Below are 72089 nucleotides of genomic sequence, written 5' to 3'. Positions count from 1 at the left end.
TAGTAGTCAAGGACGCTGATAACCGATATTTGGAGCCGATATTCATTTTCACTAAAAAGGAAACTATTAGCATCAAAAAAATTTGGGGAAAAAATATCAAAATCCAGCTCTTAATTTTGGGGGAATTTTAAAGCATATGTTTATTGAGCAACTTTTAGAGTTTAAAAAATATTGGAGTTTAAAAAATAAACAATTCTTAGTCAATCTTTCTTTTGAAAATCAAACAAAAAGTTACGGGATCTCCCAGGGGCAGTAGCATGTTTTCAACAGTTAAATAAAAACTTAAACAGTTGTTTTCAACAGTAAATAACATTTTCAAAATTTTCAAAATATCTTAAGTATAACATTTTGAATTATCTTAATTTTAATTTCAAACAAAAACAGAAAGTGCAGTGAATGCCCAGGGTCAGCAGCATCTCTGAAAATAAAAAAATAAAAAAACATTTAAATTAGGTCCCTGAAGTGAACACTTAAAAAAAAAAAAGCTCTATTATCGGCCATATGATTCTTCAAAATGGCCGATGCCGATATTCGTCAAAATGCTGAATATCAGCGCGGATAGTCAGCCCGGCCGATAAATTGTTTACAATAGAGGCAATTATCAAATACACATTCACTGTGTCACTTTTGCAGTTTTCTAAGAAATCACCTCACCCAAGGAAAAACAACCAATCGGAGAGGAACCAAACCGATGAGGTGTCAGTGTCAATATTTCTAATGCACATTCTCGTGGGCACAACCCCACGGCCTTGTATTACCTCTTACGTTAAACTTGAGGAAGTTTGCCAAAACCATGGCGGAATAGCCTCCTCCACTTAGTCAAAAAGTTAATAAGGAGGATGTTGGACAGCTGAGAGGATTCAAAACCAACGCAAAATTAGTAACAGCTCAACAGGTAAGTTAATTACTTCATTTAGATTTTTGTTTGGTTTTACATTCAAGTCAAGTCAACTTTATTTATATAGCCCTTAATCATAAGAGTCTCAAAATGCATCACACACCCACAACGACATCCCCTGATTTTAAACCCCACAGGAGGGCAGGAAGAATGGGCCGCAAATGTGGGAATCCCCCTTTCAAGATGACCAGGCTACAATTTAAACTTGCTGAATGCAAAGTGTATGGTGTTCAAATTACAGATGCAAAGATGACAACCTCTAACTTTATTAGACATTTGAAAAAGCACCCGGATAGGTGAGTCAGGGTGCTAGCAGTAGCAAGAACAGGCTAGATCACCACAGCTCAAGTTTTTTCAGGAGACTTGTCATGGACTTGGAACCTATAGACTTGGACTTGACTTAGACTTGTGGGTCAGAGACTTGAGACTTGACTTGTACCTGGCCATAGAGACTTGTGCGCATCGCTGGTCTCATCACTAGTGAGCTATCCTTAGAACAGGCTCGAAAAGTTTTGTATTGGAAATAAGGTCAACATGCTGGTGAGTCCTCACATTCATTCAACCTACTGGTTTGTTGTTAAATTAATAGAGCAAAGCTGTTCCGGGGAGGGGGGTGGGGGTCTCTCTGTCTCTCGTCTATTTCTCTTTGAGCAACATGTATGTGTCCTATGGGGAAAAGTGAAACTACTTTCCCTGTTTGTTTAGTTGCAGACCCAGATTTGACTTTTTTTTATATTCAATTCACATTAAGAGCTAATCTCTTGTTTACATGCTGCAACAAATCTTTTTCATGTTTTATTTGCATGTAAATCCAGCATTTGCATTTGAAAATCTTTCGTTTGTATTCCAATTTCCATTTTTAAAATATGTATTTAGAAATAGTCCTTTGACCAGAATCTTAAGCAATCCTTATTTGAATTCAAAGGAAAGGAGGCTGTTTGAGCAATATGAGCAGGAAAAGTGTGGCGTGCCCTTTCCGCTTGCGTAAATGTGTGTCAGGTATGATGTCATTCACTGATGTGCATCAGGTTGCTATGGCTACACCAATGCTTTGGTAGTGACGTTCTCCGCAGAGACAATTGTTCTTTCGATATGAAGGCTGTGAAATCCATTTCATAAATACAACATTAAAAACACACACACTAGCGCACGCAAACTACATCTATTAAATGTGTTAATGTGTTTGTAATAATAAAACAAAGCAACCTCTCACAAAAGAAGAAAGTTTCTTCACACTCATTTGCATCCTGTGTATAGATTGCCTCATATGAACATATAGGCAAACATCATAATCATGTATTCCCTTCAAGTTTTTCCTTGCTTGTCAGCTACTATATGCAGTCGTCTTGATGACCACGCAGTTATAAAGACGAATGTTATAAAACCGGCAGCTAATATGTCCTCCTCCCATCTGTCTCTATTTCTCTGTGTTCCATGACGCAAAGCCTGAGTGGGAGTGGATAAACCTTCTGCTCCCTGAGAGGACTGAGTGGGCTGCTGCCATCCGCTGTGCACGCACCAGAGTTGGAGGCAGAGATGGAGGACAATAGAGAAAAGAGGAGGAGAAGGAGGAGGGGTTGCATGCATCTATGGGGACACATCTGAACAAGAGTGAAGTGGAATGGGATGGAATGAGGAAAGTGAGTGATAGCGATTACAGTACGCAGAATATGGGGAAGAGATATGCATGAGCGAGGAGACAGACAAAACAGTAAGGGCTGGTGAGAAAAGTGTCTAATAATGGCAGCGTGATGAAAAAACGGGATACAGGCAGGCGACGCCTTTGCAAATCACTTGCAGCCTTTAGAAAGCCATGTTCCCAAGTAACCTCATATCATGCTTCTAAGGTTGCTATATGCTCGTATTAGATTACATTGGTCGTTCAGAATACCGATAACTGATAGGTCACTAAATTAACTCTGCAAAAACCCTACTTTGCCGTTTCTGTGACTTGTAGAATCATCAGTACCTGCATTGCTTAAGTCTGGTATTTTAGCATAAAAATATTTTAATATCAAATAAAATTTCATGCCATTACTAAATGCTGCATTTGGCAAACTGACACCTCAACTACTAAACTAACATTTAAACCAACTAACTAACTAAAACTATAATAACAATTTTTTGTTGTTGAATTATACCGAAATAAGTTACATTTGGGATAGAGCTATTTAGATGTGCCTAATGAAGTGTCTCGTGAGCGTGATATACAGTATTAAGTTTTCGAGCATGCAAAACTGCCACATTCTAAGCACAGTAATTATAAGAATTAATGAACTGGCTTTTATTATATTTGTGTGCCCACAAACATTGCATTAACATCAACAGTGCTGGTCTCCTCCTACTACACATATGGGAAAACGAGCGCTCACTCCCACCTATACTGTGCCTTGCTATTAACCCGAGCAAGTAAGCTCATAACAACAGAAACTGTGTGGTGTGTTATATTGCATATATGATGTGGCTAATTTGGACAAGGTTCATAAAGTTTTGTGACCACAGCCAGCATTTGCTTATCACTTTTTCTAATGATGCAAAAACATAAAAAGTGTTATGTTTATTGGAGAGAATTCATAAAAATCTGAAATAAAAACAAATGTGTTTATGTAAAGTGATGGAACAGGAAGCCTAATAATGTGACCAATGTCTATTTTGTGCTGTGTGGGTATGCGCACACTGATAATCAGACCAGTTTTAAGCTCAATTTTTGCTTCGATTTTCCCTTTAACATGGAAGCAGGAAGTAGTTCTAGTTCTGGTATGATGCAAAAGTAAAGTATTGACCTTTTGCACGTGATGTCACAGCCTTCATTGGAACGCCGCCTACGGGACGCTGGACGGCAAAAGAGCCACTTGCCTGTATTGTAACCATTGAATCTCGTACAGCGTAAAGTCCTTTATCTAATCTTATAAAATGGTCATATCTTGCTGTGCGGTCGGTTGTAGAGACAGACAAAGGAGTAAACCAAATGTTGCTTTTTATCGCATACCTACTAATGAAGACAAAAGACGTCGATGGATAGCAGAAATCAACAGAAAGCACTGGCAGCCCACAAAGTATTTACGGATTTGCAGCGATCATTTTGGTGCAAATGGTCAATAGGAAGCGATTTAACCATAAAATTATTTTTTAAACATTTTAATCGTATGAATCGCTTTTGACAAATGTGTGATTGACATACACATGATCCAAATATCTGAATTGTTGACTGGACTAAAAATAAAAATAAAAAGACTCCGCAACAGGACAAGTGGGACAAAGCAATGGGGCATTGATTTCTCAACGGCATTTTCATATTATTTTTCTGCCTCTACAGCAAAAATGCTACCCTTTATGGCACACTGAGTTTTACCCAAAACATGTACATTTTCTTGCTGAGAAAAATACTTTTAATTTTCTCTTATCCGGGTGCAACTCATAGATTCGTCTGCATCATGTCAGAGCCATCAACATTCAATCAAGTGGAAGTAAAGCCCATGCTGTGAGTCACAATTCACGATCTTGAGATAATATACTCTGAATGGTCAGTGAAGTTAGATCTTTGCTAGACTCTCATTACTCCATACAGTGATCTGATTCTTAGTGTAAAACACATCGTGATAACAGCGAATAAATAACAGAAGTCGTCAGTTAAAGTAGCAAGCTAAGATGCCTGCCCCCTGGCGAGAGCCGCGAGGGTCCTATTGACAGTCACGTGGTCATCTCCACAACACTATACACTCTTAATAGCATGAACGCACCATTTTTCTTTTTTTGTCATATGTGGTGTTTCTCTTACTTAAAAACTGGTGCGTGTTTACAATTCTTTAACTTTAGAAACTAATTTCTCTTATCGTTGCATTGGTGGCTATTTTGCAATTTGGCTAAATCCAGCTCTGAGGTAACAAGTAACACCTTCTGTTTCCATGCTTCCGGTCGCTAGGCGACGTCAGCAATTATGCCATTGCCAAGAGAGGAAAGCGAAAGAAAGAGGAAGTAGCACCCTGTGGCCCACCTGCCTCCATTCATCTTGGCGGTGCTGGTGCTTGTAAGGCTTTGTCGCTCACCCATATTGAGTCAGTGACGAGGTCTGCCACAGCATGCTGTGCTTTCTATTGCTTTCGTTTTTATTAGTAGGATTTCACTGTGCTGGATTCCGGGCAATAGATTGGGAAGGACTTCGACGTGGACACAATGATTGTCTCTTCCACAAGACACTGCTGCCATCTGTTGTTCTGTCCAGCCTCTGCTATCAGTTTAAGGCAAGGGAAATTGGGTGTTTATATGAAACAAAAAGACCACATGTCCTTACAATGTGGTCTTTTTGTTTCATATAAACAACAAAATGTATGATGTATATTAAGTCACCTATATCACATTAAAGTAGAGGTGGAAAAAAAAACCTCACTCTACTACGGAAGCGTATTGCATTCACTTAAAAAAAAAAGTCCTGTTTTTCTGACTAATTTTTTGGGGGGGAGCGTTGTTTTGAGCGAATATTTTTTTCCCTGTTTTTTAAATAATTTCCCCCCTGTTTTTTTTTCCTGTTTGTTTTTTTTTTACAAATATTTTTTTCCCTGTTTTTCTGAATAATTTTTTCTCCTGTTTTTCTGAATAATTTTTTCAAGCCTGTTTTTCTGAATATTATTTTGACAGAAAAAAAATCTGTCAAACTGAAAAAAATATTCAGAAAAACAGAAAGAAAAAAATAATACTCAAAAAAACAAAGCAACCCAAAAAAATTTGTCAGAAAAACAGGAGGCTTTTTCCCCCCCCCAAGTAAATGCAATACGCTTCCGTACTCTATCAAAAATGGTGTAAATAAAAAACTGGCCAGAGACTGTAATGTACTTAAATACAAAAGGAAAATGTCAAAAATATTTTCAATCTCAGCGTTAACTGAGCAGAAACCTTAAAATAAAATGGTTAGGAGCTAGTAGTGTTGGATCGGCTTTATTGCTGTCAAAACAACTGTTCCCATAATTTTCTAATTTTGTGAACTACTAAATTATGAAATAAAAAAGTTTTGCAAGGCATATAATAATGCATCCTGGCAACCATAGAGTAGCCAATCTCAAAAGTACATCAGTAGCAGTGTTTTTTCTTCTTCTTCAAAATAACCATTGATAGTTCATTAAAAGTGCATAAGGAGTTATTAAAATGTGTGTCCTTCAAAAACATGAACATATTCAACACCGTTAATGCTTGCACTTTTGGTGGCTTGGGCAAGCGGCTGTTGTGACGGATGCCAAATTTGCCATGCAGGGGAGACGCAGTAGTTTTCTTTGGCTCCTTTTACAGCGACAATCCTACATTGTGTCACGCAGGTGAGTGAGTTTGCCTCTTCATTTGGGGATTTTGTATGATACGCAGGACAAATGTAGTATAACATTAAACTTGTTGAGTGGATTGATTTTTGTAAATAAATAAAAAATAGAATGAGTTCTTACACTTAATGTTGGTTTGCTGTTTAGATGTTTTTGTCATCGTTAAATGGGAATTGTTGGAATGCACTTTTCAATAGAAAAAAAATCGCAATATGTGGTTATTTTGTTGTTTGCTTCAAATCCTTTGTTGTTGAAGAGTGGACCTTTTAGTCATCAATTTGAGCATTACAAATATTAAGATACTGTGATGTATATTGGTTCAGTTAAAAACAATCGGACATTTTGTCTCTATTTAAAATGGCGATTTTGTGGTTAGGAAGTGTGCAGTCCTATGTAGCCCCCTCGGTACCACTTTTCTTAATAATTTGTTCCATGAAGGAGATTGTATCGCTAAGAAATGTGCACCTTGAAGCATACTTCTGACCAAATCAAAAGCCTTCAAATTGCACTGGAAATCTACTGCTCTCTCTCGGGTCATCACAGTCAATTAAAGCTAACCACACTGATGTGCACTAATGATGTAGTCAGGCAGTAATTGCACTTTAATTTCACTTTTGAAACTGACTGTAGGGACATAAATCAAGGTTGAGTACCTAGCGAGAGACATCAATGGACCTCCATTGAACGCTTTGCCACTCTTTTCTGCAAGTAGAGACATGACTCAAATTAAAAATATATATCTGCTTGCTGTAGTCCACATGCTGTAACTGTCATATGATTATAAAGCTTGCACAACTGTGTTTAACATTTCAACCTCTGAAGAGATATTTCTAACAAGGCCCCGCTGTTGGTAAATCAAGAGTATTTTTTTTTAAGTGTGCCAGAATCTTGGAAACTCATATATCAAATCTTCTAAAAGCATGTACGAAAGTACTGTATATGGTTTCATCAGAGCAATGTTGACATTTTTAAAGATAGATCAAAAAATTAATGTGTGGTACAAAGCCACGCAAAATACACACTAAAAAGTATAACAACATACACCACAGCTCTCGGAAGCATTGTGATAGCAACGTCATGCTTCAGGGCTGTTTTTATTTATTCATTCACTGCCATTAATTGATGGGGAAAAAAAGATTACTAAAAATTAGGGGTGATAGGCGATTAAAATTTTTCATCGCATGACTTCACTAGTTAACTCACGATTAATCACAAATGTTATGTCTGTTCTAAATGTACAATAAAAAAATTCTAGGTTTTTATGCTCTTGTTAACAAAAGTGGAACAAATGTTGAACTAAGTGAAATCAAATGATTTTTTGACGTTTATAGCCGTCAATGGTAGTGAATGAATAAAAAAAAAAGATTATTGAAAATTTGGGGCGTCGGTCGATTACATTTTTTAATCATAATTAATCACATGACTTCACTAGTTAACTCACGATTAATCACAAATTTTATATCTGTTCGAAATGTACAGTTAAAAAAATCTAGGTTTTTATATATACTCTTGTTAACAAGTGTGGGAAAAAAAGTTAAACTAATAGAAATAGTTCAAATGAATTTTTGACGTTTATAGTCGCCAATGGCAGTAAATGAGTTAAGGTAGAATAAGTTCTGTCAGTTTTGCTCCAAAACTTTTTATTGTTCTCCAAAGCTCAGGGGCCGCATGGAGGAAAATATATTACCAAATAGGCCGGATCTGTAAAATAATGGTATATAACTTAAATACGATTGCCGTCAATTGTATGCAGATTTTTGCTATTTGTGGGCCAGCCCTAAATTACGGAGCTCAACTGTAATCATATTGTAAAAAAAAAAAAAAAAAAAAACACAAATGCAAATGCAAATGGTATGCGGCAACACTTTTTGCCTGTATGAGTTCCGAACTTGTTAAATCTACCTATATATTGTTCCCAGAATGCATTGTGTGGCGCAGTTAATGAAGTTATAAGGATGCTAATCCTTGTCATATGTTACCAGTAATTGAATTTTTGTCGTATTTAACACGTTTATGTTAGTCTATGATTAAAAAAAAAATAAAAAATTACTACACAAACTGTAGCTTTAGGTTGTGTGTAAAATAATGACATCCAGGACGATTCCGTGTACAAGTTGCATTGCTCATCTGAGGACTACTTGTGAATAGGGATGCACGATAATATCAGTGGCCGATAATTATCGGCAATTATTGACCAATTTGACGTCATACAGATAAATCAGATAATAATAAATAAATAAAATAAATCCGCCGATAATAATAGACATGCCATGTTGGTCCATCTGTTGTGGTTGTGGCTCAAGTTGTGACCAACTCCTCAACCCCTCCCCTCGCCTATTTTAGCCATATTTGCCATATTTGTGACATCATAATGTGCGTGACCTCGTGTTCACAGAAGATGCATCATGGCGACATGGCAGTCGCCAGTGTGGGCTTTCTTTACTGTGTCTCCCCAAAATGTTACATTCGCAGTTTTTTTGTTCCATTTTTGATACGTTACTGTTTTGTTTTGGCAAACTCAAAATGAGTTACTGGTTGTCTTTGAAGCAGAGATCTCAATAAAATTCAGCTTCATGGTGCTTTACACAATCTTTCAATATATTTCTACATGCTAGACTTATAGTAGTACTCTAAAGTATATTTGTATTCAAGTTAATTTTGCAAACAATTACTTAGAGTTATCGACATCGGCACGTTCTAAATTATTGGTTTATCAGTATCGGTTGAAAATAGTATTATCGTGCATCCCTACTGGTGAAATTACAAATCTCTATGTTTTGATTGTGGCCAGCTCATTAATTGGTCAACATTTAAAAAATATACATACTTTACAAAATCGTCTCATGGGCCGGATTAAACCCCTTTGCGGGCCTGATCCGACCCGCGAGCCTTGTGTTTGACACCCCTGGTCTAGAGGCCTTAAAAGAAACCCTGGCTGTAATGACAAGTTTGTGCCATATGCTTTATTTGGTTATTACTAACATAACCATGAGATTCATTTTTCAAAAATCTTTTCCAGTTTAATACATTTTGCAGAAACTCTATTTGTACATACGTCGCCATTGTTGTTTGCGTGGCATAGAATGGAGCTCCTCTCTCGAGCAAAACGGTTCAGTTGGGAATGTTCTTTTTGTAAAGTTGTACTGGAAAGTGTAACACTTTTTTTTATTGCCCTATTAGTGCTGCTTTTTGGAAGGATATTGAAAATTATTTTATGTGTGAATCAAAACACAAGATTATATTGAATGGTAAAAACATTATTACCCCTTTTGAATCTAAGAACAAAATGGCAATTTTTTCTTTAGTTGATTTGTATGTTTAGTTGGGGAAATTTTATATCCAGAAATGTAAATTTCCAAACTTGAGACCTTTATTCAAATTATTTTTGATTGAAATTGACAATTATTTTAAGTCTCTTAAATTTGTAACAAACAAAAAATGTCATTTGATCATTAATATCCATGCATAATTACTTTTTTTAAAAAAAACTAAAAAAAAAATATTGGCGCTACTTGAATGTTATTGTGTTTATTTTTATTTTTATTTTTATTTTTATTTTTATTTTTATTTTTATTTTTATTTTTATTTTATTTTTATTTTTATTTTTATTTTTATTTTTATTTTTATTTTTATTTTTATTTTTATTTTTATTTTTATTTTTATTTATTTATTTATTTATTTATTTATTTATTTATTTTTTTATTTTGTGAGTCATGTAAATCGGATTGACTGGTATTTGTAGGCTTTTATGTTCAATAAATGTTACTAAAAAAACACAAAAAGTTTAGGAAGTGTGGAGAGAGAGAGAGAGAGAGAGAGAGAGAGAGAGAGAGAGAAAAAAACAAAAAAAAACGTGTGGGTGGGATCGTGCCCGTCCCCCACACTGTGCCCCAGTCTTTGAATGCGTCTGGAGGTGAATGATGACAAAAACACGGTTTGGGGGAGCATTATGGCTTTTAAATGTACAATGTAAATTTTATTTTATTTTATTTTATTTTATTTTATTTTATTTTATTTTATTTTATTTTATTTTTGTGTTAGTTTTACAGTAAACTCCAACTGGGAGTAACAAATAAACAGCTTGAAGCAACTACATTTTGCATCTTGTGTAGAGATTAGAGAAAGGAGTGAACGAGTGTGACACCAGGCCCTAAAGGAGGAATACTTTCAGAAGTGTATTTGGATTTATAGAAAGGGTCAAACTAAAAGCAATGTTTTTCTCTATAGCCTGCCCTACAGGGATAAATGGGACTTCAGTAATGACACCAATTTTCCTCATGTATGAATAAAATAGACAATTAGAGCCCAGTCTGTGTCTTATTTTGGGGGAGGGGCTCAACAAAATTGTCAAATAAAAACAGTGTAGTGAGTACAAGAACAGCTGTAGACTTTTGTGTACTTTTATGAGACCGAACTCAAACACAGGAAGTAGGTGGAAGCATGTTCTATTAAAAAAAAAAAGTGTCGTAGGTTCTCATACAGATTGGGGTGACTCCAAATGCCTATATTCGAAAAAAATTATTTGACTACGAATGTGCTTCAGAAATGTGAGTGAGAACCTACAATAAAATATCATTATATAAGTGTTAGTATTATCGTGTACGTAAGCTTGTGCTTTGTATCCATTTTTCAATCAGCGAACAGGAAATAGAAGCCCGGAAGGCTAAAAGTAGTCTCTCCACCAAAGAGAGGCACCACACACTTTCCGCTAGTGGGTCAGTGGGTGAGGGAAGAGTGGAGGGGAGTGGAGCCATGAGGAGAAGCTGTGGCCTAACGCCACCATCCAGGGGAGAGTGTGGGCGAGAATGAGGAAGACGAGGACCTACAAGGCCAAGTGGGTCTAGGCGTGTGGTATACGTATAGCTAAAAATTGACATGATGACGCTCAACACTTGGGCCTATTGATTTGTCAGCTGCTATTTCAGCAATGTTAAGCAACAGATGAAGGAGAGGGAAACTTGACATCATCTGCTCATATCACTTGCCCCCACATTTTCTCGGATTGCGCAATCACCTGGGTGGACTCAAATATGGTTTCCTGTGTACAGTGGGCCATATTTGGTAGCAAGTTTGCATCTACTGCCTGATGAATGCATTCGCTGTGTTGACTTAATGTGTTTTTGGTCATAGCACCCAACATATCCTTGTCAAATGTGTAATTTAACACAGGAAAGGCTTATTATTGTTGTTATATGCAACATATTGTTGATTTTGTTTTAGTTTCATGGTTTCCTTGTGTCCCTTTTGTCAATGTTGGTCTCTTTAAGTTTTACTGTGTCCATTTGTGCTTGTCATCCAATCAGGTCACGTGTGTCTTGCCCAGGTGTCTCTCGTTGTCTTGTGTTTGTATCTAATTCCCTGCTTTTGTTTAGCACTTACTGGTTCATTGTCTGTGTCATATCCCTTCCCTGCTTTCCTGTTTGGGTCCACATCCACACAAAACTTGACACATAAACAGTAAAGATAAAGATTGTACTTCCTCAAAATTGTCTGGAAAAAAATGAGAGCTATGAATTATTTTCAAATTTCGATTGATATCCCCAGCACAACTTTTATTTAGCCCCCCTCGAGTCCTATTTCCAGCAAGATGAAACCAAAAATCCACATTTAACACTAAATTATTTTTTTATTATATTGTTTTTTGTCTAGAAACTTGCACTCTCATCTCTATCAAATAAAGACCTTTAAAAAAATAGGCTTATGATACATCGAAAGCTCTCTTTTATTTTCTTATCTCCACTTTGAGGAGTAATTTATGTAGCAAACAAATGTATGTCAATTATTTTTTATTATTATTATTTTTTTAAAAGTTTTTTTCTATTGAAGGAACCAATATTTTGTCAGTAAAAGTTTAACTTATTCCTTATAATGTCACACAAGAATGAATAAACACCCCTCACACTCAAGCTCTCTACAACAAACAAAAACAAGTATAACCCGTTATCAAATAGGTGTCAAACTCCGGTCCTCGAGGGCCGTAGTCCTGTAGATTTTGGAAGTTTCCCTCTTCCAACACAAGCTGACTCTAATCAGCAGGATCAGGGTATTGACTTTAAATGCAAATTTAAATAGAGACTAGTATACTGTACTTTTAACAAAATGCAGTGGCTTTGTTTGGAGGTTTTATTTTATTTTAATTTATTTTTACGTAAAACATTTTTTAGGGGGGTTGGTTGTATTACAAATATAGTATAACACAGCCTGACAAGGCTGTCCAAAAAATTACTGACGATCTGTGAAACGGGGATATTTGCTGTTAATCCAATTATTCGTTGCTTCCAAGGGAATACCGTTGCTGCCCTCATGTGGCCACAAACGTCAACGTCCAGACTCAATAAAGGCAATCCTGACATTTACTTGAAAAGTTATGGGACCTTTTTTTTAGAATCACTTTGCATTGGAATACAAATAAAACAACAACAAAAAAAAACGTTTGACAGTCTTGTTCCTTGTTGACTTGTTGGCTATATACAGTAGTAAATGGGATTTGCATTTAGTGAGACCTGGAGACAGGCCATGCAGATCCCTTGGAAAGTTTACCAGGTCAGTGACCGAAGGTGTTAAGTTGGAAAGCCTCTCACTCACAAGCCAAAATGATCTAAAGACACTGTAAGCTGCACTCTCTACGCTGCAAAACGGAGAATTAATTTTAAGGACAACAAAACCATTCATGCATGAAACAAAAATCCTGCTTCACCAGTACATGCATAATTAAATATTCACAAGTTTCTTGCAGGAAATCAATGCAGGGTGTAGTTTTAAATTGTATTCGTCAGAATCCATTGATAGATGATCAATTGCAACCTAGGTATGGAATACCATATTATATGCTCACATAAGTCAGCATTTTAGGGTAGACAGTGGTTACGAATATTGATAACACTGAAACAAGACGCCCTATTGATACGAATTATACCAGACACACTTTCCTTCTCATCCTTTCTTCTATGCCAGAGTGTGATTTCAAAAGGTTTTGTTGTTGTTTTGAATAGAAACTATCTAACCATCCATTTTCAAAACCACTTATTCTGTTTGAGCCTCTGCGTTTGCGTTTTCTTGGAAAAATGTGGTTATTGTGCAACTTAATGCATATGTTCGTTTTACTTTTAATGTTTAGTTTTTAATTAATATCCAGACTTTTCACTTTGCCATGACAACATCTATTTCCTGAAGACATACAGTATGATAATATTGTCTGAGCTTGGGGTGGACATCATGTAGCAGTGACAGCACTGGTGGGCCACCCTCCTGTTCAGCTGAGTCACCTTAGGAAGTTCTTAGGAAGAATATTATTGGCGTAAGTTCTTAGTAAGACCGTACTTGGCAGGTGATAAGGAAAAAAGTTAATACAATATCATGCAAGTTGTAAATGTAGGTGAGATAGTGTTTAGGCCAGCAGAAAAGGTTTCACTGGCCCTGACTACACACTACTGCCGCCTAAAGCCTCCAGTGCTTGGAATATGCGCCACAACGAGATGACGCTAGGCACCAGCTAGCTCACGTGCTAACAGATTTCAAGGCCTGTGGACCAGTAGGCTCAGAGTTGTGTCGATGAGTGGGTCCACATAACAGACATACTTCGTAACACAAGTAAAACACGTTTAAGTGGCACGCGTTATTCATCCTGTGGTTCGCACTACATGTCAGACATTTAGGCACATGCTTCCTGCTAGGAAACAATGCTATCTCCACAAGTGAGTCCTCTCAGTCTTAGCACACATTTTAAGCAATTTCAAACTTGCATTATGTGTTTAGAAACAAATCTCTGAATTCACTTTACAGGGTGACTATAGCATGTTATTTTATGAGGGGATGTTCCCACTTGAAATTGTCGACTGTTGACTTACAGCCCCCAAAAATTGAGATGCAAGAGCTGCATGGTGGCAGTTAACTCAGTTAGTTCACTTCAAAACAAGAAGCAGTTGGACAGATAGTAAAAAAAAAATTCTTCAAAAAAGAGACCTCACGCTGTTTTATGCCACCCCCCAGTTGAAATTCGCTGTAAAACTGTTTAGTTTTATGATGACAAAGAGTTACTTATTGTGTATTTAAAACAACTAAACAACTTTTGCCTTCCACTAGTCTAATGCTAAGACATACAACAAGACGCCACAAGCTAACATATATCATTGTTAGTTGCGGTGTTATAACACTTTAAGTGATATGGGAACCCAAACAGTGCACCAACAGACAATATAACAATACACACAGGTATATACTGTATTCTGATATTCTTTTTCTCTAAGATTTATTGATTAATAGTTCAACAGTTTACTGAGTCACAGTAGTTGAGAAACTATTTGTTTTTGTTTGCATGAATGTATTATACTGTCCCCTGGTGGCAGTCATGCACATCAAAAGAAGACAATGAATAATCATGATGCAGTTTTTTTTATATTGAATTATGCCTATAGTATGTTTTCAAAAAGTACATAATCATGAACAATATTATGCACTATTGATGTATTGACATTAGTAAAAACTTTTTTTTTTTATAATGGGGGGGGGGGGGGGTCTGCAACTTATTCATGATATTTCCATAATTTCAACGAGGAAAGATGATTTTAGATACAAGTGTTTTTAGTTATAACTTATAAGCATGGTCACCGGACAAATTTAAGTCGTATCTAAGACATCACTACGTGTTCTTCCATTGTGTTTTCGCTCTCAAATGAACATTAAATGGAAAAGTAAAAAACAAACACAAAAACACCTAGACCTACTATGTTACTGCATTTTAATGTTGATCATTCAGCGTCTTCTTGAATTTGTTTAAGTACTTAATTGGTGTAAAACGTTTTACAACCACTATCCTAAATGAAAGGTGGCCACCATTCACCTGGGTTTTACATTCAGAACTAAATTGGAACTTTCAGCATATTTGGTTATTAACTAGATATTAAATAACCAGTGATTAATTTAAACAGGTTAACGGACGTCAACAGTGGCATGCAAGTACAGTATACTTCAATCACAGAGCAAGCTAAAAATGCGTTAAATTTAGTTAGACACGATTTAAAACACAGTATTTGATTTAATGCGTAATGGATGGATGGATAACTATTTCTCTGAAATGAAAAAGGGAAGTAAACAGACCAGATAACGTGACTTTAACTCGCCTCCTACTTGACGTAGAAATATTACGTCATGCACTAGAAGAGCCAATCAGAAAGCGAAACGCTCTGGCCGGAGCAACACTCTGAAGGCTCGTGCAGCTGGCTCTCATTTGGTTGTGTGTTGCGTGTGTGTGAATGTGTGCGTGCGTGAATGCGAACAAGTTGATATTTTGCTATTTTTCTGAACCCATTCCAAATTAGCAGTGGAGTATAGTCGGGTCGCCGGTGAGCTGTCAGTGCCACCCGGCTAGAAGAAAAACACTCCAAAAATCAACGCCGACTTCAATGAACTCGAAAATAACAAGTTTGCTACCTACGCACATCCGTTGAATAGAAGCCACGACTACGCAGTTGAACCATTTTGGGTTTTTATTTTGTTTTGGTGTTCTCTTTGCTGCAGTCGGTTGTCTGCAGCAGCTGTCGGTGTTTTTTGGGGGGGTGTGGGGGGCTGTCAGTTGTAAAGAGTCGTGCCTTACTGTATATGAGCAAAGTCGTTCCTGTTAGCTAATGAAGTTGTATCCGACATCTAGGAGCCACCAATTAAAACGTATTTGTAAGGGGATAAGCCATAAGCTAGTCAAGTCAACATGCTAAAGACCCTGACCAAGAAGCTAAGGAGACACTCACTCAATGAGATGCACCCTTTCCAACTGAAGGTAAGTTTTCGCAAGTTCAATTCATTGCACAGTCCTGAAAGTAGCTGTGAATGTTAGTCATCCGTTTTCATCATTCTTTGCAATCCTATTTTATGTGGAATTTACTGGTCATGGTCAGTGGGTCTTTGCCAAATGTTTACAAGGTCCACTTTGCAACACAAACATACCAGTAAACGTGCAATGTCATTGACCCATCATACAGTTTTTCCCCTTTTAGAAGCTATCAATTGATGTGCCATGACAATGTTGAGTCTATAGTTATTAGTAACAGGTTTAGTGGACCAGAGAAGGTAGTCAAATCATCCCAAATTGGAATTCTTCCTGCCAAAATATGTATATTATGTGACCAGTAGTGTGCTTGCGGGTCAATGAGAAAGACAAATAAACATTTCAGTAAAATGTTATTGTTATGAGCTATAATTGTTCCAACATCTACAGTCTTCACCCTTCAATTTTCCGCAACAAAACCCGTTGAAGTGCTCCTCAATTGTGGCAGGCTGTATAATGGCTCTTTTTGGTGTGTAGAAGGCTGCCTTGTATCCTGCATGGGTCACTAACTTGCCCTGTTCACTCCACTATTGTGCGTAGACCAACTATACAGTCACATGGCAGCCATTTTGTGCCAAAGGGCTCCTGTTCAAAGGCCTGGCTGAGGATCCAGAGCAAAGTGTGCCATCTCTATTGTCGTGTCATGTTTGTGTTTGTTGCTCCGTTTGGATGTAAGCGTTCTTCCTGGCCAATCGTGTGTCTGCACTCCATCAACTTCTCTGCAGTGTTTCGGCTTTTGTAACCACCTCAGAGTGATTTCACCATAGTTTTGCAAATAGCACATGATGTAATAGACTGGATATTTTATGTTGCACTTATAATTTGGAGGACCTAATGGTATTATTTGCAGAAATTAACCAATTCATGCAGATAATAATGCGTCTTTGGCCTGTGATGTTTAGTTGTTCATTGACTTAAAATTCAAAGTTTCTTTTTGTTAAATATGACATTTTTATTGACAATTGATGATATAATTTGTTGTTACAGCAAGTTTTGGTGTATGCCTTTTGTTAGCAATCAAACATAGGGCCGTGGGTAATCTGTTGAAAGATGTACGGTTTATATAAACAAATAGCCCACCGCAGCTGGGCTGGCTGTTGCAAAACAACAGCATTGATAATATTACAGTTAAATATTTTTTACCTGATTCCCATTTGAAAAAATGCTACGTCGGTGTTTGTCTTCTTAGTGGCTGTTCACTAAATTGAAGCAGCTCAAAATGGTGTCACTTTGGGCCTAAAGCATCCACATTTGAAATGTCTCAAAGTACATTTTTGATAATAGTGCAGTCACCCTTTGCATATAAATACTGCAAACTTTTCAAACTTAATCACAAAAGTTTCATAGGGCTTCATAGTAGCTATTTCAGAATGTTGAAAAAAACATTCACCTCAATTCATTCACGTCAATATTCAATTCAGCATCTCATAAGTCTAAAGTTCACAGAGATAAAGCTCTTGACAATATCTATGGTGTAAACCCCCAGGAAAATCCCCAGGAAAACCAATTTTGGGAAAAAAGGAAGGAACCTTGAGGAGGGACCGCAGATGGCGGGATCCCCCTTGCAGGATGATGACCAGGCTGCACTAGATGCCAGCATTGTGGGCAACAATGATCACATACACCAAATGAAATTATACACGGTATGAACAGCATGCGTTCAGTGCAAGCGAATCCTTTAAATTAGCGGTTCTCAACGGATATCATCCAGGGACCCGCATTTTCCAATTGTTGCAAAGTCGTGACCCACTTTCATCGACGTTAAGAACAACAAAAAACATGTTTTGTTTTAAAATAGCCTCTAGCAACACATGTAGAGTACATTATATTTTGAAATCAAATGAGTTTGATGTGCCGCCACATTGCTGGCTATAACACTAGCTATACGCTTAGCTGTACTGTACAGTGGATCCTGTTTATGAACAATTTGAGTTAGGTACAACATTTTCATGGAAACATTGCCTCAATAAATGTACTGTTTTTGTTATACAACCAGTCTGGGCATGGACTAGCAGATGTATATCTCGTGCTGCGTAACCATCATTGGTAACATGCTCAAGCATCAAAAGTGAAAAGTTGTACTGTTGTATATGTAGGCGGAAGTTCCGCCTCAGCGTTGTGGGTCATCCGATCACAAACGGTTGATGGATCATTTTATTTTCGTCAGTATGTATGTTATTGAAGTTTAGCGTCAAACAGTTAAGGTCATGTCAAAAAAGCCGTCAATGCATGTTGTCACGAGGCGGAAATTCCACCTACGCATAAGAGGTTTAGAAAATGGATGGATAGTATATAAGTCACCCAATCTCAGATGCCAAAAGCAGCAACAACTCCAAAGAAGCACCACTTTCTGTAAATCGAAAGCACTCACTGGTGATCAATCAAAAAATATTACTTGAGCAAAAGAGGTGTGTTGTGAATTTATCTTTTCAATGACATAGTGTTACAGACAAGACAAGACAAGTTTTTCTGGATCGTATTCGGTATAACAAAATCAACCAATGAGTTAGAAAAGAAACAGACGTAAAAAATAAACAAACACTTGAATCAATGTCAATGTTACGATGGAAGAAGAATTTTTCAATGTAGGAGCTATGTATAGTCATCCTCCCTTTTCCCTCTTTAATGACCAAAAAATAGTTATCATGGTTTTTTTCTTTTAAAATGCTGTATTTTCACCTATATCTCTATTCATTTATTTTTAAACACACGCTAAAAAGTAGTAAGCATGGCTTAGTTTTGGATCTGGAATGGATTGATTGCACTACCATTCAATTCAATGGGAAATATTATTTTGATTTATGAATGTTTCAAGTTATAAACATGCTCATAGAAACAATTAAGTCCAGAACTTGAAGTTCCACTGTGTTTGTTTATGGAGTAAACTACTGGCCATACTGTATTGGAAAAATCCAAAGTAAAATACATTTCTTTCTTTCTTTCTTTTTTTCTTTCTTTCTTTTTTTCTTTCCTTCTTTCTTTCTTTCTTTCTTACTAGCTGTCCGTAACCCAACCATTAAGGGTCAGCGATCCACTTTTCATTCCAACCCAGCAGCTAAGAACCACTGCTTAAAACAATATGAAGCACACCTGTGGAAGTGGTCTTAGAGTTAGTTTTGTTAACATAAATAAATCAAATTATCACCAACTTTTAGCGAGGCATGCATATTTAAAAAGTTTTTGCAGGTTAGTAGAAAGGAGAATCAAATTTGTGTAATTTGTCCCATCTTTGTTGTGTCGATTGCACATAATGTTTTGTTGTGTAGATTGCACATAATATTTTGCAGCATTTAGAGATTGAGCGGGACAAAAATAATGCTGCAGATTTCGACTTTTAGTCCGTACTAGGGGTCAAACCCTGAAAATAGTGGATTATCTATAATGCAAGTGGAAGATTTTGTCAAACCTCTCAGTGACTCTTAAACTTTTCAACCCTAGTTCAAAACATTTTTTTCCCCCATTTTGGTTAGGAGTGTATAATTCTCAGCAGAGAAATCCCACATAATATGAATTCATACACAACAAAACAAGTTCCATTTTAAATGCTATCATAAACATACATGATATATGGTTACAAATCAGTACTTTCAGTGTAGTTTATTTTCAGGTTTGTAGGAGGCGAAACATGCATTCCATGTGCAGATTCACATTCGGCCATTCAAATTATAGGTCGATTTGCAGGATAACAACATGCCTGCTGTAAATGTGTACCAGTATGTGAAGTCATACTGTGCTAAATTTTGAGATGCAGAACCAATAACCTAACCAGTGTCTTCCTTATGGTCCCTAATTTAACAGTCATATTGTGAAGGTTTGATTACAGTTGAAGATCAGATATGCATTTTTCCATGAGAGATATTAGAGTTTAAAGTCAACTATAGCAGTCATGGATATCTCGAGGTCGCTTAGGTCGCGTTACTGAACTATTCCCAGGAGCTTAGCCTAATCATGACTAATTGTACTACGCTGTGGGTAAGACTCACAAGAGTGTGTGGGAAAGACAATCACCCATCTTTGACCCTGCGTTAGTGCGCTTTCATGAGAGGGGAGTGTTCATGTCAGTGTGGCAGAGCAAAGCTGATGTGCGTTGGTGTGTGCGTGCGCGCACATGCGTGTGTGCACTGTGACATTGCCATTGATCCAGCTTAGCAAGCTGCTCAGTGATGCAGGGGACTGACAAGGATTTCATTCAGCTCTTCTTGACACACACTTTGTCTGTCCTAGCCTGCATGCACAAAATCAGTTTATTATAAACTATTATTTGCATGTATGGCGCAGTTCTGAAATCCTTTGCCCATAATAGACACTGATCTAATTGGATTAAAAAAAAAAATGCTAAAAATCTCAGTCACTTTTTAAACATATTAACTAGTAAAAAATCTATAAAAAATAAAAACCACACCTTGCTTTCTAACGTGTACTGTTTGTGTTATATTCTCAAAAAAATGCAAATATTTGTACATGTGCACCATGTTTGCTTTACAAAACTTAACCCTTAACCCTCCCAACCCTGACCATTTATAGTCAAGACTGTAAGTATTGCATCTAATCTAATTGTGATCTGTCAAATAAGATTCTCAGTTATGCTAAATTATTGTAGTCCTGAAACAAATTTGAAGACGATTCCCAACTGGCACTGTATCTCTTCCTGGCAATAATTGCTAACTTGAAGGACAACGATGTAAGATGTAAAATAGATCAAATTTATAAGTCAGTGGATGGTTGAGTACATTAAGGACAAACATTGATAAAGCCCCAAGATTTCGCAGTAGGTCAGCTCAGCTGGTAATTAAACTATTATGCATGATGTAATAAAATGTTACACACAAAACGGTTTACCCTGCCAGTAAGGTTCAGAGTCTTCCAGTTGTGAAGTATGTGGCGCTATTGTTGTATCATAAATGTCAAACAATAACCCATTGGTACACGCATTTACATGTAGACTACAACCTGAATACGCAAATGTTTATTTATTCCATCATGTGATGCTGAGTTACGTTTCACAGTGTGTTGTTGAATAGCTCCTAGCTTGTGCAATCATACTGTAGAGTTCACACGGAATTGGACTTAGAGGCTCCATTCTCCCTTTTCCTCTTTTATTAAGCCATTCAGAAAGAAAAGGAGGTTTGTGTGCGCGCATGTGCGAAGGGTGTGTTCTGTATGCTGGTGTGTATGTATGTGTGTAAGCATACGCACACACGCGCGCAGATGGCAGCTGCTAAGCGAGGCCTCAAAGTGGTAATTACTGATTGTGAGGCGCATTACTTAACTGTGAGCGTTGCAGTCTGCAGGGTATCTGCATTGTTGCTGGTGGTGTTGATGTCCTTGTCTGCTGGGACAGGCTTTGGGTTTAGATCCGAGCCTTGTCCAAACTCACAAAAGACGACTATGTGATTCAGCTGAAGATGAACTTGTCTGGATTGGTCCAGTTTAACTACTATACCAGTGGTCCTAAACCTTTTTGGTGGTACTGAACCCCATTAGTTCCCTATGCGCATTCACACAACCTTTCTCTCCCATCACTCAACTCAACTTATTTATTTATAGAGCACTTTAAAACCACCACTGTTTTCTAAAGATGGAACCCAAGGCAGCAGAAGGTACAATGAAAACCGTAGAAGCCCCAGAATTGAACCCTGTGGAACACCATACGTTTTGTTATGTAGCCTACAACTCAAGACATTTCAGTTATGTGGTGTCTCAATCTGAATACTATGGAGGACCAAAAATAAATAAAAGTAAAAATAAAAACGGATATAAAAATATAATTAAATAATTAAACACAAAAAATAAATCTAAATTTAAATAAAAACTCTCTCTCGCTATCTATCTATCTATCTATCTATCTATCTATCTATCTATCTATCTATCTATCTATCTATCTATCTATCTATCTATCTATCTAGCTATCTAGCTATCTATCTATCTAGCTATCTATCTAAGATGGAACCCAAGGCAGCAGAAGGTACAATGAAAACCGTAGAAGCCCCAGAATTGAACCCTGTGGAACACCATACGTTTTGTTATGTAGCCTACAACTCAAGACATTTCAGTTATGTGGTGTCTCAATCTGAATACTATGGAGGACCAAAAATAAATAAAAGTAAAAATAAAAACGGATATAAAAATATAATTAAATAATTAAACACAAAAAATAAATCTAAATTTAAATAAAAACTCTCTCTCTATCTATCTATCTATCTATCTATCTATCTATCTATCTATCTATCTAGCTATCTATCTAGTTATCTATGGAGAGTATGGGGATAGAGATTGGAGAATAGTGAGGGCAGTGAGGTAAGGGTTAATAATAATAAGGTGGTGGCAGGTTACAGACAATACAACACTTTGAGGTGGGGAACTATCTCGTATTTATTTATTTACTAATCGTATTAGTATCGTACTAAATGTTTGCCAAGTGAACGCATCTTTTGGAAAGACTACTCTAGAGTTTCTGCTATCTATCTATCTATCTATCTATCTATCTATCTATCTATCTATCTATCTATCTATCTATCTATCTATCTATCTATCTATCTATCTATCTATCTATCTATCTATCTATCTATCTATCTATCTACAGACAGACAGACAGAATAAATAAAAGTAAACAAAAAAAACCTCAAAAAATTAAATATAAAAATAAATGTAGAAATAAATAAAATATTAACATGTAAATATAATTTAATATCACTCAATAAATAAAAAGGCTCTGCTCTTAAATGTATTTCAGGATTTATTTATTTATTTCATGATACAGATGCTGTCAGCATGAAATCTGACACACAGGACCACCCCCTCATTTTAATGACATTTCATGATGCATTTCATGCTGACAGCATCTGCACCATGTGATAAATAAATATGAGAGCAGCAGGATGTTTTTATTTATTGATTTATATTTAATTATATTTATATATTAATTTTTGTATTTATTTCCACATTTTTATTTTTGAATCTTGTTTTTGTATTTATTTGGACTTTCATTTATTCATGAATATACATATTTTTGTTGTTTTTATTTCCATTCATATTTATTTTTTGTATTACATTTAAAATTATGTTTTTATATCTGTTTTTGTTTTCACTTGTATTCATTGTTTTTTATTTTGGCATTTTAGTCCTCCATAGAATACATTACAGTATATAATGACAAAGAAGAAATCAGAGGAAGTAATGCAAGTAGGAAAAAAGATGCCATGTTACTTCTGTGTGTTAACAACAAAATAAAGTGTGTAAAAAGATACTTTGTACTTAATATGTGGCTTTGTTCATCCTTATGTTAATTGTGTGCAAGGTTTTGAGCTGTTGTCATTGATTGGTCGATGCACTGCATGTGAATTCTGACAAGGCTGCTAACTTAGATACCGTACCCTTTGTGTCCCCCAGTTTTCTTACCATGGTGGTGGTGAGGGTGGTGAGAGTGACGACTCGGAGGGAGAGAACCAGGAGCTTGCACAAATTGATAGAGGTATGCGCCATAGCCAAGCAGACGTTGTTTATTTTTAATGTACTGGGCTATTTTCATTGTTGTTGATTAATTTTTAAGTATTTTTTTTATATGTAATTTTGATTGGAACTTCACCCCCAGAGAGACGGAGAAACTGTGCCCTCACCCCCTTGGCCACAAGCCAGCAGCACAACCAGGGCACCCTCTCGCCAGCTCGTTTACGACGTCTCCGCCTGCTTCTCGACGCCAATTTGGATCGCCACTCTTCCGAGGAAGAGCTGGAGCGAATCAGCTACGGCGACAACAGGAAGTGGATGTCTGCGCTTCCACAGCGCCACGGTGATCACCACAGCAGCGCGTCCAGCGACGAGGAGGTGCGGGACCTATGTGGCTGCGGTTCGCCCGCCGCCACCGCCAGGCCACTGGTGGAGCCCGATGCTTGCTTGGCTGCCTCCTCAAGCCCTGTGCTCTTCAGCTCCAGCCCACCGTGCAGCATCAAGCCACCCCCCATGCGCTTTCAGCTCCAAGTGGTCCAGCCGATCACTCGGCCCATCATCTTGACCCACTTTGACCAGTCGGCACCTTATAGAAAGTATCGGCACGGTTACAGTGGAGAGTTGGGGAGGCCCAGTCTTGATTTAGAGAAAATGCAACAGGTTCGTAGTAATCTTTATTTTTCTTGTGTGTCAATTACTAAAAATCAAATCAGCCTCTGATTCAAAGGTTAAGCTTTTTTTCCCCATTTATATTAATGTGTTACTGGGAGAAAAACATTAATACTCTTGCATTTGGGATAACATCAAAGCTTTGTTTAATATGGTATACAACAGTGACGTGCAGTGAGCTCTAGGTTTGGGTAGGCCGGCAGTCGCAAATTGAGACACACACACCAATTACAAATTTGTATGTCGGTAGGCGAGTGTACACCGTATCCTTGGGTGACCATATTTTCATTTCCAAAAAAAGAGGACACTCAGCCCGACCTCGAGATACTTGATACTCAGATACAAGATGCCATACATTCAAACTATTTTAACATATGCCTCATTTGTATGGGTAGAAAAAACAACATTACTCTCTTTTGAAGTCTTAATTTTTTTGCTCCGGAATCTTTTTATTTTATTTTATTTTTTTACTTCGAGCGGGGTTCGTACCCATCGCCTCTGGTGCGGCAGCTCAACATTTACCACTCAGCTAAAGTTCTGGGCCACCGTCACAGCCAATGCTCAGTCTGCCAGCCACGGTAAACGTTGCAGTGTACTCTGCCTCCAATTTGCCAAACAACGAAAAACGGACAATTTGGAACCCGCCCGAAAAGAATGTAATGAAGTAGATATCTCCCTCTAAAACAGCCTCACTAAATCAAGCTAGCAATAGCAATGCCAAACATCATGTAAAGTGAAACAGCCAGTTAATCGAAGCACATCCACAAAGTCCTTTTGTACCATTCTTCGTGAAAAATACGAATAATTCTCTGTCCCTTACTTTGTTGAAGATCCGGTAACTAAGGTGTTGGTCTCCCATCCTTCAAACGCTGACGTTTTTCCCTCAAAAGAAAGGCGTGAAAATAGTTTTATATTCTCCAGAGTAGCTGTGCACTAAGTGTACGTACGTACGTACGTACGTACGTACGTACAGGAATAATACAGCGACGTAAAAAGGCTGAGTAGCGATCTGCCTATTTGCGTAAAGGACTTTCTACTGGGAAACTAAGTAAGCATGCGCGGACAGACATCGCTACGCGGACAGGGCTGGGAAAAGCACAATAGTGGTGTGCCTTCAGGAGGATAATTTTTGCAGCATTTTTGCCTGCAGGCCAGACAAAGTAATAAAGAGTCATTTTTAATTGAGGTATGAAAATCACCAAATGTTGTCACTTTTAAACCTATAGGTAATGTGGGCTTTCTGAAAGAAATAATTAAAATAAATATAAAAAGCCACACGGTTTCAACTTTCATTTCAGCCTGGGGCAGGCAGTACCTACCTTGCCTATCCTGACTGCACGTCACTGGTATACAATATGCAGTACATAACATTTAAAAAAGAAGCAATGGTATAATTTTTTTAAAGAAAGACGTATATATACCAACTAACCAAGATAGTATTTTCCCTTATTATTGCATGAAATTAAGGGCAATTTTCTATTCTTCTCATTTCCACTTCCTGATTGTGTAACGGCCACAAGAGGGTCTACTGAAAATGACAGAGTTGCTCAGGCTCAGGTAAAGAAAGGCTCAGGCTCACCTGAACCGTGATTGCTCGTTACCTGAGCCCCTGAGCAACTGTGATGTCTTTTTAACCCCTTCGGACCCGCAGATGATTGCAGTGGACATGACATATTTGCGTGCCTAAACCTGTAAAACTCATAATTTGGATGTCAACACTTCTGGTTCATGATTGGATCCTAGCTAACCAATCACAATCACAAGTTGATTTGCATGATGTTAAAGTTAAAAAATTTACATAGAAGCTTGGTAAGCTTACAACACGTTGTCGTCTACTATAACAAATAAAAACACGAGATAACCACCCCCCAAAATTTCCTATGTTGTTCTTATGTGGGAAATAGTCAAAATCAGCAAACAAAAATAAAAAATAAAATAAAAAATGCCGAGCAGAAAAATGCGGGTCTGAAGGGTTAATCCACATGAAGTTGCAAAATGGCCGCTCCCTGACATTGATGAAAAGGGGTGGATTTTGCTGCTTCACTCTTATTCCACAAACGCAATATTAATCAGATAACTGTGTTTAGACTAGTGGGGCATATACAACTGTACATATTATTGTAAAGAAAATTTTGGGTTGACTTTCCCTTCAACTACAGCTACATTATATAAGTCAGTGTGTTTTGTTCATATTGTGGAGTCTTGCAATTGTACATGTACCTGAAAAATGCAAATAGTCAACAAAAAATGTCCCTTTCGTCCATCCAAGTGACCCTCGACATACAGATAGCAACACAAATGTGCACATTCGCACAAGAAAACAAAGTCGTCCTTTTCCGGCCGGCCGCCACCACGGTGGTCTGGCTGGAGAGGGATGAAGGAGAGGCAGGCAGGGACGGCAGATGTCCGTCCTTGTTTCTCACAAAGGCTGGCAAGCGAGAGAGGATTAAATACACAACAAAAAAACAGCATCTACTAATGAGTCATGGGGAAGCTGCTCCACTAATCATGACAATCCAGTCAAAATGTTTGGCCCGCATCATCGAATGGTGGCTACGCGTGTTTGCAAAGAGAGGACGGCAGGTTTTAGGGCTCCATATGTCCATGAGGTTTTTTAGAGGGAAAGAGCAGATGATGAGGCAGTGTGCTGCGAGGCGAGGGGTCGAAAGAGGGGGAAAAATGGGAAGTGTGTGTGTCATGCTGGGTTATGCGTCTATCATCCTGGCTGTCTCTTTGTGTCTCCATGTGTCCATCCTCATGTCTATGAGTTTGTTGTTTGGCTTTGTGTCTGTTTGTGCGAGTGTGTGTGCACACTCAGTCAAGTGGAATGGGAGGTGCTGCAGGGAATACAATAGGGGGCCTACAGAGGTAGCGCACAGACAGAACCCCAGTCGCCCGTTAACCCTTTAGCTGGACAACTTCCAGAAACTCTTAGAACCATCAACATTTACTTATTTTTATTTTTTATTTTTGGTAGAGCAGCCGCTTGATGTACATTTTGTGCTTCTTTGGCAAAAGTTCAAGATCAGTGGAATCAGCACAATTCATGATTTTGTGATTCAATTGTACTTGGTATCATATATTTTATGCAGACTGGCGTTGACTTCATTCTATCAGCTCATTATAGTTTGTTTTTTTAACTTAATACAGTATTTCACTACATCAGGGCTATCAAAGGCATCTGTCCTCTTTCTTTAGCATATCCATAACTTCTGCAATAGTTTAAGAGGATCATTATTTTTCTTAATTGATTTTGAGGATCCTTGAATGTTAATCCCTGTGCAAATATACTGTAGTAACAGTGCTATCTTCCTTCACCTGTTTTCCATAAAACAACTAGTGGTTTTGTTAGATTGTTATAGCAGGAATACAAGTAAATATATATTTTTCAAACAACATATTTATAGTTTTAACATTTTAAGTAAAAAATAATAATATAGATATACAGTATGAAACATTGAGATTGAAATTTTGAGTCCCGCTTCCATTTTTTCCTGAGCTTCCTTCTCCCGTTAGAAGCTACTCCTTGAACTGGAGACGATTTGATGATTGTGTGGTCCCTCCTTCCCTGCTGTTTTTTTTTTTTTAGCATAGCGGAGTTGTGTGGATATGGAGGGGAGTGGGAGACAGGATATTGCATAAGCTTCATTGACTGACTGTTTAGTTTAGTGAGTCAGCTGGATTTGCCTCACTTCCTTGATCCTACGGAATCTGTGTTAATTGACTGCCACTGTCACGTCAGATGTTCCTCCTGTATCAATTTTTTTCACTTCAGGGAATGTCTTTAAAATGACTTTTAGTAAAATTGACAAAGCAATGGTCGTCAAAAGCATGCAGCAACTAGTTTGGGTTTAATGTACACAGCTACGGGAATGAAAAATACACCTCATGCTTTTTTACATTTTTCATCGAGTTTCTTATCCTACACAGAAAATGCTGCTGAAGAAGAACTGCGGAGGAAAAACACGGACCATAAAGATTCGGGTGAGTTTTGCTCTTAATATTCTTGTAACAATAGCCAGGGTAAATGTGAACAATTACCAGCATATGCAATATTTTTGCAAATACTTTGTGCTGAACCATATGGAGCAGTCCAAGTTTGAACAGTCCAGCCTGTCTTAACGCCAGCACCTTGATGTCAATCCAACTGCATAGTGGGACAACATCTGGCAGCAGTGTTTGTTCTCATGCCCTGCTAACAGCATCCATGCTTGTGATATCTGATAGTTTGCTTAGGAAAATAATAATTTGTGTAGCGCCTTTAAAAAAACATTTACAAAATACAGTATTACAAGTTTTTCTTTAAAGGCACAAGCACGAGCATAACAGATATAGAGTATAAATACCAGCTGTCATCTGTCATAGAAAAACCTATTAAGGAACCCACTAACAGACCCAACTTAGACCAGAAAGGCTGGTTGTTGGACGTTATTCATAAATAGACATGTTGAAATACAAATACATTTAAATAAATAAATGAATTAGTTCAAATGGTTTTTGATTGCTTAACAATAAAACATGAACATACAATTTTTAAATACAAAAGACCAGGTACCTTTAACTGTAACACTTATGCACTCCCAGAAGTCTTTGCGGCAGGGAAGTTGTAATCAAGTGGGCGGAGCTCACTTTGATTGGCTCTGACCTCCATTTCAATGAGACAGTGTTAAAAATACACTCTATAACATTTAACACTAAAGTTTTGACACGCCAATTTTTTTGCTGTAAATGTTGTATAACAGTCTTGGATTTCCCAAAACACAAAATTTAGGACTTTGGACTGAAAATAAACATATATATTGCATTATTTGTCAAGTTTTGAGAAAGAAAGACCAACCTGAAAATGTTATAAATCCCCAATAATATAGTAAGGTATTACATTATCAGTAAAAATCTTATTACATTATCAGTCGAGATTTTTATTTATTTATTACATGATTAGCAGAGGTGACAAATCCAGGTCCAGCTAGCACAAGGGGCTAAAGCCAAACTATGGCTTTATTACATTTTTATTTATTTAAGTGCACATTTTATTACATATTCAGACATGACATTTTCAGGGAATTACATTACGTATAGGGTACTACAGGGGGATCACAATAAAAAAAGTGAGAAAATAACACCAATCAAAATGTTTTGGTCTTTGATGCAATGTTCTACACCCACGTTTAAGTTTGGTGAAATGTCTTTGTAAACACAAAGGCTGTTGACGACTCTTCTTCCAAACATCCCCTATTAATCATGCACCTTCTGTAAGCTATATAACTGTGTTGGGTTTTAGATAGTAGTGCATAAGGGAAGCATGCTGGAGAAGCCGAGTTGACTGGTACTTGGCACAGAACGGGCGATTCCAGAAGGATGCACAGTGTGGTGAGAACAGTGACGTCATCGTCACCTTGTGTGGGATAGTGTCAATGGAGGCTCATCACACACTTGTTTATGTAGAGTCGCGCATGCACCAACTGTAACAGCATCTCCAGCATAGAAGAGTCACAATCTGCATCCAAATCAATCTTCAGGCCGAACAGGAGAGTGGTGATGATACATGCAGCTGAGGAGGAAGGAGAGGACGCTTTTGCCGTTCCCCCGTGTGTGATTACAAGGGATGAAGTCATTTTCCATTTATAGTCTGGCCGGCTGCTATCTGTTTTAGCTGCACCATTACACAGAGCTATTGCTCATTATTCTCCTCGCTTTTCACTAGTGTAGTTGGAAGTGTTGTTGTCCCTGTCGGTGACGTCTGTGGGCACACGCTCATAGATTTTTTTGAAGGGAGAACACAGACATTTGGCTGCGTGAGCCATTTGGAGGCGTATGTGAATTCTTTATACCGTTTATGCGCTTCCTCTATAACTTCCCTTTTCAGTTTACTGGCCCGAATCCAAAAGAGATATCGGATCTGGATGGGGGCCCCCCCAGCTTCAAGCATGCATGGGTGGTGTTTCGGGTTTGAGGAGGATGAGGGTGACAGCGTGTATTTTAAAGCACATGTGTGGGGAGGGTGGAGGCCTGTTACATGGAAACCAGAGGAAAACTACAGTGGCTACTGCTGAGGCCTCCTTGTCCCCATGGAGGTGAAGAGGGAAGTGGAAGTAAAGAGGAGATTAGGTGATGAGCGCTTCTCAGGCAAGAGCGCTGGCGTCCGGTTTCAGGCACCATAGAAAAATGTTGTCGGATGAAGTTGGATGTGGGAAAGTATGTATGGCAGTTGCAAGGGAAAATACTAGCATATAGCATCATTTTTCAGTGTTTATCACGTGATGTTTTTTGAGAATTGGTAGCACAGTCAGCTGACTTTAGGCAAGTGGTACTTGGCACAGAGCGTTCAGCCAATTGTAGGGAACGTAATTATACGTTTTTGAGAGCAAGTTAGTTAAGTGCAAGCTAACGCCATAAGACACAAAATGGTGGCCTTTTTAACTCTGCATGACCCTAACCTTGTTGTTTGAGCGTGTCTGACATAGGGCTACTTTAGCAGTTTGTTTTGACATAATTCAGTCTTTCAAACAATAGTAGGATAAAAGTAGGATTTACTTTTTCTGGGCTATGTTTAACTAAAATGCCTAACAGAGTCGAGCTGCAGCCACAAGATGACCTTTTGTGTCTGGATAGATTTCTCATGAGCTCCATCCTCTCCTGCATCTGGAGGTTAACTTTGCCTGCAAGCTGAATTCTCGCCATATTTATGAGTTCATAACCCCCCGAGAACTCCTTTGAGCGATTCACATTATCAATCTGGCTCTTGCCAGGTTCACATCCCCTCATGTTAAATGAAATTGATCACATTGGGAGTCCATCTTGTTTTGAGGTCTTAATCTTTCTCAATCCAATTCTGGCACAACCTCTGCTGCTTCTGGACAAAGTGTTGCTTTACTGCCAAATTCAACAAAGTAATTTCCTGTCGGGAGGAAAATGACGAGGGCTAATTTTAGACTGAGGGTTCGCAGAGCAGGTTCCTGCTCTTGGTGGCTATCAGTCTGAAAGTGGAAATTAATTTGTGTGTGTGAATACAAAAAATAGCCAGTGAGGTCACTACTACTAGTCATTCTCTTTGGAATTATTACCTCCACTGTAAGCATCTAATTGTATTTCCCTGATTTGGCTTGAGATGGCTCTACTCAATATTGCCACAGGTCAGCTGGGTTTCCAAGCATGCAGATTTGGTACGATGTGGGTAAATTAAAGCACTGTGTAGCTTTGGCCAGACTGCAGAATTCAGTGTGGCTCAAAGACAAAGTGATGAACTACTGATTAAACGCCCAGATCAATTCGTGAACGTGAACATAACTGAAAATGTTGTGTGAACATGACACAAGGCAATGCTGCAGTCTGCAGAAACGCCATATTCACTGCAGACAGGAAACTTGGTTAAATCATTGATTTGGTGTCTCAGAACTTTACACAGGGTCATATTCTGGATCAAAAATTTACTCTATGGGACGATTTGACCCAACTTTCAGTGTTGTTTTATACAAAATTACCTTCTTTTTTTTTTACCCAAAGTTGGGTCAAATTGACCCAAGTAAAGGATCTGACCCAACTTTCTGGGTTGTTTTGTACAAAATTACTTTTTTTTTTTGCAAAACGACCTAGAAAGTTGTCAAATTACCTGACCGATCCTCTACTTGGGTCTATTTGACCCAACTTTGAGCCAGATCCTTTAGTTGGGTCAAAACATTGGGTAATTTTGTGTAAAACAACCCAGAAAGTTGGGTCAAATTGGCCCATAAAGTGGATCGGTCCATTTTTGATCCATAATTGGGTACTTTTGACCCAACTGTTTTTAGAGTGTACAGAGAGTTTGCTTGTCTATCCAAACGGTGACTCTGGGATCTTTTTGATGTGCAGCATGAGCTAATGTACAATGGTTGTACATCAAATATGCAAACACATTTCTCTTTCTCTTTCCTCAGACTTTAACCGGCAGTCGTCCTCCGCCCAGGTACACGTACGATCCCTCCATCTTCGCCTTCCGGTCTTTAAGCACAGTGCCCCTATCCGAGGATCCCCCCTGCTCATGAAGAAACGACCCGCCTGCCGGTCGGTGAAGCCGATCCCTCCTTCTCTCAAAAGAATGACTGTTAGGAAACAGACATTTGTTTGCTGGTCCAACTATTGCACACTCAGGTATTCCCACCCTGTAACAATGTCACTTTGAATATTACTCTACAAGTCCCATCAGCTTTTGGAGAATACCATGGCCTAACCGTAACATTTCTAAGGATATTTCAGGTTTTTGTATGTATGGCTGTCGCTTGGCTATTGAAAGAAAGGACCACGGTTTCTTGAGCACAGGCGGTGTGACGTGACAAGTACGACCTGCATTTAGCTTTGGATTGGATCACTTTCAAGGGAAATAATGCATGTAAGACAATCAAATGGTTCCAAGGTTTCTTCCTTCGCTGTGATATGTTGACATCTCAAAAGGTTATTGGTAACTTCCTCTTGTAAACACGGTGAGGTGGGGCAGCCGATATCCTAATATTTAGATGCGAAACGTCACATTTGCCTACCTGGAAACCAACTTCTTTGGATGTGTTATTCTTTGAATATGCAGGTCATTATGAGCTATAACAACATGTATGACTGTAGTTCAATCTAGTTGACCTTTGATGTACATTTTTCAATGAATATGCCATTGTTAGTTTGGGTTAATGTACTTGTATCCTCTTTCCTTGCATGGATTCCACTGTTTTGCAGAAAGAGAGGTACGTGAGACTAAGGAGTAAGGAATAGTTTGCTGCACATTTGGCAAGTGTAATTGGTGCTGTGTATTGCATAGCCAACTTGTAGTGTGCCATTTTATTTTTCAATATTGTACCTCATTACTTTTTAGGTAGAAGAGGACCACTGTATGTTTCTTATTGCCTTGAAATAACATTCCTGTTGTGTTGAATGGAAGCTGAGGTAGGTCTCGGCTCATGACTCGAGCTGATCAATCGATTAAAAACCAATGCCACCACTGTAACTAAGATTTCGCTGAAATGAATGTAACATTGTGACAAGTTTGTCGTCCCACAAAATGAATCAATAAATGTTCTGTGGCCTCTTGTCTAAGGGTGATTGTTTTTGCAATATGGACTTGGGGAAAATAATAAATAGATTGATTGATATTCTGAAAATTCATAGAAGTAAGGCAGACATTGGGAGTATTGTCTGTCACAAAAGAGCCCAGAACAGCCTCCAAAAAAATTAAAGGTTAACTCCAAGGTTAAGGTAATACATCAGTGTTAGATTGCACAATCTGTCGTTTGAGCCAACGTGTACTTTATGGGGGACGACCAAGGAGGACGTCACTGGTGAAAGTAAATAAAGTTTCTGGGCGAATGTCATATGGACTGACGATACAAACCTGGAACTTTTTGGCAAGGCGCATCGGCTCCAATTTACAAACACAAAAATGACATCCCAAGAAAAGAACACTGTCCCTACTGTGAAACAAGGAGGAGGCCGTGTTATGCTCTGGACTGATTACATCCAGCACAGAGTTTCTTGAATCTGTGAAGGATACAATAAAATCTCAAGACTACCAGAGTACTGTGGAACCTCGGAGTTCGAACGTCTCAGAACTCGTACAAATCGCACTTCAACCCAAAAATCTGAGTAAAATAATTTCGGAGTTTGACCTCATTCTCAGAGTTCCAACACCCAAGCAAAGCCGAATGTACCTTGAACGGGTAGCCGAGTGAAGCCGAGCGACGCTGAATTATCACATCACGATAGTCGAGACGAAGTGCTGCTCATTTCCAATTAGAGTGTGAATACTCCTGGAGGTGCTCCGTACATTCGTGAGTGCGTTTTGATTTTTCCACGACAATTTTTGTCGCCAGAGCCCAAACAAAGACAACAGGGCCAGTGGCATCAAGGCAAAATTACAGCGCTACGTACGAACCACAGTAGATTTAGGAAGGAGATTATCACGCCAACTGTAACTAACGTGTTGACCCCTTAGTAGTCTAACAATATGCCCAATGTAAAATACACCAACTCAGCACTGAACTAAAACATGCATTTACATAGCATTTTTCATCCATTGATGCCATCACACCACGACAAAAAAGGTATTTTTATTGCTTAAATACCATACATGTTTTTTTACATAAATAGAAATTAAAATAGGAATTTTCTCTTTTTGGAGCTTGAGAACAGATTAATTGCACTTACATTATTTCCTATGGGAATTTTTTTTTCTGAAGTTGGGTTGAACTTTGAACACTTCACAGGAACGAATTATGTTCAAGGTACCAACTGTATTCTAGAGAGAAATGTGCTGCCCAGTTCAAAAGCAATGTCTGATTTTCATCGGTTAATTTTACTTACATTTGTTCTTGTTTTTTTATGATCATTATCTTTGCTTAACAGAGGGGTAACAAAATTTGGTCAATGTTTGAGTTTGAACAATCTTATACAGTCATAGTAGTTCTTCGATCCATTTTACATTCACAGGTGAGCTGGAGCCTATCCCAACTCAATGGGCAAGCGGCCTGGCACACAGAAGTCTGGAATCCGGTGTCTCGACCATACAGCATAGCCGTCGGAGTAGCATACCTTGCACTTCTGTGCAAGTGCTGCAGGGAACAGGTCACGCGCAGTAAGAACAGGTTGGGTGTTAGGATTAGTTTAGGGCAGAGGTGGGAGTAAAAAGTAGCATAGGTCCACACTAAGAAAAGCAAGTGAGCCAAGCAACAGCTGTCAAACTACTGTTGCTAGCCAGGTACTCGATGCTAATGCTAACAGTTAGCTACTAGCTACACGAACGCCGGAGATTTGTACCATATCGTGCAATGACGGCCTAATTAACTTGCAGTTTCTTCGCGTCCTAAATTCGCTATTTAATATACTTTCGGGGTGGCATTATGATAATAGTGGTAGAAAATATGTAATTTCAATAAAAACCTAGATAATGTAAGCCAAATTGTCAAAGAGAAGTAGTCAAGCTGGCATCCACGACACCATGCAGGCAAACTTCAAAGTATAATCCACCAAGGCTATTGCATTGATGTCAGTGTATTATTTGGTCAGCTTTATTTTGAAGTTTGCTTTAGCGTAGGCGGGGTGTGTTTGCGCCTTTGCGGCTTTCCTGACTTGTTGAATGAGGGCGCAGTCAGCCCAGCTTGCACACACTGCAAGAAACTTACTCGTTAACATACATTTGAATCTTTTTGTTTTGGTGGAAGAAGCAAGTATATTCAAGTCAAAGGGCTCAAGTCCGTAGTGAAGTCACAAGTCTTTGTTGGTCAAGTCGAGTTGCAAGTCTTTTAACATTTTTTCAAGTAGAGTCTAAAGTCAAATTCATGACTCGAGTCCAAGTCACATGACTCGAGTCCACACCTCTGGTTTAGGGTGAGGCTACAGATAGAGTTTAAGATACGGGTATGCTGATCTGACGGAACACCGGATTCAAACCGACAAACTCTGAAATAGGTTTGATGTGCTAACCCCTTGTACACTCTGTACTTAAATAGAAGCACATAATATACTTGTTTGCGACATCGTTTCTACCTACAGTAGTTCACGTTCCTCGTTCTCAAGATCTCAATCCCAGTCGACTTTACCTCTCTCTACTTACATCGAGAAGGTTGAAAAAAGTAACAAGCCTATTGACAAAGGAGTGTAGAGTAAAAAGTTGTGAGAAAAATTAAGTACAAATAGCAGAAAGAATAAACAATTTAAATGTAATTACAGTGACAAATTGTACTTAGTTACTTCCCACCACTCTGTTACTGCCCTATGTCAAGAATATAACTTCAGCAGTCAGCTTTTGTAATTTAGGTCAAGTGGGTTAGCAAGGGACTAAAATGACATCCTTTTCAACCATTGCTAATGTCAAGCAACCACTAGTGTCAAATCATTTAGCGGACTTTTACACAGTTGCCACCACCATGTCCCGTTATAATACTATTTGAAGACAACTTAGCTGTTTTGTATTATATAAATCAGCAGAATTATGCTTCGACCCAACTGACCTTATGTAAGTGCCCCTAATAACCCCTAACGAGGTTGCTTAAGCATGCCAAGTGGCTCTGTGACCACTGCGCCGAGTGAGCGAGTGTGTCGGCCTGTGGTTTAATCGCTGGTTTGTCACAGTTGGTGCGTATGAAAAGAATCTGCGTGGTGGGGGCGCACAAGGCTTGTGCTGCATGTTTGAAGCCAGGATGAGCGCAACAACATCTTGACAGCCAAGACCACAAGATAACAAAATGTCCAGTGTGTCAAATAACCCAGACAGTCATTTTAATAACATATTTTATAACAAAATACAATGTAAAAGTATTGACTTTGTCAGCAGAAAAGAAGCGGAGAATGAGCGGGAATCCTACGTAAACGCACAACAATGGCGCATAAAGGCAATCCTGTTAAAAAGAGAACTTTGAGAAGGTTGGACTGTGAGTGAGTGTGTGTGTGTGTGTGTGTGTGTGTGCGTCAGCTGACACACAACTCTGTTTACTGTAGCTTGAGTCATTATCAGCTTGCGTTTCATCCAGTAAGCCATCCAAGTGTCCAGATGGTCAGAAAAGCTGCTTCACTGCTCTCCCTCCCTGCTACACACTCTCTTTCGCAGGGGGAGGGAAAAAAAAAAAGTAATGCCAGTGATCAAGTAGAGCCAAATAAGGGGAGGGCTGCAGATTGAATGTCAGGTGGTTTGAAGTGAAAGAGGAGCAGCCGGAGACAAGGGGAGAGAGAGAGAGAGAGGAGAAAAAAAAGCTGAATTCAGTTGCTTCATCTTGGCCTGCCATTTTCTATTTTCTGCCTGAAGGGTGAAAAGGACGGAACCTGATTCTTGTGTGTCGAAGAGGTCAAAGGGGTCAAGTGCCTGCATTGGCAACGCTTGTCAGCTGGGACCCGGGTGCTTTTTTGGATCTCATCTTCAGCCGACATCATTATTTGAAGAGCTTTCATTCCCTTGTGGTCTCTCATGAGCGTGATCGTGGAGTGTGACGATGCTGGCGCAGGGGGCCCGTTGACGTGTTGGGTTCGATACGAGTCAGTAGCCGTACTTGTCATTGAGATGCGTGCGGCCATCTCCTGTTTGACCTGAAAGTGATGAATAAGGCATCTATGAATTTGGTGTCACTTAAATGAAAATATGCAGTATCAGTAAGTAAGCCATTTTATTCAGATGGTTTATGTCAGAGGTCCCCAACCCTGGTCCTCAGGGACCGGTATCCAGCCTGTTTTCCATGCCTCCCACAGCCAACACAGGTGATTCATATCATCAGCAATCTCTGGAGAAGGCTGATAATGATCTCCACCTGTGTTGGCTGTGGGAGACATGGAAAACAGGCTGGATACTGGTCCCTGAGGACCAGGGTTGGGGACCTCTGGTTTACGTGAGCAATTACAAGAGCGCATTGCATTATCTTCTTCCTGACTGTTTGTTGGATCTCATCTAGATGCGATCATTCAGACAGATCAACACAGCTTGACTTTAAAAAGAATGCAAGTGTTTTGCAAGTTACCTGTCGGCGGCACCCAAACACAGTAATCGGGGTCGCCTTGTGGATATTGACTCGAAAGCTGCACAGGTGGCTGAGGACACACAACATGAAGCTGTGTTATTATGTGTCACAGTCATATTAACTCAGTCTTTCATACGTGTCGAGTGACTGTGGTGGCAAAATTCTAGACATTTTCAAAGTTGGAAATGTTGCAACATTGCAATTCAATTTTGGAAAATATCTTCTTTATGCACCTTTAAACTGATCTGAATATAATTTACATTTTTCTCAGTGTCATGTCTTCCTTCCATAATTCTTTTTTTTTTTTATCTTTCCCAAAGTTTTACTTTATAAAATAATCCAAACTAAAACATAGGGCTGGGTTTAATTTTTCTTAATAATCGATACAGAATCGCCTTTCCGAGCCCAATATCAATTCATAAAACCATGAATCAATTACTGAAATCTCCCCTCCCCCAAAAAATCTTAAGAAAATAGAATTTTAAAGGACATAATTTTTCATCTTACTGTTTTCTTGACTCTTCACATGAGTTTAAAACTATTTTCTTACATTTATGGAAAACCGGACCTAGTGTACTTAAAGAAAATTCTGAATTGTTTTAGTTTATATTTACAATTATTGAATTACAATAAAAATAAAAATATTTTCATCTCATCCTTGCTGATGTCAATGTTTGTGTAACACTTTTTATTATTAAACTAAATCATTTGACCAATTAATGCCGCCGCAAAATTTACTTTATCATTAAAATGTAATATTTGTGGAGTTTTTGGTCATGGCCTTGACATTTAAGAAGAATTGATGCTCCATAATTAATCGATATCGGAGCGAACTGCAGCGAATCGAATCGGGAAAAATCGAATCTAACTGAACTCTTGTGAATCTAAACCAGTCTTATCAACAGTCTTATCTAGAAATTTACAAAGTTGGAAACGTTCGTTGGAAATTATGCTTTTTTTTTAATACTCCTCTAGATGGTGCTCTTGCTATAAAGATAAAAGGCTAGTGTAATGTGCGTCTTTAAAGCAAAAGTGCCACCTAGAGGAGTCAAAAAATAATCACAAGTAATTCAAGAAGCTTCATTTTGCCATCACTACTTACTAGTCACCCACTTTACAATTTTTTTTTAAATTTATGAGTCTTTTATTTTTTGGTATTGCGGGCCAAAATTTCAGATATGAGCAAGCTTCAAAAAGTAAAGAGGACAAAAAAAATGGATTAAGGTACATGGTATGTATTTTTGTGTGGCTGTCTACTATATGGCAGAACTAAATATTTATTTTATGACTTTTCCATTAAATTATCTTCAGTTAAGAGATGATTCCTATTGAAAGTTGAAATGTTAATGTAAACAAATAATCCACATTGATTTCCTATGGAAATTGACTGGAGTTGAAACTTTCCAGAAATTGACTGTAAATTTGCAACCCTTATGATGACCCTACCCTGCTGGGACCCATGACTTTCTTTTTCTTTCTCGGACCGAGATCCTCGTCACCCTTGTCTCTGGATTCTGTTGAGAGAAAGTGAGTTAAGATCAGAAAGGTGACATTTCTGGGGAGCACGAAACTCCACATGGAAACAGTAAATCTCACCAGAAGATGATGACTCATGGTTTGGCTTGAGGTTCTGATGAGGAAGCGGGTTCCCTGTGCCAGAGCAAGTTTTGCTTTTCCTCTTTACAGGACTTTGCTCTGATATGAGCACAAAAAAAAATGATAAGGACATTTGACAAAAATACTAGAGAAGAATTGAAAAATTTATCTTTGCACCTACAACTAACACTGCCACCTAGTGGCATAAATTATGATTCAGTATTTTCTGAAGGAATTTCTGGCAGTTGACCTTTTGGCTCCAGCGCTGATTTTTCTCCTTTCTGTCCTGAAGTCTCTTGAGATATGAGTTGACTGGCCCCTACGGGATCAACGTCCAACTCGCACACTTTATCATCATGATCCTCCTCTTTTTCAGCCGTCTCCTGCTCTACCTCCCTCTTTTCTTCTTCCTCCTCTTCTTCTTCTTCTTCTCCAGGTGGAAGTTCTTTCATGTTAAACAGCGCAGGAGGCAAGACGGTCTGCTTGGGAGGCAACTTCTACAGAAGAAATGAAGACTGGTTGGGTTTGCTTCCACTTGGAAAGATAAACTTCACCTACCCCGATCGTGCCAGTCTTCAGCTTGAACTTGCTTCCTCCCTTCATGGCTCCGAAAAGCGGCAAGGCTTTCTTCGGTTTCTCGGATGTCGAGCTGCCACTACGGCACCAAAATATGATCAAGTTGTGCTCGAAAACAGAAATATTTTTACTGTAAGTTACAATCAATGTATTTTTTTGGACTACCATTTGGATTCAAAATGTCCACTCCAAACTATGGAGACGTTTTTTTCTTTTTAGTTTAAAATGGCTGACATTGCGGCTAATAGCATAATCCTGGTCCGTTATTGTGCTTGTTGGTGAACTAGTGACACGCCACACATTCGTTGCCATGACAACTGCTGCTTCTATTTCTTCTTCTACTTTCGTTCGGCGGTTGGCAAACACCTTTTGTGCGTTCCCGGCGCCACCTTCGAGCATAAGGCATCTGTTACAACAAGTATTTACAGCACTAAAAGGCGCAAAAACTGAACAGGATACTCTTGGTCACAGTGTGACACCAGATTCGAGTTTAGGTAGGCAAAAAAAAGTTTTCCAGAGTTAGAACTTGCAAGTTTGGAATCCAACCAGAAGTCATTCGCTGCTTGTCAACACAATTAGGGACTGAGTTTTTTTGCTCTACTGTTCTTGGTTTTTGTCAAATATTTCTCCCCAAAGCGTGATTTTTTTTCTTCTTCCGTAAACTACAGTATACTTAATGTGTATACATAATAACATAATATCTATGATTAGAATGTCACTTGGAATGCAGACCTCCACCAAGGCTGAATTCTTAAGTGTAATACAAATTTTGGAAATGCTGGAAATGAAATGATTTATGATATTTATTTAATTTTTGTGACTGTTCCATCGCAATTAAATTTGGGAAAATATCTTCTATATGCACCTTTAAACTGATCTGAATATAATTTACATTTTTCCATAATTCTTTTTTGTATCTTTCCCTAAGTTTTACTATATAAAATAATTCAAACTAAAACATAGGGCTGGGCTTAATTTTTTTTAATAATCGATATAGAATTGCCTTTCCGAGCCCAATATCAATTCATAAAACCATGAATCAATTATTGAAGCCCCCCCCCCCCAACCTCAAAAAAAAGAAAAAACTCTTAAGAAAATAGAATTTTAAAAGGACATAATTTTTCATCTTTCTGTTTTCTTGAAATTTACTGTTCACATGAATTTAATACTAATTTGTTACATTTATGGAAAACCGGACCTATTGCACTTTGTTTTAGTTTACATTTACAATTATTGAATTAGAATTATGAAAATATTTTCATCTCATCCTTGCTGATGTCAATGTTTGTGTAACACTTAAATGATAATAAAGCGTTACTTTCACTATTAAACTAAATCATTTGATCAATTAATGCCTACGCAAAATTTACTTTATTATTAAAATGTAATATTTGTGGAGTTTTTATCATGGCCTTGACATTTAAAAAGAATTGATGCTCCATAATTAATCGATATCGGAGCGAACTACAGCGAATCGAATCGGGAAAAGTTGAATCGAACTGAACTCTTGTGAATCGAAATCGAATCAATTGAGGAAATTAGAATCGATATCCAGCCCAACTGAAACAACAAAACCAGTGGTTGCCTGAGACTTTTGCACAGTAGTGTACAATGTATTTCTATTTACAGCATATCCACATGAAGGATTCAAAGTAACACTGGAAGAAGGCTTTCACCTGGGGATGAGCGAGGGAAGCTGCGAAGGGCGAGTGATTTCCACCAACTTGCGCAGGCGCTGGGCATCTTTTCGCAGATCGGCGATGTGCACGTGGAGCTTCCGGCGCTCCACGGCATCCATGCTGGCGTCCATGCTGGCATCGCTGCGCACGGCCGTCATGAAGGCGTCCAGCGGGTCGTCGGTCGAAGAGCCGGAAGAGTCTAGTCAGCAAATATCAACATGAAGTACTCAAGTACTCACAGTGTTCATTTTGTTATGTTACGGCCTAATTCCAAAACTAATTAAGAAAAACAATTCCTCAAAATTCCGTACTAACACCCCATAGAGACTAGAAGTGGAAAAACATTTTGGGAATATTTTTGCAAATGTATTATAATTATAACAGCCAAAATGAAATCTTAAAGTGAGCCATACGAAGAGTGTGACAAGTGAAGTGCTGTGAATAGTTTCCAGTTGCAAGTGTCCATTTGAAAATGACTCGCCTTTCCCACGATTGCCGAGCTTTTTCTGTGTTTCTGCTACCTCCTTCTCCACCTGTGATAGCTTGGCCAGCTACGGGTGAAAAAACAAAAAAATGTGTTTTACATGTTTGAAAATCAAGCTATATTTCCCAGCTACTTAATTCAAAAAATAAAACCTGATGAAATCTGATTCCTCAACGGCATCGGCAAGATATAATATTTCCGATTTACGCCATTCAAATTTCAACTTGCTTCAAAAATTCTTGCCTCTGGGGGTATTTATTGTCTGATTTCACATTTTCCCCATTCATTTTCAATGGGACTGAAATTGAACTTTTTCCACACCCACTTCCATACATACAACTTCTCATCATCAACACATGTCTGACACTGCTCAGTGGCGCAGTTGGTAAAGTGCATTGTAACCAGGGAGTCGCGGGTTCGAATCCCACCTTCGACTGGGCATTGCAAATATATCCATGGCCATTATGCTAAGTGATACAAATGTATACCAATTGACTACCATATCAAGAAATGAAATGATTAAATGCATGCTAGTTTCAGCATCAGGTGACACTTTTCAAAATAAATACGCCATTAGTCATGATTTCGAACAAAGTAGAGTTTGCTCAATAGCACACGGAGTACCTGGGTTCAAACCCCGCTTAGACCACATTTTAGTACTTTTGTAATTTATCTTTCAATTTACTTCATAACCACATAAATTCAAATCTTAGCATTCAGCTTTTCAGCATTCCCACACAATTTCTGTACAAATTGCACTTTGTCTAGTTGTATTAGCAGTAGTGCACTAACCGAGATATTTGCGATAGGAAAATGAAGCTTCATGAAGCACTTGCAATCATTTTTTTTTTACTCCTCTTGATGGTGATCTTGGTTTAAAGATAAAGGCTAATGTAATGGAAATTGATGACATTTCCACGGTATCTTTAAATCAACAGAGCCATCTAGAGGTGTCAAAAAATATTACAAGTGCTTCATAAAGCTTTCTTTTTCCATCACTACGAGATACTAAGAGAGGAGGTCCCTCTCTACTAGTGCTGTCACTATCGAATATTTCTAGAATTAATTAATCTATCGATCATTTTAATTTAGCATCAAAGTAGCATCCCCCCCATTATTGTTTATTAACCAGTGATTGTTTATTTCGTACTTTGTATTAAAAACAGATGTTTGCAAATGTCTTATTTTGATTCAACACGGAAGATAATCGGTCTTCTTTTATGAAGGACTACAGAAATCAGTAAACAATTACTGTTGATATGCTGAAATCAGAGAATTTGGACAATTTTGAATAAAAAAAAAATGGCTCCAACCGATTACCCAATTATTAAAATGGTTGTCGATTAATGTGATAATCGATTAATCGATTCATTTTGACTCTCTGCTGTATTCTACTGTGGCATGCGTACTGACTTTACCAGTGATTCATACGTCTCCGGCCGCTCCTCAATCTTTCCCGCTTTTTTCATTCTCTCGTTCCTCTTCTTTTCAACGGTGCCTGTCCGGTCCAGGAAGGTGTCATCATCACTGTCATAGTAGTCCTCATCTTCCCAGTTCTTTTTCTTGCGCTTGCGGGACACTGTACACGCGTGGCCAAGCAGAAGAGCACTTGTTAGAACGCCGGGAAAGTCTTGACACGGTGCTTGGTAAAGAATGAGCCCTCCCACCTGCTTCCTGGCGCAAGAGTCCTCTGGCTTCCAGCATCCGACAGGCCTCCAGGCAGCACTGGACCGCCGCTTCTTTCTTCTTCCCCGTGACGGTCGCCTCGGCAACAAGCTGTCGGCCCAAGGCATCGTCCACCGGCAGCCTGGAAGAGCGATCCGCAGGATCATTTTGCAGCTCCGTAACACATTGCAGAAGCACCTTTCTACCAATGTTACAATGTTGCTACCGGTGTTAAAATGCAGCACAATAGGTGATCTGCGCTGTACCACTTTTTTGACACCATTTGATTGGGATGCCAAAAACTAAATATGTTTGGTGATGGACACAGAATCTGTTGTAAGAAATTAATTTGTATTACAATAAGCAACATCTGATTTATTAAAATGATTGCAATTGAGTCTTCATCAGTCATTTAGGTCAACATTGGATCATTTAGAAGTCACCAGATACTGTAACTTCTGGAGTCAATTGGCTGCACTGAGAGAAAAGAGGGTGAATACAATTTTCGTATTTTCGCACATCCTACTTTTTAGTTTTTTTATTTGTTTAAAAAAAACAACAATTTAAACTATCATAAATTTCATTCCACTTCTCAATTGTGTCTCACTTGGTGTTGATTCTTCACAAATAAATCTAATTTTATATCTCGGTGTTTAAAGCCACAAACGTTCAAAGGGGTTGAATACTTTTGTAAGGCACTGTACAGCGTGTGTGCGTGTGGTCTTGTTTTTGTTACATAGTGGGGCCAACATTTCGGGATTTCACACAGTTGTGGGGGCACCCGTCCATGTGGGGCCATTTTGCTGGGCCCCACAAGTTTAGACCTCTTTTTGAGGGTCAAGACTTGGTTTTAGAGTTTAGGTTTGAATCGGGTTATGGTTGAGGTTAGAGTAAGGAATAGGGGTAGGCAATCAATTTTGATGGTTGAGGTTAGGGGAAATGCATTATGTCAATGAGATGGCCCCACAAAGATATTAAAACAAACTTGTGTGTGCGTGCGTGAAATAAAACAACTGACCTTAATGAACCAGAGTCCCATCCCAAATTGCAGCCTTGGCGATTTGAAAATTGCTTTCTTCCACATTACGACGTGAATTTGAATTTGATTAATTGTTCCCACCTGGTATCACCACAAGTGAGATCAGGATTTTGCAATCCTGACAACTGAATTGCATCACTGGGCGGACACTTGACATATGGCTAACGGGTCCTCAAGACACTTACTTGATCCTGCAGAGCCAACTGCCGTGGCTTTTGTCTTCATACTCAAACTCCAGCTCTTCGCCTAATGTAACATATAAATACTGTATTATTAAAAGTAAAAAAAACATTTTCTGCCCTCTTTTGTTGTGGATTCATTGCGCATTACCTTCCCTGTCATAAAACCCCTGTAAGGCCTTCTTAGGGTCCTTTAAATAGGCAGCTTCCTGGTCTTCTTGGAACTCTGTTGAAAAGGGGTTCTCCCCATTTTCGTCTTCTTCTGGAAGCGCCTCCTCAGCTGCATGAGGAGTTTATGGTGTTACATGGTGTAAAAAGAAAGCAGATCATGTTCCATGCACAGCCTTAAAAAGCTCACCCATTCCCCAAGAACAGCCTGAATCTTGACTGGACACTTTGCTCTTGACGCTTTTCTCTTCGTCCTTCTCTCCATCTTCTTCATCAGAACCCTCTTCCGTCATTCTCTTCTCTAGCGTCGCCCTCTGTTTCCTGGCTTGCTCCCTCAGCTCTGTGACTGTTAGTTCAGATTCCTCTTCTTCATCAAATTCTGGACCCTGAGAGAAAAATACTTTATTTGCATAAAATAGGTGTTGAATCAACTTGAGGTTGAGGGCTACACTGTCATCTATTTTGGTGTTTATCAAATCAATTACAGTAATATGATAAGAAGGAAACTGTGGAAAGAATAAAACCAAGCTCCAGAATACCTGAAGGATGAATAGCCTCGTGCTGCCTCCAAATTTAAGTACGTGTCCAACGCGGAGTCTTATGTACGTCTTGGGAGGAATCTTGTTCTTGTTGACGACGGTACCGTGTGTGCTGTTCAAATCCTGGATGTAGAAACCTCGATCCTCGCCGAGAGACTCTCCTTCGCCGGACTGCTGGCGGTATTGAACGACAGCATGATACCTGGAGATGGACGGGTGTTCCAGAGTGACGTCACACACCGGCAAACGTCCAACCACGAAGTAACCTCTTTGCGCAAGTGGCACCTTGTCCACTATGGTGCCGTTTTTCAGAATTTCAAGAGAATAGACGTCTGCCGGAGCAGGGCCACCCCACGTCGGCTCTGTGTATGGGAGAGGGGGGAACTTGCCAGTGGGCGGGACCGCTCTTGGTTTACATTCTGTTTTCACGTTTACTGGAGGAATGTCTCTTTGTTCATCGCCATTTGTGATCTTTTCAGGCGCTTCGTTATAGTCCACTGGAGTAATAGATGGCTCACAATTAGTGCCCTCAACTTGTGCTTCGTTGTTCTCTTTCTCGCATCTCGTCTCTACTGCGGGTTTGGATGGAGCGGCAGCAGCGTTCAGGCTGCGTTTGCTGACGAGGAAAGGCGCAGCGAACGCAGTTGGTTTTTTAAAAAGGTCCGTTGTTTCCTGGTCATCTCCGGGCATTTCTTTATTTTCGCGTCCTGTGTCGTTCTCTGCTACCGAGCTCTCGTCTGTTGACATCGCAGAGTTGGTTTCTTTTGTAGCCGTGTTTATCACGCTCACGCCTAGCTGCTCGGAGGCGGCCATGTTTGTTTGGTGCGACTATCAATTTAGTCCGGGTCCTTCCTTTGTATATAAACCAAACGAAATTAACCAAAAAGAACATTAGCACTACAATAAAATTACAAATAACACATATTTTCAAACAGAAATGATCGATGTTCAACTGAATAAAGCAGATGTTTTGTTGTAGCACGTTTTTCGTTCTGGAATATTTTTTGTTGTCGTTGTTTCACCGGAAAGTGTTACAAGTGGAAGAGAAAGGCTTATTTCCCGTTCAACATTTCAAATAAGCTCATTGGTTGTGTATACTAATATATACGTACAGTAGCAAACGCTTCTTTTATTGAAAAGGTGAGCAACAATTGCTATTCTTTTACTTTATCAGACACATTTCTGTCTATTCAATGTCCATGTACGTAGTGTAGGTGTCGCGCCTCAATGCACTGAAATGCGTTGCTTTTCTAAACACACTGGAGGAGCACAATCACTGGCTATCGTTTTGACAGTTATGATTGAGCGATTGAAAATAATTTGATTTTATCTTGATATAACTTACTCAATATAACAAGTACATTTTTTTTTATTTAGCTGCGCGAGACAGGACAAGGACTTCTTTTGCCGTTTGTACAAACTTAATAATAACAACTATTATTATTTATACAGATTGGTCTACTGAGAGTCTGTCTATGCAATCTTCAGCTTGTTATTAGAAATAAGGGCACATTTTCTTTCCTGTACAGAATGTTTTAGTTCAGTTTTGAGTTTCTGGTTTACTCCCATAAATAATTCCCATGAAAAGTTTCCTACTTTGAAGATGTACAACCCTACTTGTCAGTCAGTATTGTGAATATTTTGCAACTTCTAATAATGTCGAGCTGTCTTTTTGCCTTTCGTCCTTTCTTAGTATCCAAAAAGAGTTTTGTCTGTGATCGCTCGTCATGATGCGCTACTGGGGTGAGATCCCTGGGCCTGCAGGGGCTCCCGCCAGTCGCAGCTCCTTTGATTTGCTCCAGCGGGAATTTCGATCGGTGGAGATGCAGGATCCTCCGCTGCATCAGCCGTCGGCCCAGCGTCCGCGCCCCACCACCATGCTGGATGTCCCGTCCGAGCCGTGCAGTCTTACCATTCACACGGTGCAGCTGTGCCAGCACGCCCGCCGCCTCCGTGGCCTTTTGGCGGCAGCTCAGGGTCAGAGCTCGACATCTTCCGAGGCTGGCGGCAAGCTGGAGGATGTTGATACGAACCTGCCCCCGCGCCCTCCAACCCCACCCGCAATGCCTGATGACTTGCTACCAATTGACAGCAAAGATCCCCGGCAACCCTTCCAACTCCGCCACAGTGACCCTGAAAGTGACTTTTATAAGTAAGTCAAGGTTATAGTGCATTCTAACTTTTGAACCGTGACCGTCCAGCTTACAGATGGGCTACTGTTTCAAAACATTCTGTGCTGTCCCTTCACTTGTCCCATTTTCAGGGGTCGAGGGGAGCCAGTCACAGAGCTGAGTTGGCCCTCCTGCAGACAGCTCCTATATCAGTCAGTGGCCACCATCTTGGCCCACGCAGGCTTTGAAATGGCCCAAGAGAGCGTGCTAGAAACTCTGACCGACCTGGTTCACGAGCACTACCTGCGCCTGACCCGCCTCCTGCGGGTAGCTGTGGATAGGGAGGCCCGGCTGGGGGCCAGTCCCTTTCCTGACGTGATGGAGCAAGTTTTCCATGAAGTAGGCATCGGCAGTGTGCTAGCCCTGCAGCGCTTCTGGCAAGTGCGCATCAAGGATTATCACAGCTACATGTTACAGGTGAGGGAAGGACTGGCCACAGGCTCAAGTAACATAATAGTGCCGTTTGTGAGATCATGTAAGCTTAGAAGCTCCTCTAAATCTTATCAGTCCGTTCAGTGGGGCTATATATGCTCTTTGCTGCAAAATGTTAGGAAAGGGGATTTTTAAAAATCAAAGCTTTTTAACTCATTCACTGCCATTGACGGCAATAGACGTAAAAAAATAATTTGAACTATTTCTATTAGTTTAACATTTCCCCCCCATTTTTGTTAACAAGAGTATTAAAACCTAGATTTTTTTTGTACCTTTAGAACAGATACAACATTTGTGATTAATCGTGAGTTTAGTGAATTCATGCAATTAATTTTAATCGCCTGATGCACCTAATTTTTAATAACCTTTTCTTAAATGTTTTATTTTATTTTAAATTTGTTATAATGTTTATTTTTTTAAGAATTTATAAAAAATTGGGGGCGTCAGGTGATTACAATTTTGAAACGTAATTAATCGCATGACTTCACTAGTTAACTTACGATTAGTCACAAATTTTATATCTGTTCTAATACAAAAAAGAAATTCTAGATTTTCATACTTTTGTTAACAAAAGTGGGAAAAAATGTTAAACTAGAAATAGTTCAAATTAATTTTTGACGTCTATAGCCGTCAATGGCAGTGAATGAGTTAAAGTAGAATCCAATTTAGATACAGTACATGCTGAATATTTGAAAAGCAACCATATTAGAAAATTCCATGGATTTGTGATAGTATAATTTGTTTTACAGTGTTTTAAGCAATCCAAATATATTTTTTAGCACAGTTTACTGTTCTAAATATAACACTTGACAATGATCGTAGTGATGAGCATTTTTATTTATTGTGAATACTGGGGACTTAGTATGGAAAATGTATCAAGTCCACTTTTATGTGCCACATACCACACACTAACTCACAAGTGTAGGAAGTGCTTGCTTTTTTCTTTACACTTGGGCTCCCTTTTCACAAGTGGCAGCCACTTGTCTCGTCTAAACTTCTTGAGTGCTGTAATTTGTGGGATATTTTAATGAAAGCACATCCCAGACATGCTATCAAAACACCCGTTTTAAATTGTGAAACTAAATAAATAGTATCTCATTTGAATAACTAACGAGCTGCATAATAACCACCTGGAGCTGTGGACAATGGAGGCGCTGGTTTTTGTTTTTCCGTGTTTGTCATGTTTAACTGCTGATAAGGACTGAAAATAGCTTTTGCCCATCCAGGTCAGTAATGATCTGTCAGAAGAATACAAAAGGTTGGTAAATCCTGAAAAGGCTCTGGAGGACTCGAAGCCCCTCAGGATCAAGGAGGAGCCCATGAGTGACATTTCCTTCCCGGTTAGTGAGGAGCCAGAGGCCGACCTCGCGTCCGGGGACCAAGCCTTGCCCATGGGGGTCCTCGGGGCTCACGCCGAGAGGCTGTCCGCAGGCCTGGATGCCGACCATTCTCCTCACACATCAAGTGAGTGTTTGTTTTCTCAGGCGCTTCATGCTTATGCCTTGAACTGACTTTGTTCCATTTTCTTCTCGGTTATTTCAAGGTGGTGGTGTGGCCAACAACTCCCCTTTGTGGCCACAGGTCAAAATGGAACCACATGACGGTGATGAAGGCCAAGGTGCTGCTCACCATCCTCATCCCCATCACCACCTGGGTGGGGATGTGTTTGAGGAGGGGGACCCCATGTCGACTATGAGCGAGTCGGGAGGCGCCATGGGGTCTTCTCCCGCTGGTGCGGCGTCAGATGGCAGCTATGCCTCACATTCGCCCGACTCCCTGATGAGCACATCACCCGTCTTCAACCTGAGACCCAAGAAGCGAGCGAAGAAGATGTGACGTCATGTTGGAGGCACTGGACTCCCCAAAGATTAGATACGTTGACTGGCTTTTTGAATGATCCGACTCCTAAAATGGATAAAAAAAATGTAGATTTTGCTGCTTAATTCTTATTCAACAAACACAATATTAATCAGAATACCATGTTTAGATTAGTGGGGCTCTTAACTAAGCTTTTTCAAGTAAATATCAATCCCCATTTTTTCAGTGTAATGTCAATAAGGTACAGTATTACTTAACCAATGTTATTGTAGTTGCAGTTTGCAGTGTAAAACTGTTTTTGCTTTTATTTAGGCCACATTTTTAGCCACGTGAGGAGGGACAACAAAAGCAATGAAGTGTCAGTGGTTTATATAAAGTTGCCATTGCCAGGCGTTAATTATATAACAACGTAAACATAAGATTTGATTTGAGTCTTAGGGTTATTAAAAGGTCGACATGATGAAAAATGTAGGTATGAAAGTTTCCTATTTTCATAATAATTACCATAATTAAGTTGAATGTTTTGCTTTCATTTCATATGTAAACTCCACAGCCAGGAACAAAAACCTTGAGCGTGTTGCTGCATATTTTTAACTCCTCATTCCTCCTCTGCATGGAGCCCCCAGTAACGCAATCCACTTGGCAGGGGCTTCACTATACACGCTTCACACACCTACCAACCATAAGAGTTTCTGCTAAATTAGCATCTGTTCCAGCCAAACTGACACCAGCAGGAAGCACCGTTTGGTTGTACACATCATGAAGACAATGTGCATTCAGCCTTAATGGCGAAGTAATTGCTTAATTTTTTCCTGCTCAATGAGCTGATATATTCAAATCCACGGGCAGTTTGCTGTGCATGTTCCGAGTGGGAGAAGTGCTTATAGCCAGGTTTATACTAACGTCTAATTAAGTTCTGTGATAGCTAAGTCATGGCTGCCTGATCACACATAAAAAAAGAAGTCATTGGCACTGTTGCTCCGTATGTGGTTAAGAGTAGTTAGTGTGTGTGCCGTATTTAAGGTTTAATGCTGTGCTCTGTGGCGTCGATTTGTAACATATTTAAAGGCCCGTTTTCCACTCATAGACTCTCTTTGTGTATTTTTTGATCAGAAAAATGATACTAGCTTGCATTTTCAATTTCACCAATTTGTCTTGAAGAAATTAGTATATAACAAACTCATTTATAAAACACCCCTTTGTAATAGCTAGTATAGCTAGTATGCTTTCACAGGTTGAAGAGAACAAGACTAGGAAAGTGTATATGAATTTTGGTGGCGATTGGTCACAGTTTTCAGACACTAGATGGCAACAGAACATGACAAAACAATTAGCCAAGAAACATATTAGACTGCTTCTTTCCCATCGATGACATTAACCGGGTGAAATGGAGAAACAAGCTGGCCACGCCCACAAAGTAGGCGGCACAAAATGTGTGAAATGTAGTCATATACAACGCATTAATTCATTAATGAGTTCCTTAGGGGGCTGAATTTTAGTGCTGACATTTTTACATAGACATCTTTTATATAGCCTAAGTTCCCATGTTAAGAGCAATCAAGTGACCCTTGAATGTCACTGACTAGTGTAATATTGGCGCTTTAAATAATAAATGGATCATAATATATAATAAATAGAAGGAGATTAGGCAGGGCTGCTCACTCACTATTTTGTGAGATGTACAATCAATAAAAAATTGGTCATCAATCAGCGGTAATAAACTTGCCTGTTGAGCAGAAACGTTGCTAATTCTAGTTTCCTTCTTAATTTTCTCAGCTGCTCGAGGTCCCTTTGATCTGTTACTGACAAACACGGGATGTTTTTTGTTGTTGGTTTTTAAACTCCTTGAGGTGGATATTCCGCTATCGTTTCATATGTATGATACCTCCCAGTCACGTCTCATGTCTCTGATTGGTTGTTATTCCTGAGGAGCAGCAGGTTTCTTGCAAATCCATTAGAAGCACAAGATGAGTGAGGTGACTACTGTCGGGCCATATTGACAATTTTAATTTTGTCCTTGAGTCACTCTCTTTTCTGGAAACAGAAGAAACTCCAAGGTGCTGAACCTCCCTCAGACTTGAAGTTCACCTATCAGCCACTGGAGAGCAGTGTTGTGTCGCCCGCAAATGTCAACCTGGCATGAAGCCCCCCCTCCTCAGTGGAGGCTTCAGTGCCAATGCAGTGATACCAATTACCAGACATCTGATTTGTCCAGAATGTTAACAAATGGCTTAATTTCGCACTACATCGTCCCAAAACGCTTGCTGTTACTGATATTTTATTTATATAGCATAGCGCCGCCACATTACAGTTCACTTTAGGACTAGTGTTACCTACTGGATGGCCAATAAAAGAGGAACCTATTACAAAAGATAGTACATAGAGAGGATCAGCCAGCTCTGCATGTTATTTTTTTTTTATATCCTAAATGATATAGACTATAAGGAAGTTTGACACCTAATTTAGTCTCTTTTGAACTGCATGCAGTAAAGACTCACATTGAACTCATGTTGTTACTGTAGCTCTCCCTACTGCATAATTGTCAAATTTGTCAGTCACATATGTCAGCTGATTTCATTTTCTTTCCACCTCAAGTTGCAGCACTATGTTGGTGTAGCTCATTAGACAGCGTGCCATGCCTGCATAGTGCATACAACAGACAGTACTTGCATTTCCCCATTCTATTCTGCTTCAATTGATGTGAGTGAGGGCAATGTGTTCACATCAAGCGCCGAAAGTATTTCATGTGATTTATTGATATAGTGAAGGAGCCCCCAGTCTCTCACTTCTTAACATTAAACGGCGGCAGTGTGCGCCCTTCATCGTTCATCGTCTACAATTTAAACATTCATGACATTGCCATAACAACGGAGAAATATCATGGCTTCTAATAATGTGATAAATGCTGCCCTGGTGGTTGAAATGGGCTTCAGTTGGGGCTTAGTTTGTCTTTTAACAAGCGAGGCGTGTGCTCTTTGAGTGCCTCGAGACTACTTATGGGGAAATGAAGCTTCGTGAAGCATTTGTGATATATTTTTACTCCTCTAGATGGTGCGCTTGGTTTGAAGATGAAGGCTAGAGCAATGGAAATGGTTAAATTTCCTTTAAACCAAGATTGCCATTTAAAGGAGTGAAAAAAATATCACAAGTGCTTCATGAAGCTTCATTTGTATCATTAAAACTGAATAGAAGTTAATTGAAAATACTAAATACTAATAATGCCAGGTCGTGTTTTTGAGTTCCCTCATCTACCAACATCACACCCTGTGGTTGAAGCGTCTGACAAAGTATTGTGAGCCGACATCTTTCTCACACTGCAGTTGTGCGACTGCCACTTTATGCGAGTGGAAGCTGTATGACACCATTCCATCCCATCTGCTGTTTGTTGCCACATTTTCGAAAGCTGTCAAAACCCTTTCCAAAATGGAATGAGAAAATGGCTAACAGAGATGATGCTGTGACTCGGAATAGAAGCGCTTGCATTCTTATAATCATGGTTATTGGTTATTTGCACCCCTTAGATGATAGCATTGGCAACGTGAAAGCTGTTCTATTAACCCAGCATTTTACTAAAAGCTAAGGAGATCTATGCCAATTAAATAGGCAGTGTTAAAGTATGCCTGTGAAACTGCCTTTTTCTTCATCATTACTTGGTCTCATTGGCTTGTCACATGAGCAGAGGCAACGAAGCAATAAAAGGAGATGACAAACGTTTTAATCTTCTTTTTTGGATGTTGTCCTCTCTTCATGTGCTGAATTATAGCTGTCTTTTCTTGTTGTGAATTCTTTTAGTTGAAAGAAACACTCTATTGCGTCCTTTCTCTTTTAACCTCAGGATTTCATTAATTTACATCATGATGTAAAGATAATCAGAAACCTGGTGAAGGTGCATGGCACGATCCTATTTAAGAATAAAAATGTACCGCTAGTCTTACATCAAGCAATCAGTAAAGTGTTGTCACCTGCATCTAAAATCGAGGAGGCGACTGAGTCAACAGCACGTCACATCTGTGAAAGTATTTTTAGTGCGTTGTACCTTAGGGTTTGGTGTTAAAAGTCTTTCCTTTTTTCCTTGCCACTCTGAGATTTCGAAAGGCACCTTCAAGTCATTTTCAATTTGATTAAAGTTCTTTGTCATAAATCCTTTGTGTTGAAATTCAGACAACAATCTTTCTTGCCAACTTGTTTTTCCTCAGTTTCTCTTCTTTTCACATTAATTCAGCAGAAAATTGGATTCAAAACATTTTTAAGGCAAAGTTTTTCAAGTCAAACATTTTCTTAACAATAAGATGTTCTCTGTACCCCCACAGTCTAAACACAGCATTCTGATTAATATTGCATTTGTGGAGTTTGAATTAAGCAGCAAAATCTAGTCATGGGAAAATGAAGCTTCATGAAGCATAATGAAGCACTTATATATATTAATATATATATATATATATATATTAATATTTTTTGACTGTTCTAAGGTGGTGCATTTGGTTTCAAGATAAAGGCTAGTGCAATAGAAAATTATTACATTTCCACTGCACCTTTAAACCAAGCGTGCCATCTAGACAGTAAAAAAAGGGTGCTTCATGAAGCTTTATTTGTCTGTCTGCCTGACTGTCTGTCTAGTTAACCGTTTGGCTAGCTAGCTAGCACCTTTAAACCAAGATTGCCACCTAGAGGAGTAAAAAAAAAAATCACAAGTGCTTAATTTTTCTGTCTGTCTGTCTGTCTAGTTAGCTGATTGGTTAGCTAGCTAGCACCTTTAAACCAAGATTGCTATCTAGAGGAGTAAAAAAAAATCACAAGTGCTTCATGAAGCTTCATTTGTCTGTCTGTCTGTCTGTCTAGGTAGCTGTTTGGCTAGCTAGCTAGCACCTTTAAACTAAGATTGCCGTTTAGAGGAGTAAAAAAAAAAAATCACAAGTGCTTAATTTTTCTGTCTGTCTGTCTGTCTAGTTAGCTGATTGGCTAGCTAGCTAGCACCTTTAAACCAAGATTGCCACCTAGAGGAGTAAAAAAAAAATCACAAGTGCTTAATTTGTCTGTCTGTCTGTCTGTCTAGTTAGCTGATTGGCTAGCTAGCTAGCACCTTTAAACCAAGATTGCCACCTAGAGGAGTAAAAAAAAAATCACAAGTGCTTAATTTGTCTGTCTGTCTGTCTGTCTAGGTAGCTGTTTGGCTAGCTAGCTAGCACCTTTAAACTAACATTGCCGTTTACAGGAGTAAAAAAAAAAAAAAATCACAAGTGCTTCATTTGTCGTTCACCACAAGCTTCTTTTTTTTTTGCACTCACATATACACACACACATAAAGACCAGGCAGCAAACCCACGCCAACCTGCATCGTATGCAAGTGACGGTACCACTACCTGGAGCACCTGTCACTACAAGCTAGCTAATTAGCTAGCTAGCTAAAGTGATTTGCAAAGTAACAGAATGTGTTCCAAACAATACCAGTCACACTTTTGAGCTTGGAAGGGCAGTTGTTGACCGGATCTCTCTTTTCTGTCTTATCAGGAAACTGAAAAACTGGAGGAGGAGAAAGCGGACCTGCAGAAAGAGATTGAAACCCTCCAGAAGGACAAGGACAAGCTGGAATTCATGCTGGTGGCCCACAATCCCGTGTGCAAGCTGGCCAAGCGCCTCTGCCGCACCATCAGAACCATCAGAGTCAAAGTGCTTCATGAAGCTTCATTTTTATCCATCTCAAGGGGTGGCCATTTTGACATTTGCTGTTAACTTAAACAACAGCATAGCTGTTCAGGGCTCAGGTAACAAATCATGGCTCATATGTTGTCTGAGTTTGGTCATGTGACGTTCGTATGCTGAGCCGTGATGGGTTGTTATCTTTTATATATATATATATATTTTCTTTCTGGATTGCTCAGTATTGTTCATTCGGTAATTTTACCGATTTGACATGTCATCATCATTGCTCTCTTTTTAAAAAAAATTTTTTTGTATGTGGGTGAGTATGTGTATGTGCGTGCATGCGTGCGAGTGTGTGTGTATTCATTTGTTCACCTAATACCTATTAAAAAATCCCATACCGTTCACCTAAACTGAACACTTCCAGCCAGAGTCGTGAGGCCGTCAGGAGACCCGAGGAAGGACCAAAGAAAAGAAAGGAAAGTGAAATCCAGCACCGACCAGACACCACCCACCAGGCCACCAACCAGAGTCCTTCACCAACCCCAGAGACATCTAAATTCCAACAAATCCGGGAGAACTTAAGAGACCAAAGGTCGGCGGTCAGAAAAGTCAGACTTCCCACCTTCCTCGAATGCAGCATAAACCTCACCTCAGAGCAATTGTGATGTATTTTTCGGTCAACAGCAACAAAATGGCTGCCACATGAGATGGATAAAAATGGGTGGATTTTGCTGCTTGATTCATATTCCACAAGCAATATAATATCTATATATTTTTTGACTTGACTTAACTCTTTCACTGCCAGACGTTTTCAGAAACGGGATGTCGCCAGTGCCAGCCGATTTAAGCATTTTGACTGATCTTTCAAGGTCCACAGAAAATGTTGTGTTTGGACTATGGAAACACACATACTACCAAATGAAAGATTGAACTCTCATCTTTCATCAGAAAAAAAAGTTTGTTTCTACCTTATTCCGTTCTTCAGTAATCAACAATAGAAAATGGTTAGTTTCACCGAAATGCTCTGTTTTGAAACAAAAAGCGGAGAAAAAGAGCTTTTTGTGAAACAATGTTATTTCATGCACTCTATTGAATTGTACACTTCTTTTTGTCCATGAATGATGCCACAAACACCTAAATAGGGCTTTACTTCTGTAATACACCACCACCAACAATGAAAAAGTGTTTTTAGATTGCAAAATACGTTTATTTCCATTCAACAGTGTAACAATTTGACAAAACAATTTCGCAAACTATTTACAAATGTGTGCAACTGTGGTACTATTTACAATTATGTGGATGTTTCAAATACAGTTTTTCTTTTTGTAACACTGCCCTGCGTGCAAGGAGACGGAGCAGGATTTGCACAACAGATACGTTTCACTTCGATTGTCCGTTTCGCATGCAGACATTCCACTTTCTTGACGGCCTTTTTTTCCGGGGAATAGCAAGTAGCAGACTGTACCCACTACTCCGATGAATATGCATTGGACTCGGGGCACTCTTTGTCGTCCGATTGAACGTCCGCCTGAGCGTGCTCGGTTGTGCTCCGCGTTTTCCGGTGTTAGCATCGCTAGCCCGTGAACCTTTATGACGTCGTCATAGCCGCCGCGTCAGTGCTTCCAACTTCGGCGTCAACCTCAGAGTCACCATCATCATCATCGATGATGATCATCGTCGTCATCAATGTGCTCTTTAGCGTTGGTCGATGCCTTTCGTCTTTGAAAAAAATTCCCAAGTGTGAGCTGCTTGCAACCGGTCGCCATTGTTCGCTTCTTCAGTCATCTAGCTCCGCCTCACGTCTTCTACTGCCGCGTCAATGCTTCCAACCTCGGAGTCACCATCATCATCATCGATGATGATCATCGTCGTCATCAATGTGCTCTTTAGCGTTGGTCGATGCTTTTCGTCTTTGAAAAAAACAGTTCGAGCGTGAGCTGCTTGCAACCGGTCGCCATGTTCTCTTCCCTTCCCCAGCCATTGTCCCCTCTAGCTCCGCCTCACGTCTTCGACTGACGCCTACCCAATCTTGTCAAAAGAGAGTCATTGCTGCCATCTAGGGGCCAAAAATAGTCATTAGGCTAACTAGATCTGCTTGAAACCTTCACCACAGCTGGCCAAGGCTTTCCTCCACCTGTTTCAAAAAAATAAATAAATTGGATGACGTCTTTTAACGTCATTGGCAGCCCTCCGTAGGTTTTTACTTGACGTCTTTTAACGTCCATGGCAGTGAAAGAGTTCATCTTTATGAGCCATATTATGTAGGTATGAACTATCAAGGCAACCCCTCCAACATTTCAGTAATTCTGTTATTTACAGTGCACTGCTTTTGGTACAAAATCAGAGAAAAGCTTTCATCGTCTGCGTTGCAGCAATGATGGGTGTTGTTTTGCACACATGTTGACATGTTTTGTGTTCCTGACTGTGTTTTCAGGAAAAGGGGGTAGCATATCTGTGACACTCTTCGTGAATAAGAATAACATTTTTCACCAGCAGGAATTCTTTTTTTTTTTTTTAAAGCTGAACTATTTGAATATAAATATATTATTCTTTATCTGCGGCACAACTGTCTACAAGCGTCAATGTGGAACACAGCTTGACGGTGCTGCAAACAAACACTGATGCCACCAGAACTAAATTATGCCATTGTGCAGCCAACATCGCAGCATAAATGAATGGCTGTTAACTGGAGTCACTCTGGTTAGTAAGCGCTTGTTGTTGTGTTACATGTTTGTAAAGGTTAATTAACGCTGTTAGCGTTCAGCTCATTTTTGAATCTGCTTAATTGATTGTAGTATTCAATTTGCTGTGATTTTGTTGACACTGCCAGCGTGCTTGCAAACAGCTTGATATCATTACTGTTTTTGATAAATGGCATTGCACAAAGCAAAGGAAGCCATGTTGCTGCAATGAATTACTGTATGTGGGATTCATTTGATTTATCTTTGTTTGTGCGCAGTGTATGCCGCCAGTAAGAGTCTCTTGTGTGCAGTCGTGGTTGTACTTGGAACATATTTATACTTTGTGTTTGTATCTATTTTCTTCAACTGCATATCCTAGCTGACTTCAAGTGAAAAGGCAAACTAGACTGCTGAAGTCGGCTGAGTGAACCCCTGCATGGTCAGCAACTTGTTTAAGTGTTAGTCATTCATAATCGACTGTGTTCTGCTTGGCTTCCACATGTACAATTCTTAAAGTTCTGTTGTGCTCAGTTTTTTTTCCAGGTTCAATACTGTGCCCCACTTTTAAGGGGCAGGGCTTGAGCCTTGTTTTTTACTCCCCTTTCCTTATGTTTTTTTAATTTTATTTTCTTTGAAGAAACTCGGGCACTGAATGGTGACCTGCCAGGCTTTCCATTGGTAGGCTATAAATACTGCTCTTTTGGGGACATTTTGGTCTACATTTTTAAATAAGTGCACGTTTCCGCACCTCAAAATAAAATATAAAATTAGTATTTCTTTCATTCATAGTATTTTGACCTTTAGATATCCAAATGAAAGACAAAACAGCAAGAACTGAATTTAATTGACAAAATTGGTTTGAGAAGTTCCAACTGTTCAATTAGTCTTCCAAACTGTGGCCTTCAAATGCCTTCACCGCACAAATGGTTCAATTAATCCTTCTTTTAAAATGTGCAAGCAGAGATAATGTTTTGCTGCCGGAGAGGGAGGAGAGAATGAAATTAACCTCAGCTAGCTTCCTGAGCCCTTGACACTTGTAGACTATAATGATTTTCTATTAAAACCTTGTTTTTCACTTAATGAATTCTGTCTTTTGACGTAGGAAGGATTTTTTTTCTTTGCTTGTCTTCAGGTGAACATCCAAATGAAAGACCAGCTGACAGTGATTGCTGGGAAAGACCAATGCAATAAAAGAGCTTTTGCAGTACATTGGCTTTGTGCATAACAAGCATAATAACATTAAGGGAAAAAAACAAAAAACACTTACATCTATTTTTCTTCCTATGCCGCCAATATAAAACAAACAGAATTCAGTCACGTGCCCTATCAGCTTGCAGACGCCACATCAAAAATTCTGAACGAGGGCAAACGTACAGTACATGATGGCATGATATTATAAGTACAATTATAATGTGATGTCTGTTAAAATTTGTCCAAGGAGAAGCGGGTCGCTTTATCCTGGTCGGATAATGATACTCTGCATACAAATGCTGTGAAAACACTGAACAAAGGAGGTTATCTGCACAAACCAGGAAGTATTGCATGAGTCTGTGTGGCCTCATTATTAATTTGCACCGAATTGACTTTTATAATGAATGGCTGATTAATATCTTTTCCAAGATTCTAACGGGCTTCCTTTTTTTAGAAATTCCTTTTGTATTTCTTTCCTTTTCAGACCTGGTGTTCTTTTGGCCAAAAGGCATCAGGAGCTGTTTCCATGCAGCTGCACTGATGAGAAGAACAGCTCAATAAACAAGATCAGATTGCGCAGGCAGACAGGGAATGAGCAGTTGCTATGGTAACTTCCCTTACATCATTGCTCCCGTGAATCAGGATCCTTCATATTAGGTGCCAGCCACTGAGAATTTCTGGTCGAGGGAGACGACAGACGTGATCCTGATGGCATCAGTGGCGCGTTTACGTCCTCCAAGAACTGGATTAATTGTCATATAGGTGTCATCTGAATCAAAAGTTGAGGAATCCGTCAGCAGTTTATAGAAAAGTATTATTTGTAATTACACGCAAACCCGAGGGACTGTGCATTTTGACTGCGACATAAATATATCCACTCGTGCGGATCGTGCCCTTGCATGCTCATCTTTAATGAAAACCTTGCATACTCTTTTTTGTATTGGAGCCGTGTTTTAAGTCCATGCAGACAATTTCTGGAGCTATAATGAAGCTCACACCCAATTTCATTGTCACTGTTCCCGTTTTTAATCCCCCTCTCATTTGGTTTCACACTAAAAGCCTCCCTCCCCGGTGTCTGCCCTGTCACAAAACTGCCTTTTCAAGCCTGCTTATCTGTGACAAGCATTAAGCCCATCATGAGGATTCCGCGTCAATAAATGAAGCATGTACAGCTAAATGCCATGATGCTGCTTCACTGGGAGACATGAATGCCCCATGAAACAATAGCTAGGAGTCGTCTCCAGTGCCAAATGGATTTTACACTCGTGTGCCCATTGCATTTGTTAAAAAAAAAAAAATCCACTTTTATTTGTGCATTTTCCTGAAAATGGTTATAGTCCAGGGGTCCACATGCAAGCATAGTTTGACTTCATTGGTATACTACTGCATTGGAAAAATGATGTTAAAATCAAATACACTTGTACAAAATATGGATTTGAGCCAAATATGTGATGTGAAGCCACAATTAGTGATAGAAGAGATTAATGTGACTACTTTCTTCATCAATATCAGGGAAAACTTTATATCATTTGAAAGGCTTCCTCTAACTATTAGTATCAATTAGATGCTGGTAGATGCAGTGGTTATGAAAATATAGGTCAAAAAGGGTACTCTGTGGCAGTCAAAATCGATGACTTTTCCAATTCAAAAATGCTGCTGATTTTGTTTCATCAGAGAGACTTCTTTGGTGACCACTAATGTCTTTTGACTCCATTTCACCTATCAAATGGCATTAGCATGCAGTCACATGACCACACACCATTTTTGCAGACTTGTAAAAATGGTGTGTGGGGGGGAAAGTAAGTTGCAGATGTTTGTTGTTGTTTGGCTGTGCTTAAGCCAACATTAGCCCTATTTAATCGTCTGTCAAACAAGCATCTTTGGGGGGTAAATACTGCACTGTAGCCTTTATCTCTCTCTCAAGTCTCTCTCTCTCTCTCTTAAGTTTCTCTCTCTCTCTCAAGTTTAAGCTCTTAGGACCTTGTTATTTTACACATGGACCATGCATAAAATGAGAATGTTTCTGCCTTGTTTTCCTAAATCCTAAACGACTATATTAGACATTTTGACTTGATTTTTTAAATTTAATTTATTGGGAAAAAGTGCTTTACAAAAGAAATGAAGACAACAAATCCTAAATGTCTATATTAGACATTTTGAATTGTTATTCATTGTTATTATTATTATTTTTTAATGTGGAAAAGCATTTTCAAAATAAATGAAGACAAAGTATTATTTGCTGCATTTGCTATTGCTGATCCGAAAAACGGTCCAATCTGTGGCTCAAATCCCTGATCTGATCCGAACCGTGACTTTTGTGATCCGTTGTAGACTTTATCAATCCCTATTGTGGAACCATAATAATATTTCTTGGGGCTGAAGTTGCAATTTTATTATTATTATTATTATTATTATTGTTGTTATATTTTAATTTATTTTAAAAGGGATTGTATTTATCATTTGTTATTTCATGAAAATTTTATTTATTATTGCTTTAATATTGATATTGTTCAGCAATATCTGAATTTGCAGTGTCAATATTTTATGTACTTTTATTTTATTTGAAGTGCATATTCAGTTTTTTTTTTACAAATCTGAAGTTACTCACCTGTTAGGTTACTCAGTACTGAGTATTTTTTTTCATTGAGTACTTTTTACGCTTACACAAGAAATTACTGTATTTGGAGGACTACTTTTTACTTTTACTCTAGTTTTTAACTATTCTCGCTTGAGTAAAATTTTTGGCTATTCTACCAACCTCTGTGTACAATTACACTGCATTTATCACATTCATACGCTAATTAATATAAGAAGTAGGTTTAGTAAGATTGCAGCAGTGGGGTTGGCACAGTGTTTGGGTCTGTGTCTCAGTAGAGCTTTATGTCCATACGTCCCTGGTTAGTAGAGCAAAACGGGAAAAGATTAATCACTTTCTTTGCAGTTAAACAGTGTCACATGTTGTCTAAATTGGTGAAAATGCACTATTGCTGAATGCTGAAAGTAATATTTACATATCAGCATAGTATAAGGACCATACAATATGTTCAATATTCCCCTGTGGAGTTAATAGGAAGCATGCATCAAGCTCACTGTCAACATGTCACTTGGATTCCGATAAAACACGGCCTGTGCGACTGCTTGGCATTAAGAATTGAAACAAGCTCCAACTTGCCTGCCGTAGCTTCGATTGAATGGTTGTGAGGCGAAGGCCATTTCCACGCTTGCAACCAGCTGTGTAGAAGCGATGGGTCATCAGTCAATCCTCCGCCCTCCTGCAGGGCACCATCGCTTTCCTTCACTTTGTCTTCCTTAAGACGAAAACATCCACTTGAAATGCTCAAGTGGGAAAGAAAAGTTGACTCTGGTAGTGAACCGTATCAAATGAAAGTTGTTCACTGTGCATTTAGGGAGATAAAGAATAGGGTTTAAATGCTGCCATTATTCAAATGACCAATTATTCATTAATGCCCTGCAATGCTATTGCTTTTGTTCGTTCAGCTACATCCTTCTTAGTTACTGATAACGAACAGCTTATGGAGGGGAGGCAGTGCTGAGCACATGGACATGTGCTTGGATGAATTCATGACTCAGAAACTAATGAAACTGTCAAGTTTGACAGTGAGTGTGTGTGTTTGTTTGTTGTGTTGAGGCAGGCAGGCGCTGAAAGAACGATAGCTGTTTTAAATATAACTAAGAAGGCAGACAAGCACAAACACAGCAGCAACGCATCAGTACACAGCAACAAAATGGTCCTGACTTGACTCAGCTGAAAGAGGAAAACTAAAAAGAATTAGGGTCTGTGTGGAATCCCTACCTCACCACTATATCTGTGAATTTGCCATTTTGTAGTGCTGTTTGTTAGTCAGGATTCGTTATCTCATGTATAGAAGAAGAAGAATAATCTTTTTTTTTTTTTTACAGCTGCATTTAACCCATAACAGCAAGCACACAGGAGCAGTTCGGGATGTTTTGCTCAAGGACATCACAGCCATATGTCCGGGGATTGTCTCAATGTTTCCCACAATGCATCCTAAAAAGTAGTGAACAACAACGGTCACCAGTAAAGTCAATTTCTGTATGCTGTGGATGGTTTGATTTTCGGCACAAGACAAATTCATGAGCTGTGGCACGAAAATGTCTTTAACTCTTTGACTGCCAAAAACGTTAAATAACGTTTAGTAAAATCCTATGGAGGAGTGCCAAAGACGTTAAAAGACGTTTTTTTCAAAACAGAGGTGAAACTAACCATTTTCTATTGTTAATTACTGAAAAACGGAATAAGGTAGAAACAAACTTTTTTTTCTGATGAAAGATGAGAGTCCAATCTTTCATTTGGTAGTATGTGTGTTTCCATAGTCCAAACACATAATTTTCTGTGGACCTTGAAAGATCAGTCAAAAATGCTTAAATCGGCTGGCACCCACGGCATCCCTTTTCTGAAAACGTCTGGCAGTCAAAGAGTTAATATGAAATAATTAGAGCAACACATAAAACTTATGGCTATAAAGTCATTTGTCCAAAAGAGAATGCTGAGAACGTTTGACGGCTGTGATGTATATGCCAAGTCTGGAGTGGCGCTGTAGCGCAGCCACAGGGAGTTAACGGAACGCGTAGAAGAAGAATCAGCGAAGAAGATGAACCTTTTTTTTCTAACTTTATTGCAATCTACAGGACAAACATGGCTTTGCATGTATCAAAACAACATGAAAAAGACAAACACAGGAGAAGTGAGAATGGCGGGTGATTCAAGTACAACGCTGCTTGTTGAACGTGGGAATAAAGAAGCAAAATATTTTGCTGCAAAAGCATAAGCTAGCTAAGGAAACTGCGCAAAGCGACTACGACACGGCTATCCGCCATTGTTGTTGACAGACTGACGGTTCACGCGAGAATTGGCGCATACGTCATCAATCTACAACAACGCGTCGTCATCAAGCTGCGACCATTATGTCATCACTGGAGGAGTATCCTGCATATGGTGTCCAGACGGACTCGTATGGGACACGTTTTGAAATATTTCCACTCTGGAGACCGGTTTGAAAAGTGATCGATTTCAAGCTCCGAAACCGCGCCATCATGTGGACGAACGGCCTAAATGGTAAAAAAAAAAACTTGTGAGGATATATTGAAACTGGCTTTGGTGTGGACGGGGCCTCAGACTAATCACACAGATACAACACAGATGGAAAGAACACAAAATCAGGGTGGGAACTGATTGGCTGACACAAAAAGAAGGGCAGAGCTAATGACACAAAGTGCACTGAATGATGGAAAACAGACAAGCACAGACTACTAACAGAACTGACCAATTAAGATAATGCCATCAACATGTTGTAATGAGAACTAGATTTGGTTTGAGCGGTCGGGGGCTGGGGGTGCTGTAAATTGGTGGGGGTGGGGTCAGGCGCGGGGTCGTGGGGGGAGCGGGGGCTGTGGACCGGTGGGGTGCCTGGCGGGCCTGGAGTCCTGTTGCTTCAAAAAAAAAAGTGGCCGTGGAAAGTGATGCTTAGAAAAACCTCAATGTCCGTCACATTGAAAATGTAAAGAAAAAAGTTGATATTTAAGTAAAGTGTAGATACCAGCTATGCTAAAATGTGCGTTCCTACCACTGGTAACCTTGTGATGTCATATGCCAGCATGAAGTTATGTGTTGGGCGGAACAAAAATTCTAGTGACAATCCCCCCAATTTTATTTCGAATATGTATTTAAAGAAAAAAACAGACTGATTATAAAAGTAGATGTGTAAAGACAAAATATACAACACATATAAAACAACAAACACAACATTAAAGCAAAGAAAGTAACATAAGAAAGTTTCACAGTGTTTCACTCAATCACGAGCTACACATTTACACATACATGGTAGTCCTGCCCCTTTTAACATCCGTTACACAATAAACAGTAGGTATGTATAGTAAACAAAAACAAAAAACTGCTAGTATACAGCTAATATATAACTTGATTATTAATAACAAAGGTTATTATATTAATTATTAATAGTGAACACATTGAACAGTGTGCCTTGTGCATATATTGTCATACTTTTACATATACATGTATATATTTTTTCCAAATCAATAGCAACAATACTAATAATAATACAATAATACTAATAATAACATCAACCAATGTTACTTTTCATTGAAATGCACTTCTTCTTCCCTATACTTTTCAAAAATGTTGATTTTATATTTCCTTTTGAACTGGTCTATTTTTAGACATTGTTTTAAATCAGTACTCAGCCTGTTCCAAATTTTCACTCCACATACATATGTACAGAAATTCTTCAATGTTCTTGAATACTTTGTCTTTAAGTTATGAATTCCACTCAAACCATAACTTCGGTCTCTCTGAAAACATATTTTCAATATTTCCCGGCAGTAAATGATGTCTAGCTTTATACACCAATTGGACAGTATTGAATTCCACAAGATCATTTGGACGTTGCGTGAAACATACATAAAAACAGTACAATGATTTGCAAATCATTTTCAGACTATATTGAATTGAATACAGTACAAAGACAAGATATTTAATGTTCAAGCTGATGAACATTGTTTTTTTTTTGTGTGCTTCCCCCCAGATATTCATTCATTTAGAATTTGATGGACAAAACAAAATCTAAAAAAGGGGAGAGGTGGCAGCAAAAGACTGGGAAAGTTGAGAAATGCTAAACAACAACAACAACACATGATTGTAACACACAGGTGAACAGGTTAATCAGAAACAGGTGAGACATGTGAGTGTCATGATTGGATATAAATGGAGCATGCCCGAAAGGCTCAGTTATTCAAGCAGGGAGGCAGTGAGGTATACGACTTTGTAAAAAAAAAAAATTCAGTGAACAAATAGTCTAACAGTTTAAGAACAATTCCAACACTCTTAATAACAGTTGGGTCAAAAATATTCTAACTATGGGTCAAAAATGGATCGATCCTCTACTTGGGTCTATTTGGCCCAACGTTGAGTCAAGAAATGGGTCTTTTAAAACAACTCATAAATTTTGGTCAGATCCTTTCCTTGCATCAAAAAATTGGGTCATTTTGTATAAAACAACCCAGAAAGTTGGGTCAAATTGACCTATAAAGTGTATCGGTCCATTTTTGATCCATAATTAAGATTTAGGGATTTCATCATCAATAATAACATCAAAAGATTCAGAGAATCTGGAGGCATCTCTGCATGCAAGCGGCAAGGCCGAAAACCAACTTTGAATGTTTGTGATCTTTTACCCCTCAAGTGGCACTGCATTAAAAACCGGCAATATTGGGTAAAGGAAAACCACTGTCAGTTAACACAGTTTATCACTACATCTACAAATGCAAGTTAAAACTCAACCATGACACTCAAACATGCCGCTGGATTCTCTGGGCCCGAGCGCATCTCAAATGGACTGTTGTAAAGTGGAAAAGCATGCTGTGGTCTCATCAGACCACAGCATGAGACATTTTGAATTTGGGGGGTGAAATCCTCGATGTAGGCTCATTCAGGCCAAATAGAAAAAGGTCCAGTTGGATTGTTTATCAGCACAAAGTCCAAAAGCCAGCATCTGTGACGGTATAAAGTAAATGTGTAAAATACAGTAAACAAACAAAAAAAAGATGCAAATCATTGTACAATGCTATTATTTGCATTTTATACAACAATTTGAAAATATACCTGCTTAGACACTGTAAAAAAAATCGTACTGGAACTGTCTGAGGTTGGTTCCTTACACATATTTATTCATATGAAAATGCCAGGGCCTCTGGATATCAAGCGGCAATGTTCAATGTTTGACAGTTGGTTAACCACAGGGAGAATTGACCAGGCCGTCAAGGTAGGTGAGTTTAAATGGCAGCATACAATTGTTGCCGTTCAAGCATTTTGACAGCGAATTCCCTGACAGAGCTTGTTAGTGAAATTGCCTGCACTGCACAAAATATATTTTGAATTCATACATCAAATCAGGACATACATGTAACATACTATAACTACCACAGATCCCTGTGAGATTAATGATTGGGTACTAGTAAAGTATAAGGTTTGTATATAATCTTCCACCTTCAAAATCATCACTTTTCAAGAGATCCGAAAAACCATTAATTTTGTATGATCAAAGAAAGCAAGCCATTTTCAACACTTTAGATTGGTCAATAATTCATAAAAATGACACCCACACGTGTGTGTGGACTGACCAAAAGTAGGCTTGTAGAAAAATATGAAATTTGACAAATTGTTACTTACGAGGTATCGGCCTGACGCCAGCGATAAGTGCATACTATATGTACTGTACTGTAATAGCGTAACTGTATATTTGTGTGTGTGTGCGTGCATAAACATAAATAAAAATGTGCTGAGGTCATATTTGTTCACAAAAGCCTGGACTTCTCACTTTAGCTTAACCAAAAACTAGGGATGCAACGATAACGGCAACATTGTGATATCGCAATATTAAAACTGCCACAATATATCGTCGTTGTCATGTCACGATATTAAAAGCAGCACATCCGTTTCAAAAGTCGGGTTGATTTCCATTTGTGCAGTTCTAGCACCCTCTGGTGGCTAGTTTTGTAGTGAAGTTTAATTTTCACAAGGCATGTTTTGGCCCTTTTATGTTTAAAATCCACGCTAAAGGTCAGATGAAGGGGCACGTGATATGCTTGTGAAGCGAGTCAATACGTGTAGGAACTCAATGTGTGCTTGCATTAGCAAGTAAGTGCTTCAATATATAGATTATATTTATATATATATACTGTATATTTTAAATATTTATCATATTTTTCATAGCTGTAATGTACAAAAGCACAATATTTGTGTGTGTTTTTTTTATTTTTTAGTATGAGCTAGAATTGTTTTAACATTATCATAACCTTCACATCGTGATATCGTTACATCCCTACCAAAAACTTAATGGAAGTAAGGCTGCCTTAAAGAAAAGTCTTGAGGTTTTGGGTTGAGAGTAGACTTCTGGATCCTGGCGAGGAGTAGTTACTCTGGTTGTTATTTTTTCAATGCCAGTTCATTTTGGAACTAGCAACCTAAAAGACACATGCTCACTGGATTGCTTACAAGATGTGCGGAGGTCTTGCATTGAGTCATGTGATGGCCCTTTGAACTTTGACACGTGACACTGGCCTGAATAATTTTGGTATAACTTTACTTAAAGGACTTTAGGGTTCCACTGTATTTTGGGGATGAGAGTAATAGTTGCAGAGGGGTTTATTTTGTCTTTTTTTTTTTTTTTTTTTTTAAATACACAGACATGACTGCTTACACACACAGAAAATTCTAAGGGTGACAGGCCGGTTAGAACTTCTTACAGTTGCTAAGCTATGTTCAGAGAGTCATCACTGGAGGTTTAGTGTCACTTCTAAGATGTTTTTACATTTTGATGTAAGCTGAAAGTCAAACGTGTAATACGAGTGCTCCCTTACATATTGGGCACTCACAAAAGATTGGAAGAATTGTTAAATCTGATGAGAGAGGTTTTATAAAGAGCAGTGCGGCTACACTGAGCCACAATTTATGCACAAAAAACAGTATAGTTACAGCTAAAATCTTCTTCCGCTTCTTCTTCTTCTTCTTCTTCTTATTATTGTGAGTTTTTTTATTGTATGTATTCTGGCTTCTGGCAATGTAAGTCACTGTAGTTAACACAGCATATTTTAAACTGAACTGTAGTTACAAATGTATGCTTTAACATATACTCTTGAGTGCATTCTGTTTTCTGCCCCCAGATCTTGTTGTTGCATCATTTAGCAATTAGTAAGCCTCACTGAAGTGTGTGTGTGTGTGTGGTTTTTACTGTAAAACTGCTGAAAATGCAAGCGCTGCAGCTAAATTGTAGCATTGACCCGGGCTGAACTCCTTGCACATCAGTTTTGTCATGTGTCATGTATCTAAACCATCCAAATACCCAACAATTTTTGTGTTGTCTGAAATTAGAAGCTCTGTGTGCCAGAAGGCTCCAGAAGTCTGTCAGAGAGAAATGTATCTTTTTTTGGGTGACACCAATCAATAAAAAAAGTGCATAACCAAGATTAATGTATGCATTATTTTGTAATATTTAAAATACTCTTTCAAATGTACTCAAAAGCACACAAAACAAAAACAAGCAAGACTAAAGCAAATATTATAAAATTTAAATTACCAAACTGTGGGACATAAAAAAAAATAAAAATTCATTAGCATTGTGACAAGTAGGATGGGGGATTAAAAAGTTATTCCTGAGCAAACACGAAAATGAACAGGCATGATTGAACAAAATAGAATAACAACAAAAAGTAAATTACAGCAAAGAATGAGTACCGACCTGAGAACTAGAGAGGAATGACAAAAATAACAATAGCAGTGCAAATGGAATTCAGCCAATCAAATTGATTTGTAATAGACTTCCACATGCAGGTTACTGTGGGGGAATATTAAGGAGCGACGATGACAAGCCAAGAATGAATAATAGCAGTCATCATCTTGAAGCTTAATGAAGGACAACACGCTCATATTCTAATGATATTTGGTACAGAATATGTTGATATTATCAGTATACAATGGAACCTCGGAGTTTGAACGTCTCAGAACTCGTACAAATCGGACTTCAACCCAAAAATCTGTGTAAAAAATGCCTCGGAGTTTGAACTCATTTTTGGAGTTTGAACACCCTAGCAAAGCAAGCTAAGCTGAACGTACCTTGAAAACGGGTAGCCGAGTGAAGCCGGGCGAAGTCGAGCAATGCCGAATGCTCACGTTGCGGTAGTTGAGACGATGCACTGCTCATTTCCAGTTAGATCGTGAATACTCCTGGAGGTGCTCCGTACTCGCGAGTGCATTTCGATTTTTCCTCGACAATTTTCTTAGCCATGGGCCCAAAGAAAGACAACAGTGCAAGTGGCAGCAAAGAAAATGTACAGTGCTACACACCACAGTGGAATTAGGAAGGGAATTATCACTCCTTTTTTACAGAAGTATGACTACTTCTGTAAATACTGGCACAAGGACTGGCCCTTAGCTGTTCAACAACGTGCCTGATAATAAACAACGCACGCAAGGACCGCTTAGTAGTAACAATATGCCTAGTGTAAAATATACAAACTCAGCACTGAACTAAAGCTAGCATTAACATAGCGATTATCATCCACTGATCACCACAACAAAAAAGTAAGGTATTTTTTATTGTTTAAATACTGTACTGTACTGTAAATGTAAAAAAAAAAAACATCAATAGAAATTAAAATAGGAATTTTCTGTTTTTGGAGCTTGGGAACGGATTAATTGCATTTACATTATTTCCTATAGGAAAAAATATTTCGGAGGTCAAACAATTCGGACTTTGAACACTTTGCTGGAACAAATTATATTCAAACTCCGAGGTACCACTGTATACACATATATGTGTATACACAGCTTTAATCTGCTGCTCCTTTTCATATGAATTAGTTTCAATCATAGTGTACATAATAAAGTGGTGAGGTAACGTGAGCGTTTTTTAGACATGAAGGGCACAATTAGTGATTGACTATAACAGTATCTAAATCTCACGTGTCGGTTTTAGGGTGCTGGCCGATGAGATTGCAGCCTAGGCTTTTAGCTCAGTGGTCAGCACGCTCCGCTTCCAAGCCAGTGTCATGGTGGAGGCGAAGTGGGTGTACACCACAAGAACGCTACCATTACAGACACAGGAGCCGTCTCTGTTTCTTGCTGGCTGGTCTTTCTCAATAGGCTTTAGTAAATTAAGTGCGTTTTCACACAGGTTTTTGTGAAAGACTTCTTCAAATCATTTATTACGTCCATCCAAAACAATATCGAGGAATTTTTAATTCCACAATATTGTGACTAGTGATAGGCCGATATTGTTTTCTCAGGGCCGATATCAATACCAATTATTAGTAGTCAAGGAGGCCGATAATTTATACTTGAAGCAGTAAAAGAGAAAATATTAGCGCCAAAATTTAAGATAGAAAAAAATAGAATTTAAATAATGTCATGAATAAAAAATGCATGCGAAATTGCGAATGTAGCTTATTTGGGGGTTTTGCCAGGGTTCGTAAAAGGTTTCAGAATATCTTCGCAGACAGTGAAAAATGGTCTCAATATGTTTGAAACAAGTAAAAACTGTCTGTGAACATCTTGCAAATCCTGATGACAACCCTAAATTTGCTACATTCACAAAAATTCACCACTCACTGAGATACCAGCTTTATAAGCCTTCAGATAAAAAGGCCAATAATCGGCCACGGCCAATAATCAGTCTATCCCTAATTGTGACATCCCCAGGCATAATACAAAATGAACTGAAGCTAATCCGCAGACAGTAAACTATGAAACATTACGGCCACAGAAGATCCCTAGTAACTTTGACATCCCCCAGGCACCCCTGTTTCCTGTTCTAAAGGCAATATGGTATTTATTTCCCATTTGAAAAATCCTGCTCACCCACCGGCTGCTGCTCTTTGGCTGATGCTCCAGGCTCCAAGTAATCGCACAGATCTGGTCTGATCTTGGGAATTGCTGTTGTCACTAAGGGCACCCCGAAAGCAGATACGAGCACAAGAGCGTTGTCACCAGAATCCCTTCCCTTTTTGAATCCCTTTTATAAAGTAGCTAATTGCAAACCTTTCCGGTTCCCACAGGCGACCCTCTCCACAACCGC

The 72089-nt window shown here is 38.9% G+C and overlaps 3 protein-coding genes across 5 annotated transcripts; 2 read left to right on the top strand and 1 right to left on the bottom strand.

Moving 5' to 3' along the window:
• The first annotated feature begins 15390 nt into the window (after nt 1-15390).
• Nucleotides 15391-33191, top strand: LOC144060520 (uncharacterized). Its single transcript, XM_077580195.1, has 5 exons — nt 15391-15976; nt 23414-23495; nt 23616-24130; nt 28070-28123; nt 32053-33191. The coding sequence occupies exons 1-5, from the start codon at nt 15908-15910 to the stop codon at nt 32158-32160; spliced, it is 828 nt and encodes a 275-aa protein (XP_077436321.1). The 5' UTR covers nt 15391-15907; the 3' UTR covers nt 32161-33191.
• A 3151-nt stretch (nt 33192-36342) lies between these two features.
• Nucleotides 36343-46337, bottom strand: slc4a1ap (solute carrier family 4 member 1 adaptor protein). Of its 2 annotated transcripts, XR_013295916.1 has the most exons (15): nt 45525-46337; nt 45176-45371; nt 44969-45097; nt 44824-44884; nt 43602-43741; nt 43353-43513; nt 41932-42001; nt 41448-41649; nt 39754-39850; nt 39446-39692; nt 39196-39294; nt 39046-39113; nt 37600-37669; nt 36914-37174; nt 36343-36759 (listed from the first exon to the last, which is right to left on the bottom strand). XR_013295916.1 is itself a non-coding variant. In XM_077579818.1 (14 exons), exons 1-14 carry the CDS (start codon nt 46335-46337, stop codon nt 37125-37127), a joined length of 2403 nt encoding a protein of 800 aa, XP_077435944.1. In that variant the 3' UTR covers nt 36343-37124. The 2 variants fall into 2 exon arrangements, 1 of the variants encoding a protein (XP_077435944.1); XM_077579818.1 differs by having other exon boundaries at nt 36343-37174.
• On the top strand, nt 46034-51029 carry supt7l (SPT7 like, STAGA complex subunit gamma). 2 transcript variants are annotated; one of them, XM_077580065.1, is made up of 5 exons: nt 46034-46184; nt 47218-47676; nt 47788-48112; nt 49354-49591; nt 49671-51029. In XM_077580065.1, the coding sequence occupies exons 2-5, from the start codon at nt 47252-47254 to the stop codon at nt 49961-49963; spliced, it is 1281 nt and encodes a 426-aa protein (XP_077436191.1). In that variant the 5' UTR covers nt 46034-46184; nt 47218-47251; the 3' UTR covers nt 49964-51029. The 2 variants fall into 2 exon arrangements, with proteins under 2 accessions (XP_077436191.1, XP_077436110.1); XM_077579984.1 differs by lacking the exon at nt 46034-46184 and adding an exon at nt 46546-46664.
• Nucleotides 51030-72089: the final 21060 nt, after the last annotated feature.

The sequence above is a fragment of the Vanacampus margaritifer genome, chromosome 1 (assembly GCF_051991255.1).
Source record: "Vanacampus margaritifer isolate UIUO_Vmar chromosome 1, RoL_Vmar_1.0, whole genome shotgun sequence".
Lineage (NCBI taxonomy): Eukaryota > Metazoa > Chordata > Actinopteri > Syngnathiformes > Syngnathidae > Vanacampus > Vanacampus margaritifer.
The sequence above is the reverse complement of the archived record's forward strand: the minus strand, read 5'-3'. Positions and strand labels throughout refer to the sequence as shown.

What these genes read in the sequence shown, in the direction of transcription:
- supt7l (XM_077580065.1), top strand. Translation starts at nt 47,252, where the DNA reads ATGATGCGCTACTGGGGTGAGATCCCTGGGCCTGCAGGGGCTCCCGCC. An exon ending in ATCACAGCTACATGTTACAG is followed by an intron (nt 48,113 to 49,353) that starts GTGAGGGAAGGA and finishes TTGCCCATCCAG; the next exon opens with GTCAGTAATGATCTGTCAGA. An exon ending in CCATTCTCCTCACACATCAA is followed by an intron (nt 49,592 to 49,670) that starts GTGAGTGTTTGT and finishes GGTTATTTCAAG; the next exon opens with GTGGTGGTGTGGCCAACAAC.
- slc4a1ap (XM_077579818.1), bottom strand. Translation starts at nt 46,337, where the DNA reads ATGGCCGCCTCCGAGCAGCTAGGCGTGAGCGTGATAAACACGGCTACA. An exon ending in AGGCTGTTCTTGGGGAATGG is followed by an intron (nt 45,098 to 45,175) that starts GTGAGCTTTTTA and finishes CTCCTCATGCAG; the next exon opens with CTGAGGAGGCGCTTCCAGAA. An exon ending in CGGAGACGTATGAATCACTG is followed by an intron (nt 42,002 to 43,352) that starts GTAAAGTCAGTA and finishes TTTCACCCGTAG; the next exon opens with CTGGCCAAGCTATCACAGGT.
- LOC144060520 (XM_077580195.1), top strand. Translation starts at nt 15,908, where the DNA reads ATGCTAAAGACCCTGACCAAGAAGCTAAGGAGACACTCACTCAATGAG. An exon ending in TGCACCCTTTCCAACTGAAG is followed by an intron (nt 15,977 to 23,413) that starts GTAAGTTTTCGC and finishes TGTGTCCCCCAG; the next exon opens with TTTTCTTACCATGGTGGTGG. An exon ending in CACGGACCATAAAGATTCGG is followed by an intron (nt 28,124 to 32,052) that starts GTGAGTTTTGCT and finishes CTCTTTCCTCAG; the next exon opens with ACTTTAACCGGCAGTCGTCC.